The 57,063-nt window shown below is 44.0% G+C and overlaps 1 protein-coding gene across 1 annotated transcript; it reads left to right on the top strand.

Annotated features, from left to right (window-relative positions):
• Positions 1 to 30,508: 30,508 nt before the first annotated feature.
• PITHD1 (PITH domain containing 1) lies at positions 30,509 to 53,951 on the top strand. The gene is made up of 6 exons (XM_040424634.1): positions 30,509 to 30,763; positions 35,058 to 35,101; positions 35,177 to 35,254; positions 36,242 to 36,346; positions 40,968 to 41,076; positions 53,191 to 53,951. The coding sequence occupies exons 1-6, from the start codon at positions 30,572 to 30,574 to the stop codon at positions 53,290 to 53,292; spliced, it is 630 nt and encodes a 209-aa protein (XP_040280568.1). The 5' UTR covers positions 30,509 to 30,571; the 3' UTR covers positions 53,293 to 53,951.
• Positions 53,952 to 57,063: the final 3,112 nt, after the last annotated feature.

Below are 57,063 nucleotides of genomic sequence, written 5' to 3'. Positions count from 1 at the left end.
AACCATTAAGTTTTTTTTTGCTTGCCAGAGAAGCTCCTGATGACGAGTTGATCATGGGGCGTAAAAATCCAAGAGCAGAATATAAAATCAGTGATACAGTCCTAACCTCAGTAGGGATTTAGGGGTCATTATTTCAGAAGACTTAAAGGTAGGCAGACAATGTCATAGAGCAGCAGGAAATGCTAGCAGAATGCTTGGGTGTATAGCAAGAGGAATTACCAGTAGAAAGAGGGAGGTGCTCATGCCGCTCTACAGAGCACTAGTGAGACCTCATTTGGAGTATTGTGCTCAGTACTGGAGACCATATCTCCAGAAGGATATTGATACTTTGGAGAGAGCTCAGAGAAGAGCTACTAAACTGGTACATGGATTGCAGGATAAAACTTACCAGGAAAGATTAAAGGACCTTAACATGTATAGCTTGGAAGAAAGACGAGACAGAGGGGATATGATAGAAACTTTTAAATACATAAAGGGAATCAACAAGGTAAAAGAGGAGAGAATATTTAAAAGAAGAAAAACTGCTACAAGAGGACATAGTTTTAAATTAGAGGGGCAAAGGTTTAAAAGTAATATCAGGAAGTATTACTTTACTGAGAGAGTAGTGGATGCATGGAATAGCCTTCCTGCAGAAGTGGGAGCTGCAAATACAGTGAAGGAGTTTAAGCATGCATGGGATAGGCATAAGGCCATCCTTCATATAAGATAGGGCCAGGGGCTATTCATAGTATTCAGTATATTGGGCAGACTAGATGGGCCAAATGGTTCTGATCTGCCGACTGCCGACACATTCTATGTTTCTATGTGGTTTTCTGCTGCTTGATCCAGTAACCTTTTAGGGGAACGAGGCATTAGCTCAATTTTCCAGCAATGCAGCCACAGATATGCTGGGCACCCCAGCATGTACTTTTCAAAGGAGGATATGGAATGGGTTAAAACATAACCTTCACTCAAAATTCAAATAAAATACATGAGGCCCCCATAATTAAACATAACTGACAGAAAAACCTAATGCCTAGAGAAAAGTACCGCCTCTACGTTGGAATTAATAAGAATCCATGAACAGACGTCTGAGGGGGTAAGTTGTTTTAATACACATTCTTTTTTTCTTTTTTCACTTTCTTTCTTTTTTTTCAATTTATGTTCATTCAATTATTGGGGCCTCATGTATTTTATTTGAATTTTGAGTAAAGGCTATGTTTTTTAACCCATTTTATATCCTTAAAGAAATAAATATATCACCAGTCCGCAATAATGTTATGCAGCAGGTCCGAAAAATGATGTGGGTTCAATCACGTTATAAACAGGTACAATATATAGGGTTCGGACCGCGCTTCTGGTCCAGGTCAGTATGCAAGTTCTTTAATCCTTCTCACTTCCTCGTTTGCAGAGAGAGCCTGAGGGCTGCAAATACCCCTCAAGTAGATATCCTGCAACCAATGGAATTATAATAGTGTAAATCCGTATGTAACAATAACCTGCATTGCACTGATTGTACTCACACACTGCGTATCACACAAGGCGTAAATGTAATCTCTCCGTGGTAGGTTGCTCTTATTCTGTCGAAACAGCCACGTTTCCATACAATCTGGTTCAGTCCCCACACGGACTCAAATGGTATATACCACAGACAAATCTGTGTTTCCTTTCTTCAGATTCCTGAAAGTATTCTGTGGACAAGAATGGCTTCTGCAATAGTGAAGCTCCGTAATACTTCTTTAAAACTTTTTATTTGTCCATACTCACAAGACAACTTTCTTAAAACAGCTTTTAAAACACATAAAATTCCCAGCGTCTGCTGCTTCTGCCCGACCCGGGTTTCACTCCTAGAGCTTCGTCAGGGGCACACTTGTTTTCTCCCTCCCCCACCTTCTTATTCCTTCCTTGCAACTAATCAGGAATCAGGTGTATTCTTCCACAGTATTTTCCCATCCTGCTATTAACCCTATACTGGACTCTCCTCATCCCCAGGGGAAAGAAGACGCATGTAGTTACGTCCCCATTCACATGAGCATGCTTTTTTTTTTTAAACTCGTTTTATTGAAATTTAACAAGAAAGGCATGTTACATTTTTAGAGTAGACAAGGATTAATACATTTAGGGAATATCTCACGCAGGAGATATAGTGCAAGCACTGCAGTGCTTGACAGTTCTGCATTTAAATCCGATACAGCATAAAAATTTACATAATCAAATGACTTCTGGAGTGAGAACGATGGAGGAGATCTAGCCTCAATATGCATGTTAGCATGGCATTATACATCGGTTACAGAGTACATACAAGCATTATGCACAGTCAGAGGGGATGCACACCATTCGCCCCACACTTTATCAAACTTTTGCGGGCACTTCCTATGGATAAAGATAACCTTTTCCATACTAACAGCCTGATTAACCAGCAACTTCCATTGACCCACCGTAGGCACTCTATCATCCATCCATCTCAGGGCAACAGCTTTTCTGGCAAAGAATAAGGTTTCGCTCAAGAAAATTCTGTGATGATGGCCCCAATCCTCCTCATCCAGGATGCCAAGTATACAGCTCTTTGGGCACAGCGGCACCGCATTTGGAACTATAGCAGACAGCACTCCTATCACTGCTGCCCAAAAGCTCTTCAAATATGAGCAGTCCCACATGAGATGCCAGAAATCCGCTCCCTCCTGATGGCACCTATGACACCTACTGTGTGTCAGTCTCCCCATTTTCTGCAGGCGAACAGGTGTAAGGTAACTCCTATGCAGGATAAACAACTGAATCAGCCTATTAGTTACTGACGGAGAGACCCTCACTGGAGACAGCAGCGCTTCATTCCAATCGTCAGCTGATAGGGAAGGGATGGAATTTCTCCATTTCTCCTCAACAGCAAGGGGATTCATCAGCGTGCGGTTATTAAGCAAATGTGTATAGAGTGCAGAGATAATACCTTTCGGGCCCTGTGATCTGAGAACTCCTATCAGAGGGTAATTAGAAATTTTCCGGCCACCTGCTGCGAACTGTGCCGTTAGCGCATGTCTCAGCTGCAGGTATCTAAAGAAGAATGAGCGAGGTAGTTCAAACCTCTCCTGCAGCTGAGAGGAGGAACATAGATTACTCTCAGCATATAAGTCGTTCAGTTTGCGGATTCCCTGCGCCTGCCACCATCTAGCACCCTCTAAATCTTTTAAGTGAGCAAACATGGGATTATCCCATAACGGGATGTCATCTGGGATTTCTTTAAACGACCTCATTTTCGCAGCATTCCATACCTGATGGGTTATTCTATGAATAGGGAGCAAGCGCATGGAAATAAACCTCGGCCCCTCCAACACAGGCCATAGAGAGGATAATCCTAGATACTCCCTAAGGTAGTATTCTGCATTAGGTAGATCAGTTGCCTGGACCCAGGGGGTCAGAAGTTTCAGCTGTCCAGCTAGATAATAAAGGAAAAAATCAGGTAAAGAAGCGCCACCTTCTAGCTTGGGCCTCTGTAGGACCTGAAGGGACAGCTTTCGCCTGGATTCCCCCCACACAAATTTAGTCACTAACGAATGAATGCGAGCAAAGAATCCCTGCGATATCGGGGTAGACGCATGCGCCAGCAGATACAACCCTTTGGGCAAGAGAGTCATCTTGACCAAATTTAATCTTCCCATAATAGAGAGTGGCAAGGTCCTCCATGTCCTGAATTTATCCATGAACATGGACTCCAGGGGTGCAATATTCAGGGAGTACGCTAACTGGGGGTCCCTAGTGATAACAACCCCTAAATATTCGAAGAAATCTACTACTGGCAGATTGCAATACTGAGGTGGCCACGTGTGTATCCACAGAGGCATAAGTGCTGATTTCGTCCAATTTATGTGTAAACCCGAGAACTCTCCGAACTTGCTAATTATGTCAATTGCTCTAGGGAGTGTTGTCTCAGGTTCGTCCATAAAGTGAAGGAGATCATCCGCATATAATCCAACTTTGTCCATTCTCTCGCCCATGGATATTCCCTTGAAGATCTGATCTTGTCGAATCCTTAAAGCAAGGTGCTCTATGGCAATGGCAAACAAGAGTGGTGACAGAGGGCAGCCTTGCCTGGTTCCTCTGTAAAGAGTAAAGGAGTCAGATATTGATCCATTTACAAGTACATTAGCCTTGGGGAGGCGATACAAAATCTCCACCCACTCAATAAATTTAGGGCCAAAGCCAAAACAGCGTAGTACTTCCAGTAGGTACACCCATTCCACAGAGTCAAAGGCCTTGGCAGTATCCAGAGATGCCAAGGCCCAATGCTTATCCCCTGCCACTCCCACCTGTGCCATGACCTGCGCCCTTCTGATGTTGTCAGACGTCGATCGTCCTGGTATGAACCCAGACTGGTCTTTGTGTATGACTGTGGCAATGACCTTATTTAGCCTGGAGGCAAGCAATCTCGTGAGTATTTTATAATCAAGGTTTAGGAGTGATATCGGCCTATATGACCCGCATTCCAAAGGATCCTTGTCTGGTTTCAAAATAACCACTATGGTGGCGTCGTACATCGAATCCGGGAGTCTACCCCTCTGCTGTGCCGCCTGATAAATTTTAAGAAGCTCGGGTCCTAGCTCTTCTGCATATTTTTTGTAAACTTCTACTGGGATCCCGTCTGGGCCAGGTGCTTTGCCAGTAGGCAGCTCCGCCATTGCCATCTGAATTTCCTCTAGCGTAATATCAGCCTCCAGTAAAATTCTATCCTCCTCGCCAAGCTGCGGATGTGTGACCTGCCCCAGATAAGCTTCCAATTCTTGATCAGAGTATTGAGCCGCCGATCTGTATAGATCCTGATAAAAACCTTTGAATCTATTCAGTATGTCACCCACTGATTCGACTACCATCCCAGCTGTGTCCTTTATTCTAATGACCGGGGGAGACATATTATTGTTGCGCACAACGTGGGCCAATAGTTTACCTGCCTGGCTGCCCAGCTCAAAGTTCTGTTGCTTTAGAAAGAACAGTTTGCGTTCACTCTTTTCCCTGAGGTGCGTCATGTACAACCTGCCTTTTAACATCCAGTCCTGCCTATTCACTTCAGAGGGGTCTAACCTGAAGGAGTTCTCAGCTACCTTACAGCTGGAGTGCAGCTCTAATTCCTTGCGCGCAGATTCCCTTTTAATATATGATATGGATGACTTAAGACACCCCCTCAGATAGGCCTTTAACGTCTCCCAGAGAAGCAGTCCATCCGTCATCTCGTCCTGCATTGCAAGGAATACCTGGAGTTGATCAGGGACTCTGTCATGAGAGGACATCAGAGACAACCAGAAAGGGTGCACGCGCATCTTGACACTCTGCTTGACGCCACTATACAGAGTAAACTGGGCCATGACCGGAGCATGATCCGAGGGGCCCTGTGATCCATATTCAATGTTGCCAAGATCCGTATACACAGCCGCATTTCCAAATATATAATCTATTCTGGACAGGGCGCCCCTGGCCGGGGTGAAGCAGGAATATTCCCTCCGAAGGGGGTAACGTAGCCTCCACATATCTAGCCACCCAAGTTCAGACGCAACTCTAGCTATATTAGTGTCACTCTGAGTGTGACTACCCACTCTCCCTTCTGGACGAAACCTGTCCAAATCCTCATGCATCACTAGGTTGAAGTCTCCCATGCAAAGAAATTTGGCATTGGGGTATTGTGCCATAAATCCCATCACCACCTGAAGTATAGTTATAGTAGCTGGGGGGGGTTGTAGATATTTACTACCACATATGGAGCGCAGTTGATAAAAGCATATACCAAAATATATTGACCTTCAGGATCCACAACCAAATGTTGGACCTCCCACCTGATGTTCCTGTGAACAAGCAGGACAACCCCTCTAGAGTGTGTAGACCCATACGCATTTATTGACCATTGAACCCAGGGTTTCTTAATCCTGTTCCCTGTCTCTGGAATCAAATGGGTTTCTTGCAGGCCCAGAATGTGAGGGCCATACTGTCTGATATGAGAGAATACAGAGATCCTTTTTCTCGGACTACCCAGACCCCTCACATTCCATGACATAACCTTAAAATCAGCCATCTCGACTTAATGATTCACTCTCCTTGCAATTAAGCCATCCTCCAACATTTAAACCTTGTCTGCAGACATCGGACCCAGTGGCGTTGCAAGGGGGGTGCGGGGGGTGCGGGCCGCACCGGGTGACACCAGTCTGATGGGGTGTCACCCGGCCGCCTGAGGCCCGGACTGACTTACTGCCGAAGTGCAATTTCAATGTGTTACATCATTTCATTAATCACCTTGGTAGGTCTGGCTGCCATGGGTGTCAAACATGCGGCCCGCAATGAATATCTTTGCGGCCCGGCAGTCTAGTATCTCTGAACATGAGCGCGCTACTATCGGCGCGCTCATGTTCTCTCAGCAGCACGGGGAGAAGGAAGCTGTCCTCCCTCCCCCTGTGCTGCTGCCGCTGCCGCTGCCACCAATGAGAAGAGAGGGGGGGGAGGAGGGGCGGGCGCACTGAGCCACCAATGATAGGACTATTCCCATTTCCCACACAGAGCGGCGCCCAGCGATGTCTCAGCACTCACCATTAGTCCTGGGCGCCGCTCCGTTCGCCTGCAGTGCTCCATTACTGTCTCCTCTCCTGCTCCACATGCTGCTGATTACTATCGGAGCGATGGGAGGAGACATCAGCTTCACTAGTGGGCGTTCCTTCTCCCTGCGCTGCGATTGGACAGCGCTACAGCCAGGAAGAAGGAACGCCCACTAGTGAAGCTGATGTCTCCTCCCATCGCTCCGATAGTAATCAGCAGCATGTGGAGCAGGAGAGGAGACAGTAATGGAGCACTGAAGGCGAACGGAGCGGCGCCCAGGACTAATGGTGAGTGCTGAGACATCGCTGGGCACCGCTCTGTGTGGCCTGATAGTGAAAGTCAGTCTTTAACACAATACAGGAGGCGGGTGCCGGCAGCAGAATCGCATTGCCGGCACCCTTCCGCTGACAGGGAGCTGCGATCAGAGGCAGTTAACCCCTTAGGTGCCGCACCTGAGGGGTTAACTGCTGATCTGCCAGTACCAGCCTCCTGTATAAAGGGGTAATTTATCATTGGTGGTGCAGTGTGCCCCCCCCCCTCAACCCCCCATCCCATTAAAATCATTGGTGGCACAGTGCGCCAGCCCCTCTCAACCCCCCCCCCCCCAGTATTAAAATCATTGGTGGCAGTGGCCACAGGGACCTCTCCCCTCCCCCTCATTGGTGGTGCAGTGGCAGCTTCTGATCGGAGCCCCAGCTGTGTAAGCCTGGGGCTCCGATCAGTTACCATGGCAGCCAGGACGCTACAGAAGCCCTGGTTGCCATGGTAACATCCCTGATGCTGTGTGCACAAGGCACAGAGCAGCAGGGACAGTGTGAAGTCCTATTCACCCTGATAGAGCTGAATAGGACAAGGGATGAAAGATCCCAGGTTCTCGCCCCTAAGGCTACTTTCACACTTGCGTTCAAAGCGGATCCGTCTGAGACGGATCCGCTCATATAATGCAGACGGTGGATCCGTTCAGAACGGATCCGTCTGCATTATATTGTAAAAAAAAATTTATTTATTTTTTATGCGGCCCACATAAACTAAAATTTTGTTTTTTTGGCCCATGTTAGCCTTTGAGTTTGACATGCTTGTGTAACACATTGAAATTGCACTTCGGCAGTAAGTCCGGGGGCCTTACATACTATTTAAATTTTACTTACAGTGCGGGCAGCGGCAGCAGGCCTGCGGCTATCCTGCCTACATGTGTGCCGGCTCAGGCCAAAGGAGGCGTCACTGACTGTCAGTGGGGCCGCGGCGGAGGGAGGAGAGGAGGCGGAGCTGCTCTGCCTCTGTCTGCTGTGGCCTGTAAAAGCTGCCCCTCCAGGCTGGCAGCAGAAGAACACAGTGGCACGACTGTTGGAGAAGACACCTTAAGGCAGAGCCAGCTGAGATTGGAGCCAGGACCAGACTGACCCCACTCCAGCCAGACCCCAGTGATATATCAGGTACTGACACTGTAAATGTATTGTAATTGTAACAGAGAGGGGGAGATGGGGGACAAAATGTACAAACATGTCTGTGCCATGGAGCCTGGAGGGGAAGAGAAGAAATGTCTGTGCCACCGACTCCAACATTGTCCCTCATCATGTCACCCCCCCTGATGGTGCAGACTCCAACATTGTCCCCCATTAGGGAGCATAATGGATGGGGGCTGACGGCTGTCATGGGGGGCATGATGGCTGACATGGGGGGCTGATGGCTGACATGGGAGTAATGATGGATGGGTGCTGACGGCTGACATGGGCATGATGGATGGGGTGCTGACATGGGGGGCTGATGGCTGACTGCTGACATGGGGTGCTGACGGCTGACATAAGGTCATGATGGCTGACATGGGGGGCATGATGGATGGTGGCTGACGGCTGACATGGGCATGATGGATGGGGTGCTGACGGCTGACATGGGGGGCATGATGGCTGACATGGGGGGCATGATGGCTGACATGGGGGGCTGATGGCTGACATGGGGGGTAATGATGGATGGGGGCTGACATGGGCATGATGGGGTGCTGACGGCTGACATGGGCATGATGGATGGGGTGCTGACGGCTGATATGGGGGTCTGACCTGAGGTATAATGGAAAATATTGTTTCTTATTATACTCCTCTAAAACCTATGTGCATCTTATAGGGCGAAAAGTACAGTCCTCAAACCAGATTGAAGCAGAGAGAAGATATCAGGACCACACAGAGGAGAAGACAGCTGCTGCAGACAGAACCAGGACCAGGTGAGCTGCGGTTGGCAGGTTGGGGTGACACCAGGTGAGCTGCGGGGCAGGTTGGGGTGACACCATTTTCTACCGCACCGGGTGACACCAGCCCTAGCAACGCCACTGATCGGACCTTCTCATGCATATTCGCCTTGATATGCCACCATGCTTTACATACCATGCCTTTAACAGTATGAACCTTCTATAACATAATAACATGATAACAAATGAGTGGATAACTCCATAGTCGACGACATCTCTGTCATCACGTATTGTGGCTGTTGTCACGGGGACCTGCATAGTACATTAAGGTGACAAACCTATGCAGGTATCCGCCCAACCCCATATCAATGAGACACCACTGATCATAGCAATTTGCAAAGTCAAAAGACTAGGAGGAAAAGGGGAGCATGGAGAGGGGGGGAGGGGGAGGGGGGGGGATCAGGTATCAAGGACAGGGAGAAAAACAAAATGGAGGGGACAACCACAGTAATATCGACATATGTATAGGAGTGGATCTCAGATAACATTTCCGCAATTATAAGCATCTCAGGGCCACTCCATAAACCACGCTAGGGAGTCAAAGTCTTAGATGCCTGTGGAAGCCCTACATTACCGCTCAGGGGGCCTGCAGCTGTCCTAGATGTATGATCCTCAGCGCGGTTCAGGACGACTTGGCCTTTTGGAGACCCATTCCTCCGCCTCCTTAGGATCCACAAAGAAGACCGTCTTCTCTCCATCTACCACTCTAAGGCGCGCTGGGTAAGCCATGGAATACTGCAGATTCATATCACGAAGACGCCGCTTAATAGAGATGAAAGTGGCCCTCTTTTTTTGGAGCTCAGCTGAGAAGTCAGGAAACAGTGATATATTCACTCCATCATGTTTGATTTCTCTCTTGTTTCTCGCTTGTCCCAGGATTAGATCTCTGTCCTTCCAATTAAGCAGCCTCGCCAGCAAGGGCCTTGGGGGAGCTCCAGGAGGGGGAGGTCTGGCGGGGACCCGGTGAGCCCGCTCAACTGCATAGGCACCAGAAAATGGCGCATCAGGGAACTGTGCCTTGAACCAGAGTTCCAGGAAAGTAGCTGGGTCCGAGCCCTCCGCTCTCTCAGGTAACCCCAGGATCCTGACGTTGTTGCGCCTGGCCCTGTTCTCAAGGTCGTCGCATTTTTGCTGCCCTAGGCCCACAGACCTCTCCACAGCCTGTATTCTGCCTGTCAGGGGCCTTGTGAAGTCCTCCAGGGCAGAGACCCTGTCCTCCGTGTGACGTACGCGCTCTCTGAGCTGCTGCACATCCTGTCTGAGTAGGCCCAAATCCACCTTCACCTCCTCGATTTTACAGGTAAGGGACGTCTGGCAGGTGGAGATTGCAGCGAGGAGCTGATGAGAAACATCTTTGAGCGTTACCTCCGGTTCTTCCGCTCCCTCCGCCTCTGTCTGCAGCGCTGCTTGGCCTCTTGTCAGCGCCGCCCGTGGCGTAGCAGAGCCGCCGGCGCCATTTTGGGCCTCCTGCCGAACATACTCTTTAAGCTTTTCAGCCGCAGATTGTGCCTTACTGGGGCCTATGTCTGTCTTCCCAGGTTTCCTCTTCCTCCTCTGCACTTGCCACTCGTCTTTCTGTGTAGCCAGGGTGTCAGGATGCTGAAGGATTTAGATCGGGGTACGGAGCAGAGCTCAAGTGCGTGCGCTCATGTCGGCAGTTGGCCACGCCCCCATGAGCATGCTTTTTAGTATAACGTTTTTTCACTAATTCAATACAGCCTGCAGGTCAAAATCTACATTTAGACCTCCCGGCTGTAGTGTACCTAATTCGTATATCCACTTGGTTTCCTGCCTATTGATTTTTTCCAAAAGACTGCCTCCCCTCCAATGGTTTTGTACGGATTCCACTCCCATAAACTTTAGACCCTCTGGGTTTTTTTGGTGGTATTTTTTATAATGGGCCGATACTCCATGACTTTCAAGACCTTTTTTTATATTTCTTATGTGTTCCTGTATGCGGACTTTTAGAGGTCTAATAGTCCGTCCAACATACTGAAGGCCACAAGGGCACTCCAGTACATATACAACCCCTTTACTATGACAAGTCATCTCACCTACTACTTCTAATTTTTTATCTTTATTGGTGCTTTTGATTAGCGTACTCTTTTGTAATTTTTCTGTTCTTTTTCTGTTCTTGCATGGAATGCAAAAACCACACCAATTAAAGCTATTTTTCATTTTTTTATTTTTATATTTATTTTCAGAACGATTGGCGCTGTGTACCAATTTTTTTATTTTTTTTTTTAATATTTTTTTTATTTTTATTTTTTAGGTTGGGAGCCTTTTTATAGATGACTGTCGGTTGCTCAGGAATAACACGTCCCAAAATTGGGTCATTTTTTAAAATCGACCAGTTTTTTCTGATTGCGTTTTTCAGTTCACTAGAACACTGTGTGAACTGGGTTATAAATGAAAAATGAAAATCCATGGTCTTCTCTATTTTTTTTTTTTTTTTAGGTTTACTATTGGGAGTTCTCTCTTGCTGTTCTGTTATATCTTTTATACACCTCTCCAGGTCTTCATTTTTATAGCCCTTTTCAACAAAGCGCTCCTTTATTACATTGCTCTGTTTTTTAAAAATCGCCGAATCAGTGCAGTTGCGGTGGATTCGCTGGACCTGTCCCTTCGGTACATTAAGTAACCAAGGGGCATAGTGACAGCTCGTTAAATCTATATAGCCGTTTACATCAGTTGGTTTAAAAAAGGTCTTGGTTTTGAGCCGTCCTTCTTCGGCATATATAGTAAGGTCCAGGAAATCCACAGCAACCGCACTGATCGTACTGGTAAAGCTAAGATTCCATTCTTTATTTTCCAAATTGGCAATGAAGATCTCAAGTAGGTTCTTTTCCCCTTCCCATATCACCAGGCAATCGTCTATATATCTTTTCCAGGTTTTTAGGGATCCCCTTTTACTGGATTTTTTTAGCTCGGGGTCAATGAACTGCTTTTCCCACCTGGTCATGAAGATGTTAGCGAAACTGGGGGCGAATTTCGCCCCCATCGCCGTCCCGACCTTCTGTAGGTAAAACTGATCCTTGAACCAGAAGTAGTTATGTTCTAAACAGAATTCAACACATCGTACTATAAAGTCCGCTTGTATCCTAGTCATGTCAGGGTCACTGTACAGGGTTTCTCTTATTGCTTGCAATCCTAGTTTTTTCGGGATGATGGTGTATAGGGACGATACATCGATGGTGGCCATCTATGTATACATGGATGGCCACCATCGATGTATCGTCCCTATACACCATCATCCCGAAAAAACTAGGATTGCAAGCAATAAGAGAAACCCTGTACAGTGACCCTGACATGACTAGGATACAAGCGGACTTTATAGTACGATGTGTTGAATTCTGTTTAGAACATAACTACTTCTGGTTCAAGGATCAGTTTTACCTACAGAAGGTCGGGACGGCGATGGGGGCGAAATTCGCCCCCAGTTTCGCTAACATCTTCATGACCAGGTGGGAAAAGCAGTTCATTGACCCCGAGCTAAAAAAATCCAGTAAAAGGGGATCCCTAAAAACCTGGAAAAGATATACAGACGATTGCCTGGTGATATGGGAAAGGAAAAAGAACCTACTTGAGATCTTCATTGCCAATTTGGAAAATAAAGAATGGAATCTTAGCTTTACCAGTACGATCAGTGCGGTTGCTGTGGATTTCCTGGACCTTACTATATATGCCGAAGAAGGACGGCTCAAAACCAAGACCTTTTTTAAACCAACTGATGTAAACGGCTATATAGATTTAACGAGCTGTCACTATGCCCCTTGGTTACTTAATGTACCGAAGGGACAGGTCCAGCGAATCCACCGCAACTGCACTGATTCGGCGATTTTAAAAAACAGAGCAATGTAATAAAGGAGCGCTTTGTTGAAAAGGGCTATAAAAATGAAGACCTGGAGAGGTGTATAAAAGATATAACAGAACAGCAAGAGAGAACTCCCAATAGTAAACCTAAAAAAATAGAGAAGACCATGGATTTTCATTTTTCATTTATAACCCAGTTCACACAGTGTTCTGGTGAACTGAAAAACGCAATCAGAAAAAACTGGTCGATTTTAAAAAATGACCCAATTTTGGGACGTGTTATTCCTGAGCAACCGACAGTCATCTATAAAAAGGCTCCCAACCTAAAAAATAAATTGGTACACAGCGCCAATCGTTCTGAAAATAAATATAAAAATAAAAAAATGAAAAATAGCTTTAATTGGTGTGGTTTTTGCATTCCATGCAAGAACAGAAAAAGAACAGAAAAATTACAAAAGAGTACGCTAATCAAAAGCACCAATAAAGATAAAAAATTAGAAGTAGTAGGTGAGATGACTTGTCATAGTAAAGGGGTTGTATATGTACTGGAGTGCCCTTGTGGCCTTCAGTATGTTGGACGGACTATTAGACCTCTAAAAGTCCGCATACAGGAACACATAAGAAATATAAAAAAAGGTCTTGAAAGTCATGGAGTATCGGCCCATTATAAAAAATACCACCAAAAAAACCCAGAGGGTCTAAAGTTTATGGGAGTGGAATCCGTACAAAACCATTGGAGGGGAGGCAGTCTTTTGGAAAAAATCAATAGGCAGGAAACCAAGTGGATATACGAATTAGGTACACTACAGCCGGGAGGTCTAAATGTAGATTTTGACCTGCAGGCTGTATTGAATTAGTGAAAAAACGTTATACTAAAAAGCATGCTCATGTGAATGGGGACGTAACTACATGCGTCTTCTTTCCCCTGGGGATGAGGAGAGTCCAGTATAGGGTTAATAGCAGGATGGGAAAATACTGTGGAAGAATACACCTGATTCCTGATTAGTTGCAAGGAAGGAATAAGAAGGTGGGGGAGGGAGAAAACAAGTGTGCCCCTGACGAAGCTCTAGGAGTGAAACCCGGGTCGGGCAGAAGCAGCAGACGCTGGGAATTTTATGTGTTTTAAAAGCTGTTTTAAGAAAGTTGTCTTGTGAGTATGGACAAATAAAAAGTTTTAAAGAAGTATTACGGAGCTTCACTATTGCAGAAGCCATTCTTGTCCACAGAATACTTTCAGGAATCTGAAGAAAGGAAACACAGATTTGTCTGTGGTATATACCATTTGAGTCCGTGTGGGGACTGAACCAGATTGTATGGAAACGTGGCTGTTTCGACAGAATAAGAGCAACCTACCACGGAGAGATTACATTTACGCCTTGTGTGATACGCAGTGTGTGAGTACAATCAGCGCAATGCAGGTTATTGTTACATACGGATTTACACTATTATAATTCCATTGGTTGCAGGATATCTACTTGAGGGGTATTTGCAGCCCTCAGGCTCTCTCTGCAAACGAGGAAGTGAGAAGGATTAAAGAACTTGCATACTGACCTGGACCAGAAGCGCGGTCCGAACCCTATATATTGTACCTGTTTATATCCTTGTTTGAGAAGTATATTTCAGGGTTTGGAGGAAATACTGCGGCTGTGTTATTTGTCAGCTTATGTGAATACATTCGCTCCCCAGCATGTCCATATGGGAACAGAAAACCAAAATGGTCAGATCCGGCATAAGCCAGACACCACAAGTACCATAGATTCCAATGACTTCAATGGGGCCCATCAAGTTTCCTGTATGGATTTCAGCATCCAGACAACCAAAAAGTTTCTGCATGCAAAATGGCCTCTGTGGCGGAACCTCCGCCACAAATGTGAATCTATCTGTAAAAGACATGAATTAGTTTTATTAATTGGATACAGTAAAATAATGCTAGTGTGATTAAGTATTGTGTGTAATAGATGAGGGACATATTAAATCATCTTGGTTTTCTAAACCAGGTGCCTTTTTTTGTGTTATAGTGGTATTTCAAGGAACTCTCTGGATTGGAGTGAAAATGGGGCAGTGGTGGGCAATGCAGTAAAATAATAAAAGTAGCAACTGGACCAAGCAGTGCTGCTTACATTCTCCTTGTCAGGTTTCTGGTGACGTCATGTCGACAACACGTGACCACTAGAGCCAATTACTGGCCTCAGATGTGAGATGTTGCCCCCCATTATCACTTGAAACTAGACAACCTCTTAAGTGCAATTACAAGGTTATTCTGTTCATGTTTTTTAGCATTTCTCCTGTAATTTCTCTATCACTGCACTTGGTTAAATTGGTTACTAATCTTTCTTTATCATCAACATTTTTTTTCAAACAGATGAGACCCCGTGGACTGCAGATCACCCAGTGCTATGTAAGTGATATATATAACAACCCATTATTCCCTTCGACACAGCACTCATAATTGAGGGGGGCCAGAGGAAACTTGAAAAGGACGTCCCTTTGCCCTTTTGCTTGACCAGGAGCTCCTGGTGCCTTCATCCCACTTTTATGAGTATATATTCCACATCCATGTTTGCAAACATAAAAGCACCTATGGAGATCACATCCCTGTGAAGGTTCTCACGACCCTTTATAACAGGGACAAGATCAGCATGGAATGGGCCCCCCCTCTTTTACAGCCCCGTAGTTATGTAATCCCTTGGTTAGAACTATAGAAGACACACACTGAAAATAAACGTTACATAGAAAGCACCAGTGATAGTTATATTTAAAATTATGGTTTTATCTTTTTACTTATCTAAGGATGAAGACAGAGATGATTACTCAGAAGATGGGGTAAGAACTTCATCTTCTCAAGATTATCAAGTATTGCTAGTTAAGGCCAGTAACCTATAAATCACAACATAAAACTCATCCCAACATAAGCGACTCTGCGGATTATTGCAGATATGAGTAATTAATTCTAATCTCTTCTGTTTTAGCCAATCTTCATGAAGTTGGACTACGGCATCAGGATCCCAGAGGATGAAGTAAGTGATATTAGTAGAGAATCATATTCCCATATAAAGATCACACAGTCCATTATTTTTATTTCTCCGACATTAAATTAAAATCTGAATTTCAAAAAGCTGGAAACTAGAAAAATTCTTATTTATAGAATTTTTAGACTGACAGATTCCTTTAGGGCATAAATATCACACATCGGTTACCATGAATGAGCATTCATAGTAACATTCATTCCTGATAATCGGCCTAATAATTAGCCTGTGCAAGAGGAACTTAAAGGGAATCTGGGATTTTGTCCCATTATCTACAGTAATGCATGAGTAGTACTGCAGATAACGAGTCCAGATCACAATTTTTTTTCCCTACTGCCCCTTGTTCTCCCACATGTGCACAGGAGTCCTCTCCATTATGTCAGAACAGCACAGCAGCTTAAAGGGTTTCTGTTACCAGAATTAACCCCATTAAACTGGCTGACATTAGCAATGTGCTAATGTCAGCAGACCCTAACTGTACTATTTGTATGCTTATGGATGCCCCGGTTACCGCACAATTTTAACTTTGATGATATGCTAATTAGCCTCTAGAACCAGGGGTGGCGTTGTTCCTGCTCCTAGAGGCTCCGTTCTCCCACCTCAAGTCACGCCCTGCCGTCATTAATTGACAGGGCCAGGCAGCGTTAGTCTCCTCCTGCTGGCCCTGTGTGCTGGGACTGCGCAGGCGCGAGATTTATCCAGCGCACAGGGTCAGCAGGAGAAGACGAACGCTGGCCCTGTCAATCAAGGACGGCAGGGCGTGACTTGAGGTGGGAGAACGGACCCTCTAGGAACAGGAGCAACGCCCTCCTGCTCCTAGAGGCTAATTTACATATCATCAAAGTAAAAATTGTGCAGTAACCGGGGAATCCATAAGCATAAAAATAGTACAGTTATGGTCTGCTGACATTAGCACATTGCTAATTTCAGCCAGTTTAATAGAGTTAATTCTGGTGACAGAAACCCTTTAAGCAATGTGCCACATATAAACCTACAGGCCACCACTTTATTATCCATGATCATTACTCATCATATACTCTTTAAAATGACGTCGTCGTGTTTACAGGAACCAGAGAATACACCTGAAGGCAGCACAGAACCATCAGAGGAGGAGGAAACAGCCCGCTGCCCCTGTTCCTGTTTCCCAGCCATGACGATGATCAGAACAGCAAGGACCAGGGTTGCCTCCTTTTTCAATAGAGTGATAAGTTTTATTCACACAAATGTTTTTTAATTCTTCCTTTACAGGTAGGGTAAGTATATTTTAGAGTTTTCTGTGTAAAATATAAAAAAAAAAAAAAAAAAAGCATTTTAGGGTATAGGATATACATAATATAGATATCAGCCAGGCTAAATTTAGGTATAAGATAAGATATATTAAAGAGTAACTAAACTTTTGTATCAAATATTAATAAAATGTCCCTAATGCCCTAGTAAAACTTTTTCTAATATACTTTATTAATTAATTTTGGATTTTTATTATACCTTTTCCTCCCTAAAGAGCACCATTCACTGTGCGCTTAAAAGTCAGTTCTCCATACACCGCTGACTGCTCAGCGGTGTACGGAGTACGGACTGTAAAATTTATGAGTGGGGTCGCAGCAGCGCAGGAAGTATGGGCAGGATTGCCACCCCGGCAATATTGCCTCCCCGGAGGAGTACATATTGCCTCCCCGGAGGAGTACTAATTCCTAGCATAGCACATGGGTACCCTTTACCCATGTATTACGCCAGGATTAGCTGAGCGGAGCGAGATCCTGCTTCTGTCCGCTTTGATAAGCTAAGATCTGACATGCAGTTCTCTTAGCTTAGCGAAGTAGGAGCCCGCTCCGCTCACCTAATCCTGGCATAGTACATGGGTACAGGGTACCCATGTGCTATGCCAGGAGTTAGTAATCCTCCGGGGTGCAGGAGCAGCAATATGCACTCCTGCCCATACTCCCTGCACTTCTGTGGCCCCACTAAATTTCACAATCCGTACTCCGTACACCGCTGAGCAGTCAGCGATGTACAGAGAACTGACTTTTAAGCGCACAGTAAATGGTGCTCTTTAGGGAGGAAAAGGTATAATAAAAATACAAAATTAATTAAGTATATTATCTTTAAAATAATTGTAAGATAAGTATATAATAAATCGGTATAGGATAGGCATAGGATATGCATAAGGTATAGGATAACTATGAGGGATATAGAAGTATAAGGCCTCATGCACACGACCATATATATTTTGTGGTCTGCAAAATGCAGATCCGCAAAATAGGAATGCCCTCCGTATTGCATTCATATTTTTTTGTGGACCCATTGAATTCGGTGGGTCAATGGTCCACATTTTGGTACAGGATATGTTCTATCTTTTTGCAGAACAGACATATGGATGTGGAATGTACACAGATGATCCAAGTGCTTTCCGTATTCGTATGTCCATTCCGCAAAAGGATAGAACATGTCTTAGACTTGGCTGCAAAACCACTGAAGTCAGAAAAAAACCCAGATGCAATACAGATGTCATCCATATATTGTGGATTCACATTTTTATTTCTTGGCTGCAAAATACATACAGTCGTGTGAATGTATCCTAAGATTAAAAATGTCATAAAATGGATAGACATAGAATATAGGATACAGATAAAATATACAGTTTAGATATAAGCCATAAAAGATAGCCATTAGATATAGGATGCGAGGCAGTATAAAATATAGAGCAGTTTAAAGTGCATCTGTCAGCAGATTTGTACCTATGACACTGGCTGACCTGTTGCATGTACGCCTGGCAGCTGAAGACAACTGTGTTGGTCCTATGTTCATATGTGCCCACATTTCTGAGAAAAATGAAGTTGCCATTACACCTAGAGGCTCTGCTCTCTCTGCAACTGCTATGCCCTCTGCACTTTGATTGACAGGGCCAGGCAGTGTAAACATTATCACTGCCTGGTCCTGTCAACCAAAGTGCAGAAGGAGGGGCAGTTGCAGAGAGACCTGAGCCTCTAGGTGTAACGGCAACGCCCCTTTTGCTCCTAGTGCCTAATTTGCATATATTAAAATTTCATTTTTCTCAGCAATGCGGGCACATATGAACATAGAACAAACACAGATGCCTTCATCTGACAAGCGCACATGCAACAGGTCAGCCAGTTTTATAGGTACAAATCTGCTGACAGATGCCCTTTAATATATAGTGTGGTTTTCTCAGATGAAGGCAACTTGCACACGACTGTGAGGCCGCCGTGCCTGTGTTGCGGACCGCAAACCGCGGGTCTGCAAAACACGGACACCGACCATGTTCACTCTGTATCACAGTGTGGACCTATTGACTTCGATGGGTCCACAATCCGCAAGATGGGGTGACTGATAGCAGTGCGGAGGAACGTACACGGAAGCACACAGAAGGGTTTCCTTGTGTTACCGTGGCTTTCTCGTCCGTGCCTCTGCGCCTCAAAAGATATGTCCTATCTTTCGCCACATCTTGCGGACCGTGGAACTATTGAATTTGATGGGTCCACACCATGATGCGGAGTGCATATGGCCGGTGACTGTGTTTTGCAGGCTCGCGGTTTGCGGTCCGCAAAACAGGCATGGCGGGTCTTATGGCTGTGTGCATGATGCCATAATCGTAGGGCATTGGCTCTGACCCCTAAGAATTTTGAAAACCTTCTGCCCATTATATATATATTTATAAATATAAGTTAATCATAAAGTACAAAGAAGCCAGCAGCACTCCAGTAAGGTCAAGGAATCAACGTGGTTTATTCACCCAGTGTCAAATAGCCTGGGTGAATAAACAACGTTGATTCCTTGACCTTACTGGAGTGCTGCTGGCTTCTTTGTACTTTCCCCATTGAATGGGACCTTGGTGCCGGTTCGTATTGGCCTGATCTTGCACCCGACTGGTAGTGTGCTGCGTTTTCATTTTCCATTTTAAGTTAAGCATAAGCTATAGAACAGTGCTGGCGGACTGTTTAGAAACTGTAGCCCAAAACCCACTTATTTATCGCAAAGTGCCAACACAGTAATTTAACCTGAATACTACAGTCTAATATAGTAAATCTTCCATGTACTATATCATTTAGCTATAATAGCCTGCTTACATTCAATGCGCTGCCTGTGCCGTTCATCGTGCTCCCTGCTCTGATGAATGGCAGGAAAAGTCAAAGGCATATTTGTACGCCACAGACTTTATTCAGGGCGTGGGTGCCCACAGAGAGGGTTCTGAGTGCCATCTTTGGCACCCGTGCCATAGGTTCGCCACCACTGATAAAGAATAAAAATAACATAGTAAAATAGTCAAAAGATATGGGATAAATATAAGATAGGCATAAGCTATAGAATAACAATAAAATAATAATTAGGCCCCATACACACGACTGTATCCGTTTTGCTAACTACGGATGTCGTCCGTGTGCCGCCTTCATTTTATTTGCGGACCCATTGTTTTCAATGGGTCTGTGGTCCACATTTTGCAGACAGTCTATCTTTTTGAGGAACGGACATACGGATGCGGAAAGTACACAGATGATCCGTGAACTTTCCGCATCTGTATGTCTGTTCAGCAAAAAGATAGAAAATGTCCTATACTTGTCCAAAAAGTGTGTACTGTGGACCCAGTGACGTCAATGGGTCAGCAAAACAAGATGCAACACGAATCGCATCCGTATTTTGCGGATATGTGATTTGTGGACCACAAAATGGATATGGGCACGTGCATGGGCCTAGGATATAGGCATAAGATGAATATATAGTTATAAGGGTGGCTTCACATTAAGTTTTATGCCTCCGTTTGACAGATACGTTAGGAAAATAAGGATACAAAAACACACCACGTTCTTGTATCCTGCACAGTCCAGTAAAAAAAAAATGTATACGTTTTGGTAAAAAAAGTGTATATATATATATATATATTTTTATTTTTTTATTTTTTTTACAATGGAACTCTATGGTGAACGGATGCCACTGTATGGCATCTGTTTAACGTATACATTTTTTGTATACATTAAACGGATGGGAAAAACGTAATGTGAACCCACCTAGAGGTAGGAAAAATATAAGATAGGTAAGTGATATATACATACATATCTAATATACACTATAGATATAATATATGGAGGGGTTACATGCTACAATTATGTCCCAATCTGACTTGTCATTAAAGGGGTTATCCGAGACAAAAAAATGCCCCCCATATGCCCGAGCCCCTCACACTGAAACTACTTACCTGGTTCCCCGCTCCCTGCTCCGCTCCTGGTTCCCTATCTGCCGCTTCTCCTCTTGGGCAGATGAAAACATCTTGTGTCAGGAGGGAGCAGCCAATAAAAGGCGTTGACGGGGACAAGAATCCCTAGCATCACCCCAGATACTAGGGAGGCTCATCCCCATCACTGCCTGCCATTGGCTGCCCCCCAACACCGGATGTTTTCATCCGCGCATGAGGAGAAGCAGCTGTGGCGGTGCGGGGACCAGGAGCTGCGCAGGGAGTGCAGAGCAGATAAGTAGATTCAGTGTGAGGGGCCCGGGTATATGGGGGACATTTTTTTGTCTCGGATAACCCCTTTAAATTCTTATATCCATTGCTTATGGCTCTAAAATGCTTACACAAAACTATTTTTGCATATGTAACTGATTCTCTAATGACTGCCTTACATTTCCATGGAGGCAACTTCATTTTCATTTAGAGATTGCCGCTAGAGGAAATTTAGTTGGATTAGATAAAAAAAATGCTGCATGTAAACCCACCTATTGGCATAGAATAGATAAAATATACAGGATAACTATGATAGTGGAAAAAGATACATTTAAGTGCTATTCACACAGCCGTGCCTCTCTCCGCGGACCGCAAAATTGAGATCCGCAAGATGCTTGTGGCAAAAGATAGGACATGTCCTATCTTTGGCAGCGTCTTGCGGATCGCAGTCCCATTGAAGTCAATGGGTGTGCACCACGATGCAGGGTGCACACGGCTGGTGTCCGTGTTTTGCAGACCCGTGGTTTGCGGTCCCCAAAATGGACACGGCCGTGTGAAGTATATTAAGATAAATAGGTCATTAGGCTATATAGATAAGAATAGAAATGTAGATAGAAGATAGAAATAAGATAAATATAGATGTAATATATAAGACCAATTATATAGAACTATAGAAACTAGTTTACTTCTAATTTATATTATAAGGTAGTGATTTATATTATAAGTGTGACAGGGCCCGATCCAGTAATATTACTGCAGTGAACCAGGGAGTAGCCGATCGCCAGCACTTGGGGTCAGGAAGGAATTTTTTCCCCTACATGGGGGTTTTGTTTGCCTTCCTCTGGTTCACACTTTTTATGCAGTAAATCCTCCAAATTGTACTGGATGGTAAAATCTATGATAGATAGTAATAAAATAATTTCTTCTATAATCTATACACTGTGTCCGTGTCTTCCTTTCTGTGTGGTGTTGATCATTGAGAAATCCTCTATACTCTAGTAATAAATTATCTAACCTGACGTCTGTTACTTCTACCAACTAACTTTTAGGCTACATTCACACGACCGTATGTGTTTTGCGGTCCGCAAATTGCGGGTCCGCAACACACCAGCCCGGCACCCCCATTGAAATGCCTATTCTTGTCCGCAAGCTGCGGACAAGAATAGGACATGCTCTATCTTTTTGCGGAGCTGCGGACCCAAAATCGGGGACGCTCACCGCAAAATGCGGATGCGGACAGCACACTGTGTGCTGTCCGCATCCATTCCGTCCCCATAGAGAATGAATGGGTCCGCACCCGTTCCGCAAAATTGCGGAACGGATGCGGACCCATTTTGCGGTCGTGTGAATGTAGCCTAAAGGGAATTTGTCACCATGCAAAATGAAGTGCAATCTGCAGGCAACATGTTATAGAGCAGGAGGAGCTGAGCGGATGGATATATAGTTTTTTATGGGAAAAGATTCAGTATAATCTGTATCTTGTTCATTTAAATCTTGGTTTATTCTGGGTTTTGAAGTCAGGGAGGCAGTCCTATCAGTGACTGACAGCTATCTGTATACACAGTCATAGAGGGAAGACTGTCAGTCACTGATAGGACCAACTCTTGACTGCAAAGCCCAGAAGGTTTCTTAGGCTAAATGCACACGATCAGGATTGCGTGCAAATTTTCTGCGCGGAAAATCTGCACCATAGGTCATGTACATTGTGTTCTGTGAGAATTTGAAATTCTCATGCTCACAATGCAGAATTTTTTCTGCGCGGATTTTAAAATCCGCAGCATGTCAATTTATTTATTTTTTCCTGTCCAGATTTTCTCGACACTGTCACTTCAATGGGGGCAGTAAAATCAACTGATGCGGATTGACCGCACGGATTTCCCTGCGTACATCTGCGGATTTCAGTGCGGATTGTCTGCACATAAATCCTGAATGTGTGTATTTACCCATAAAATCTCATCCAATTTGCTGGTATTGTAAAATGCAGCAGATTTGCCATATGAAAATCAGCAATGGCAATGCTACAGCATATCTGCCACATGTGAACATACACTAACACAATCTAACAAATACATTTTTTTTTTTTGTCATAATACTCCAAATTTAATCAGATATTTTTTAGATAATCAATGATTCCATTTGTGTTTTATTGAAATCTTACAATATTTCATAAAATAAAATAATTATACAATCACAAGTATCATGACACAGATGAATCCAAGGAAGGTCCATGTGCAGCACCCCAAAATAGGGTTCTTGCAAAATGTTTATTGATATTTAATGCTATTTGGTTCTACATAATGCAATGTGTTGCCATGTTGTCACATTTCTCTCCCCCCTCCATCCATGTTGTCACATTTCTCTCCCCCCTCCATCCATGTTGTCACATTTCTCTCCCCCCTCCATCCATGTTGTCACATTTCTCTCCCCCCTCCATCCATGTTGTCACATTTCTCTCCCCCCTCCATCCATGTTGTCACATTTCTCTCCCCCCTCCATCCATGTTGTCACATTTCTCTCCCCCCTCCATCCATGTTGTCACATTTCTCTCCCCCCTCCATCCATGTTGTCACATTTCTCTCCCCCCTCCATCCATGTTGTCACATTTCTCTCCCCCCTCCATCCATGTTGTCACATTTCTCTCCCCCCTCCATCCATGTTGTCACATTTCTCTCCCCCCTCCATCCATGTTGTCACATTTCTCTCCCCCCTCCATCCATGTTGTCACATTTCTCTCCCCCCCCCCCCCATGTTGTCACATTTCTCTCCCCCCTCCATCCATGTTGTCACATTTCTCTCCCCCCTCCATCCATGTTGTCACATTTCTCTCCCCCCTCCATCCATGTTGTCACATTTCTCTCCCCCCTCCATCCATGTTGTCACATTTCTCTCCCCCCTCCATCCATGTTGTCACATTTCTCTCCCCCCTCCATCCATGTTGTCACATTTCTCTCCCCCCTCCATCCATGTTGTCACATTTCTCTCCCCCCTCCATCCATGTTGTCACATTTCTCCCCCCCCTCCATCCATGTTGTCACATTTCTCTCCCCCCTCCATCCATGTTGTCACATTTCTCTCCCCCCTCCATCCATGTTGTCACATTTCTCTCCCCCCTCCATCCATGTTGTCACATTTCTCCCCCTCCACCATGTCCATTTCACCCCCCCCCCCCCAATGCCACATACATTTCTCCCTGCGGGCCGCACAGACAGACTACTCAGAGACATTTGTCCAAATTTCTTGTCCCCCCTCCATTCATGTCACATTGTAATGTCACCCGCCTCACCCTGACCCCACCCCCATTAATGTTCTTCTGTTTCTGCGCAGCCTGCGCTCAATGAGATCACATTGATCTACCTACCTGTCTGTGCCACCTACGGCAGTCCGGACGGTCTAGTCTGGGCCTAGTTGTGTGAGTGTCACTGTCTGATGTCTCACAGACTCACTCACACACAGTTACTCACCACCAACAGCTCCTGCGCTCCCCAGTCTACACCAGTTGCTGCTGCCTGCCGCCCGCCGCTGTAGCGCCACTCGGCAGTCACATCCCCCTGACCCCGTGACTGTCTGTGTTGCCGATGCCGTGCTGCTGCTGAGCCTGCGTGCCGCTCTGTGAGGAGGTGAGGGCCGGGGCCGCTCGGCACACCTGCAGGCTGGGGCGGGCGGCCGTGCCCGGCGGGGCAAGTCCGCAAGTTATGTATTTAAATAAATAAATAAATAAAATTCCGCCCTGGTGCCCTCCCCCCCCTTCTCTGCGCCCTCAAGCAGCCGCTTGGTCTGCCTTATTATAGAGCCGGCCCTGGTTGTATTTTACCTGTATAGTCTTGTATGGATCAGTTGGGGTTAACAATCCTGATCTTACCCTTGTAGGAGGCTAAGAGATAAACCTAGGCCTGTCTCTAGTTCAGTCTGGTGTTAACTAAGGAAGATAGAGGAGCTACATTTGCTCGCTCCTTAGAGAAACTAGGCCTGAGTCCCAGAGAATCACAATCTCTGAGATATTTTTCATCAAGAAAGCCATTGCTACTTTACAGTACTCCAGAGAGAGAAAAAGAAGAACAAGAAGATTCAGAATCCACAAGGCAGAGCATTGGAGTCAGTCAGTAAGGCATTCGCTGTTTAAGGCTTAAGAGACTTTAGTGCAGTGAGAGGGACATTGCTAATATACCCTTCACACTTTGCCACAGTCCTGGTCAGCCATATCTTAATCTTGAACTCCTCAGCCTGGAAATTACAGCCAAGTTTAGAAGAACCTTATTGCTAGCCTTAGATTCTGCAGAAAGAGACTTTGAAAAAAATAGAGAGTACTACAACCCCCATATTTGCCTCTATCCATACATTGCTATCTGGCGAGATTAGAATTGTGAATTGTTTGGAACTGTGGTGGATATACCATTACTACATTTTCCATTCTGCACTTTAGTAAAGAGATTTGTCTATTTTCTACCACTGGCCTGGTTCCTGACTCCAGCACCATTCGCTGGCCACAGCACCTACATCTTCTGCCTTGCTCCCGTACTAAACTCATAACACCAAGGGCACCCCAATACCATCAGACAGGAAACCCAACATCAGGGTGTGCCCCAAAGGAAGAAAGTGTGCGCCCTTCTTTCACTGCCCAGTCGTGGGAAGCATCGGTGTGAGGACTGCCGCTGTGAGTTATGTGAATAACAGTTGCAGTCAGAGCCACTACCACTCGGCAGTAGTGCCGATCTGGGCTGTTTAACCACTTACATGCCGCGGGCAATGGTGCCCGCCGCACGTAGGCAGTGACAGAGGGAGCGGACTCCCTCTGTCTCCCATCGGCACCCGGCAAATGCGATCACGGGGTGCCGATGTGTGTATAGGCAGGCTGGGACCTGGTGTAGACACCAAGCCTGCCTTGAGTGTTCCCTCTCTTGTGCAGCCTGCTGGTCAATGTCAGTATAGTACTGACATTGAAATGCAAAGTGGATAAAAAAAAGTAAAACAAAAACCCATTTTTAGAAAAAAGATCCAGCACGTGAACTATGGATAAAATCCAGTTTCTTCATTGTAGTCTTTTTAAAATTCCGTTCAATATGTGGGTTGTACTTCTAACAGCTTGAAAATGAGGAAACACATCTCAGATATTTCAAATTTGAAAGTTGTGAATGTGTCTATGTTGTCTCGACATTTTAGAGACATACATGGAAGGGATACAACAGACTTGGAAGTTATGGGCATTGAAAGGGTTAAGAAACCAGTAAGAGGAGGGGATCTGAACAGATTGCTCTATAACAAGAATCTCTTTGGATCTTCTTACTACACACTAAAATCCCAGAAGGTATGAATAATAGACATGACCTGATCTTTGAATAGTGATGGATCATGATGTGACGGACCATGTGATGAACGTAGTGATGTCATCAAAGGTCCTATTCCTCACAGAACAAGACAGAAGAGATTGGATTAAGGTGAGTTAAATTATTTTTTTTATTTTTTTTAGCCCCTCCAGCTCTATTGTACTATGCATTCTGTATTCAGAATGCTATTATTTTCCCTTATAACCATGTTATAAGGGAAAATAATAAAGATCGGGTCCCCATCCCAATCGTCACCTAGCAACCGTGCGTGAAAATCGCACCGCATCCGCACTTGCTTGCACAAAATAGAGCTTGCTGCGATTTTCATGCAACACACAAGTGATGCGTGAAAATCACCGCTTATGTGCACAGCCCAATAGAAATGAATGGGTCCGGATTCAGTGCGGGTGCAATGCGTTCAACTCACACATTTCACCCGCGCGGAAAACTCGCCCATGTGAAAGGGGCCTAAGGGTTTTAAAACCAGTGAATTTAGCTACACATTATGGTCATGAGTAAAGGCTCATGCAGACAGCAGTGGAACACGGTCCGTGAGATACCGGACTGGCATTGCAGGAGCGCATGGCGTCATTGGTCGCTATGACGCCGTGCACTTTGTGCCACCGCCACAGAACAGTAATGCACTCGTATGATCTATACAAGAGTATTACTGTACAGCAGCAGCGGCATGAAGCGCACAGCGTCATAGCGACCAATGACGCTGTGCGCTCCTTCAATGCCAGTCCGGTATCTCACGAACCGTGTTCCACGAAACTCTGCATGAGGCTTAAGACAGATTGTCGAAACGCGTATACCGCAACATACTTTGGTCAGCCTGTGGAATTTTAAAAAGACTACAATAAAGAAACTGGATTTTATCCATAGTTCGCATGTTTTTTCCTTTTTTCTACAATTGTTTCCCTAGTCCGGGGTTCCTTGCACGACTATGGAGTGGAGCGGGTGAGCTGGAATATTTTGTTATATGTTTAAAAAACCATTTACTAAATAAAGAAATTGCAATAAAAAAATATGCTTTTCAATGAAAAAAATAGCAAAAACAAAACCTCCCCCACGTTTGGTATTCCCATGTCCGTAATGACCCGCACTACAAAAATATCATGTGAATTATCCCCTACGGTGAACCCAAAAAAAAAAAGACAGAATTGCTCATTTATTCTTAGTTGCCACCCAAAAAACTTAATAACAAGAGATCAAAAAGTATTATTTCTCCAAAATGATACCAATGAAAACTACATGTCGTCACACAACAATTAAGCCCTCACACAACTTCAATAAAAGAAAAAGAAAAAAAAATATGGGTTTTGGGATGCGGTGATGCAAAAAGATTATTTTTTTTTTTTTTAAAGGAGTTTTATTGCACAATAGTAAAACGTAAAACAACTATATGTATACAGGGTGGGCCATTTATATGGATACACCTTAATAAAATGGGAATGGTTGGTGATATTAACTTCCTGTTCGTGGCACATTAGTATATGTGAGGGGGGAAACTTTTCAAGATGGGTGGTGACCATGGCGGCCATTTTGAAGTCGGCCATTTTAAATCCAACTTTTGTTTTTTCAATAGGAAGAGGGTCATGTGACACATCAAACTTATTGGAAATTTCACCCGAAAAAACAATGGTGTGCTTGGTTTTAACGTAACTTTATTCTTTCATGAGTTATTTACAAGTTTCTCTTTGTTTACAGCCATTGACATGTCGCCGAGGTTAACATGTGAGGAGCGGATAGAAATTGTGTTGATGTCTGGTGAACGCAGTACCCGGGTCATTGCAGCAGATTTCAATGCAAGACACCCTACGAGACCACCCATCTCCCATGCTACAGTTAGCAAACTGCTTGCTAAGTTTCGTGAAACTGGTTCAGTGTTGGATTTGCCAAAATGTGGACGCATGAAATCTGTCTCTAATGAAGAAACATCAGTGGCTGTCCTAGCTTCATTCAGCAAGAGCCCACAGCGTAGCACTCACCGCATGTCACTGGAGAGTGGCATTAGTCGAACATCCCTTCGGCGGATATTAGCTACTCACAAATGGCACCCTTACAAACTCCAGCTACTGCAGCATCTCAACGAGGATGACCCAGATCGGCGCACTGAATTTGCAGAATGGGCAAAACAAAAATTGGAACAGGACCCTCAGTTTATGCAGAAGATTTTGTTCAGTGATAAGGCAAACTCTTATGTGAATGGTGAAGTTAACAAACAAAACCACCGCTATTGGTCTGACACTAACCCACATTGGATAGATCCCTCCAAGACTGTTGGAATAAAAAAATTTATGGTATGGTGTGGTATATGGGGTACAAAGATAGTGGGGCCATTCTTCATCAATGGAAACCTCAAGGCCACTGGATATGCAAAATTGCTACATGATGATGTGTTTCCCTCTTTATGCACTGAAGCTGGCACGTTCCCTGAGTTTTTCCAGCAAGATGGTGTACCACCCCATAATGGGTGTCAGGTCCGAGCAGTCCTAGATGAACAGTTTCCTGCAAAGTGGATTGGCCATCGTGGGCCAGTTGAATGGCCCCCAAGGTCTCCCGATCTGACCCCCTTAGACTTTTATCTTTGGGGTCATCTGAAGGCAATCGTCTATGCTGTGAAGATACGAGATGTGCAGCACCAGAAAATATGGATACTGGAAGCCTGTGCTAGCATTTCTCCTGCGGTGTTGCTATCAGTGTGTGAAGAGTGGGAGAAGAGGGTTGCATTGACAATCCAACACAATGGGTAGCACATTGAACACATTTTATAAGTGGTCAGAAACTTGTAAATAACTCGTGAAAGAATAAAGTTACGTTAAAACCAAGCACACCATTGTTTTCCTTGTGAAATTCCCAATAAGTTTGATGTGTCACATGACCCTCTTCCTATTGAAAAAAAAGTTGGATTCAAAATGGCCGACTTCAAAATGGCCGCCATGGTCACCACCCATCTTGAAAAGCTTCCCCCCTCACATATACTAATGTGCCACAAACAGGAAGTTAATATCACCAACCATTCCCATTTTATTAAGGTGTATCCATATAAATGGCCCACCCTGTATATGTATTTGGTATCACAGTAATTGTACCGACCCAGAGAATAAAGATATGCTATTTATACCGAAAAACGAACGCCGTAAAATTTACAATGTAAAAACTCTGTGGCAGTATTGCTGTTTTTTTACATCTCCCTCCCAGTAACAGTTAATAAAAGTTAATCAGAAAGTTATGTATACCCCAAAATGGCAACATTAAAAACTAGAACTTGTCCTGCAAAAAACAAGCCCTCATACAGCTTCATAGACTGAAAAATAAAAAAGTTAGAGCTCTTGGAAGGCGACGATGAAAAAAGGAAGAAAACGCTTGGTCAGTAAGGCCCAAAAAAGGCTGGTCACTAAGGGGTTAAGTGGCTGCCCATCACTGTCTTGGTGTCGTCGCCATTAAAGGGGTTTTCCCCATCTCATCGCTAGGATATGCCCCCATTGTCTGATGAGAACGGAGCGGGGAAATGAATGGAGGGTGCACTGCGCAGCCGCCCTCCATTCATTTCTATGGAGCCGCCGAAAATAGCCGAGCGCTGGCTCAGCTATTTCCGTCTGCCTCATAGAAATTAATGGGAGCATGGGCAGCGCTTGGTGGTGGACGGACCCTGGGAAATTTGGGGTCCTCCAGCCACAGCGATCCCAGCCTCGTTCTCGTTGTAGGTGTGGGAACGGCACCTATCAGACAATGGGGGCATATCCTAGCAATATGCCCCCATTGTCTGAGATGGGAATACCCCTTTAATAATAGTTTAGTATACTATGACCTGGATGAGGGAGAACGGACAACCCAGCTGGACTGCAAGCTAACTGCATCATAGGATACAGTCAGCCCAGCACAACCATGTGCCGCTCCCCCCCCCCAAGGCCGAACGGGCTGAGGACCAGTCACCCAGGTCATTCGCACTCCTGCGGTTCAGCCATGTTTACAGGTGTGTGAGGAATCTAGTCAGAGCGCAGGCGCCTCCCACTCTACAAGCGCTTCAGCCATATTTGCCATCGCAGGATGTGATTGGCTGGCTAATTGATGACGTCATTGAGAGTACTAAGATGGCCGCTCAGTGAATGGTTATATCTGGAGGGAGTACTAAGATGGCCATGATGAAGTTCGAAAAGCAGCGGCTATGTCGCACGGTCACAGTCATGGTGGAGGCTGCGCTTGTGGAGCTGAACGGACGGAAACACCGGAGCGCGGGGTGGAGTACGGACTGTACAAAAAGATTGATTTACACAAGCTGCAGTGTCTGAACGAAAGCCTGGAGGGGAGTGGGAAGGGAGTGTTCAAGGCCTGGGAGGAACGTGGAGATCGGAGCCGGGTGACTGACTTTTGCTATTATATGTGACTGACAGGTGGTGGTAACTGCATCCATATGGCAGCACAGTCATGACACGGCTGAATGTCAGCCATGTGTACAACATAGTGGAAAATGTGGAATCAGCTAATCAGATTACAAAATGAAAGCTGTGGTTTCCCTTAGCAACACCTAAAAACAGGCGGCCATTTTATATTGGAACAGGAGGCTGCCTGTGTCACATGCACCATTGGCATAGCAGTGGATGACACCTGCAGATATGCATGTGTCACTAAGGGTATAGGCCCACGATGCACATTATGTCTGGATTTTTGCACAGACAATTCGCAGTGTAATACGTCACCAGCTAAACGGATGGAGATTTTTAATATCTCACACAGGGTAGGATTTTAAAATCAGCAGCATGTCAATTGTGTGGATTTTCAATGTAGATTTCGTCATTTGCAATGCACATGGTGAGATCTGGAGCAAATCCACATCAAAATCCTCATGCAGGATTTTGGCGCGGATTTGAGGCGGTTTTGCTGCAGATCTCACGCGTTGCATTGTAATAGCTGAAATCCGCACACAATAAAATTGACATGTGGATTTCCGAATCTGCATCGTAGGTCAGTTTCTGCACAGAAGGAAAAAGCAAAGTCTACATGAGATTTGTCTAATCTCATACACTCTGCTGGGGCTGTTTACACTGCGTTTTTCCCGCATGAGAGTCTAACGCTACTCCTGAGAACTTATAGGGGTTGGCCCATCTTTTACATTGGCGGCACATTGATAGTATATGTCTCCAATGTCTGATAAATCCGCACCTTCCTCTAGAATGGAGCCCTGAAAGTGAAGGAGCGCAGACTGCGCATGCGTGGCCACCCTCCATTCATATCTATGGCAGTGCAGAAAATAGCTGAGGGGTGCGCTCTGCTATTTTCGGGAGTCCTATAGAAATAAATGGGAAGCTCACCACGCAAGTGCAGCCACCGCCCCATTCACTTCTATGGGGCTTCTTTACTTTGGGGGGCTCTATTCTAAAGATAGGTGTGGGTCTCAGAGGTGGGACCCACACCTATCAGATATTGGTGACATATCCTAGCAATATGCCACCAATGTACGAGCTGGGCAAATTACTTTAAGTGACCAGAAACATTGATATATATATATATATATAATCTCAATCACATGATTAAAAAAAACATTTGTTTATATAATTGTGGTATTTGATGCTTGGGGCTTTATTTTTATGTAATTTTTATTTTAGTATTTTTTTGTTTCTACTTTTTTTTCTTTAAAAAAAAAAGTATTTCAAATTTTTTTTTATTTATTAAATATCACAAAGTGAAACTAAAATATTTTTTAAAGGTATTTTCTGGGAGTTCAATACTAATGCAGCAAAAAAGTCCAAATGTATCCAGTGAGTAAAATCAATGATTCTTTATTTCCTCATTTAAAAAAATGTATAAACAAGTACGGTAATCCTCCTGCATAAAATTAAAACGTTTCAACCATAAGACAGGTCTTCATGAGTTGTGGTTGAAACGCGTTGACTTTATGCAGGAGAATTACCATACTTGTTTATACATTTTTTTTAAAATGAGGAAATAACGAATCATTGATTTTATGCAGGAGGATTACTTGTTTATACTTTCGTTATTTCTTCATTAAAAAATAATAAAAAATCATTGATTTTACTCGTTGGATCCATTTGGACTTTTTTGCTGCATCTACGTTGGGTGTGAACACACCCCGGATCCGTGCAGAGCAGGTCAGAGCACCATTAGCACTTTCGAGCTGGACTTTGTTCTATCTACAAAGTTCAATACTGATGGCTTGTCAGCCTGTCTTCAATATCTGATCTGTAGGGGTCCATCTCCTGGCACCCCCACCAATAAGCTGTTTGAAGAGGCTGCAGTTTCTTCCTAGGCCATGTTCATTGGTTTACAGCTCAGTCCCATTCAAGTGTTGTAATTTGACATTCCTGGGAAACCCTCGCTGTCTGTGGGCAAGCATTATCCTGCTGAAAAATGCCAGTCTGCAAGATGTCCTGCACATCGCTGAGCTGTTAGTGTACCTTGTATCACTACTAGGGGTGACTGACTGTCGTATACAATGACTCCCCAGGTCATCACTCCAGCAGTTAGAGAACGGTGCCACTCCACAGGATTGAAGCCCTCAACATGAGGCCTCCATACTAGAACCCAACCATTGTGGGATCCCAAACAAAACCTGGATTTATCACTAAAGATGATACAGTTCCAGTCCATAGCAGCCCAGGTTTCTCGTCCACCAAACCAGTGTAAATGAAGGCGACACTGTCTGGCTGTCAATGGCAGGAGACGTAACCCATATTTTCTTCTGCTCAGTGCCTGGAAATGGGCAGAGACAGGGGTGTGTAGTAATGTCTGGATGGTGGTCAACAAAACTGTGGGAGCTACTCGTGCTGATCAAACAATCCTCTCTACAGGTGGTCAGCCTGGAGCCTGTTCCTCTGTGCGTGCGCTCTCGTGTAACCACTGCTACCCTCCTTCCAGCTAGGTCAGTTCTGGGTTTTTTCAGGTCCGTATGTGGAACCATTCACTTCATCGGGTCCGCAAAAAAAGGGAATGACTCCGTGTGCATTCTGTTTCCATATGTCCGTTCTGCAAAAAAATAGAACATGACAGTCATTGTTAAAATGGATGCGATAGGGATGTCATCCTTCTTTTTTTTTTTGCAGACTGCAATATACATACGGTCATGTGCATGAGCCCTAAAGCATAGAGAAATCGTGGTATATGCCTACTTTTGGCTCGGGACAGCGTGAGAGAATCATGGGCAGTGTAGTCAGAATGTTTGTTTCCAGCTCATTTGATGTAAGGGAAAGCGCCATGACGGTAAGAGCGGATTACAGATCAAAACGGGAGAACAGTAGTAGGATAGAAGGGTAACTCTGGACTAGGACTGACTCGATTACTCGATTTGAATAGAGTAATTCGACACACAAAAATCCTCAATGCAAATCGAAGATTCGTTTTGTGTCATGTGACCACGGAGCGGGAGTGAAGCGCTTGCTATTACTCCCGCTCCGTGGTCTCCCGCTGGCCTGCAATACTCAACTTTCCAGCAGGGAGCCTCCGGACACTCCACAGCACATCCATGGTCCCGCGCTGCACTGACATACGCACACTGTGACCTGACGCGCTGTATGACGTCAGACGCAGAGCAGCGTGGAACGATGGAGTGTCGGCGGCGCCCCTGCTGGAAAGGTAAGTTGGTGCGACTAAGGCCGGGCGCCCGGAGTGCACAGCGTCATAGCAACCAATGACTCTATGCACTCCTGGTGTCAGGAGGAGCAGGGGGGAGATGATTTCACAAGGGGGGAGAGCTGCTGGCGCAAGGGTGGGGGGGGGCAGAGCTGCTGGCGCAAGGGTGGGGGGGGGCAGAGCTGCTGGCGCAAGGGTGGGGGCAGAGCTGCTGGCACAAGGGTGGGGGGAGAGCTGCTGGCACAAGGGTGGGGGAGAGCTGCTGGCACTGGGGGAACGGAGCTGATGGCACTGGGTAATGGTGGCGCCGATGGCACTGGGGGGAACTAAAGCACTTGGGCTGATCGCACAAGGGGGGAACGAAGGGTGTTGGGGACTGATGGCAGGGGGTCTGAGTTTTTATAAAGGAAAACAGTCTATTAATTCATTTTTTTTCTTATTAGAATACTCGATTAATCGTAAAAAGAATCGATAGAATACTCAATTTCTAAAATAATCGTTTACTGCAGCCCTACCCTGGACACCTGAAATCTGTTTCTCCATGGGTTAAGACTTTGACACATATTGCAGTGCAACAGTGCAGTTTAAAAAAAAAATAGCTTACACAACCGGAATAACCCTTCAAGACCCAGTGTCTAATCATTTACCGACCTGCTTGAGGCATAACCGCTTACATCAATCAGACATTTCTATCTGGTTTCAGATAGGGCTGCATGTTGTGATATTTTCAAATGTCACGACAACTAGCAGAATTGTAAATGCAGCTCTGGACTATACAGGCAGTAAATCAGAAACGCTAGTCATTTAAAGAAAGTCCGTCAGCAGTTTTGAGCCCTAAAAACTGTTGACTGCACTATGCAGGTAAATTGATGTAGACATACTGTACCTAGATTGCATGACCGAGAGATCAATGTTTTCTTCCCCCTTGTGCCACGATCCCAAGTGCCCAACCTGCATAATTATCGGTCTAGGTATGTCTGCACCACTATTTCCAAAAATAGCAATAATATAAATGTAAAAACTGTTTTACAGTTTGCATTTGCATCATATGTCTCCTCTTTGTCCAGTTTGTAGAAAGCGACGAGGATGCAGAATTGCTATTCAACATCCCGTAAGTATGTTTTATTCGGAGGCCCCAGTTTCATCCACTTGTTGGGTGTCTAATAATTGCTCTGTTCTTTGTTAGGTTCACTGGCAATGTGAAATTAAAAGGGATTATTCTTATTGGAGAGGATAGTGATGCCCACCCATCAGAAATCCGATTGTGAGTATTATTTACAGACGGGGAACAAAATGGTTTGATCGCTTGTACCATACATAGTGCATAGTCATTCCGAAAGGCAGGGGCAGGAAGTCATAGTGTCCAGGACATGACAGGACTGGGACCCTGCGGAAGGCCCCTGGCTGGCATGCCAGTGACTCGGCACCCTGCAATTGCATTAACAGGGTGCCAATCGGAAGACAGACAGAGCTGCTTCCTTCTATTTAACTGCTCAGATGCTGCGATGGTTATTGACTGCGGCATCTGAGTGGTTAAACTGGATAACTCCGATCTCGGCAGTGGAAGATCGGTGCCTGCTGTATAGCACAGCCACAAGTGAAGCGTAAGGTTAGGGATAAATGGCTTAAAAGAAGCCATCTGAAAGGGACATTGTCTGGGATGTAGCCCTCCTTTATCATGCAATGTATAGTGCCAGCGCTTCTGCTCCATACTGAGAGTTGAGATCAAGCAGTGTCGCATGCAGCTGCTGGCGCCTGTGCTAAGGTAGCCACCCAACTACGCCTGCCGAAGTGAATAATTACAATAGGAAACAATAGAGAAGACCACATCAGTGAATCTGACATGGGGAAACATGGGATTTTGGAGTTTAGTTTTTTTCCCCCTTAAATCTTAGAGGGGTGTAAAATTCAGGATAACCTAAATCTCATTCAGTCTAGTCATAGGCCTTGCTTTGTTATCCAGATTGGCACCACACTAGAGATATTGGGCAACCCCAGAGTTTGTATGTGAATTGAGGTTTACTGCATATACTGTAAATGCTCAGCATAAAAAATGACCGATTCTCTTTACGTAATGAAGAGATAACCGAAAAGGACCGTGCGTGAGAGGGAAATGTGAAGCTGGATCCTGCTGTATAATGTGTAGGGTAGGCTGGAGAATGCCAAGTGAGGAAATGAACTAAACTTGTTTATTGGATTTTATTTAATTTTTTTTAGCATTTTTACAAAACTCTTTATATTTCTCTCCTAGATTTAAGAACGTTCCTCACATGAGCTTTGATGATGTTCGAAGGGAAGCAGATCAAGTTTTTGGCTTGAATATCGATACTACTGGAGAACTGGAATATCCTACAAAGTATGTATTATTTTACTACTTGTGTCTACCCATAAATAAGCTTACTTTCATTCATCTGGATCGGATTTGCTAAAATGCCTGTACATATGACAGAAACGGTCCTATACACATGTATGAGATGGATTTTCAGTCCCAGAAATTTCTGCAATAATTTTGAAACTTATGAACATACAGTTAAGGTATAGTCCTCCAGACTCCTTTATACATGTATTTCCGATGGGGAGAGTGGTGGAAGTGTCTTAAAACATACTTAAACATACACTTAAAGGGGTTATCCAGGTAAATATAATGATGACCTAACTTCAGGATAGGTCATAATTATCACATATCGGCGGGAGTCCGAGTCCTAGCACCTCCGCCGATCAGTTGTTTCAGGGAGCCTTTGTACTCATAGGCGCTCTAGTAAGCATAGCCAGGTCCCAGCAGCTTTCCAAGCACAGCGCTGTCCATTGTATAGTGGCAGTGCTTGGTATTGCAGTTCAGCCCCATTCACTTTAATGGGACGGAGCTGCAACTAGGCCATGTGACCCATGTACGTAGAGTAGATGTCACATGGCCTTGGAGGAGCTCACGGATGGCCGACCTCTTGTAAGAGCTGATCAGCCAGGTGTCGGACCGCCGCTAATCTGATATTGATGACCTATCCAGAGGATAGTAGACAAAAGTGTTTGTAGAGCAGCACCCAGGGACATAAATGGCCACACCGGTAATGCAACAGCCGAGCCATGACTGCAGATCCTCAGCAGTCAACCGTATAGCAAATGAAAAGAGGTAGCGACAGCATCTCCAGTAAATAGGTCATCAATATAAATTACCCTTTTAATGTGTCTGTAATGACCCAATCTATTAAATCATCACCTATCTAACCCGCACGGTGAATGCCAATAAAAATAACAAAACAATGTCAGTGTTGCAGTTTTTGCTTATCCCGACTTTTCAAAACAGAATAAAAAGTCATACATACCCCAAAATATTATCAATATTAACTACTGCTCATCCTGTAAAAAATAAGCCTCATACAGGTAGAAAAATAAAGTTATGGCGCTCAGAACATAAGGGAGGCAAAATAAATGTTTTTTGTTTAAAAAAAAAGTTGTAAAAACAACAAAAAAATAAATAAATACTATATAAACTTGGTATCGCCATAATTGTACTGACCCACATAATAAACGAAAGAGGTTATTTATGCCTCATAGTGAATGGTGTATAATCTAAAAATGAAAAAAAGGCGGAAACTGTCCGGGAAGGTTTTAGACCGGGTCTCCACTTTCTAGGACCTACCGTTCCCTAGAGATTCCCCAAAAATAACCTACATTAGCCAATACAAGCCTGCAAGTCTTTCTCTTCATATCCCAACTGCCATACACACAGTCACATGTCCCTGATCAGCCAGTAGAAGCCCGCAGGCCCTTAGTCTCCACATACACACAGTTTTACTCCAGGTTTGCATAACAACCCAGCCATTTTTCTTTACTGCTGTAGGTCAGCTTTAGGCTAGGGCTACACAACGACATGTGTCGCGCGACAATAAGTCTCACGACACGTAGGGTACAACTACACTGCGACATTGATGTCGCACGACAATTTTCATAATGATGGTGTATGATTTTGCACTGCGACATGCTGCGACAGTCACAGAAAAATCCATCTTGGATGGATTTTTTGCGACTGTCGTGTCGCAGTCGCTGTGCAACACCATAGCCTATCATTATAAAAATTGTTGCGAGACACTGGTGAGACACATGTCATCGTGTAGCCCTAGCCTTAAAGGGGCAGCTACTGTGGAGGTCACTGTTTAAAGGGGCGTTCACTGTGGAGGTCACTGTTAAGGGGGCAGGGTACTGTGGAGGTCACTGTTAAGGGGGCAGGGTACTGTGGAGGTCACAGAACGTCCGCTATGGAGGTCAGTGTTAAGGGGCGGGGTGCTGTATAGGTCACTATTAAGGAGGAGGGCCCCTGTGGAGGTCACTGTCAAGGGAGTGGGGTGGGGTGGGCATTTCCACTGCACGGCCCTCGATCTTCCGGTCCGCGGCTCCCGAAAAAAAATAGAACATGAATAGGCCGTTCTATGGGGGTGCCGGCTGGGTGTATTGCGGATCCGCAATACACTACGGACGTGTGAATAGACCCTTAAAGGGGTGGGCTGCTGTGAAGGTCAAATTTAAGGGGATAGGCTGCTGTGGAGATCCCATTTAAGGGAGGCGGGGCCCTGTGGGGGGGGGGGGTCAGTGTTAAGGGGTGGGGGGCTGTGGAGTTCACTGTTAAGGGGGCGGGGTGCTATAGAGGTCACTTATGGGGGATACAGGTGATATCTTTTAACGACACACACAAACATTAAATGAAATTGATGAAATATACCCTCTGCTAGTGTGATAATAAATATATATATAATTTAAAAAAAATTTTTTTACTGCCCAGTAAGGGTTAAAAACAAACAAAAATATTTTTTTTATCAATGTTATATGTATCCTAAAAAGGGGCCATTTAAAAATATAACTCATCCCTCCTCCAAAAAAAAAACTAAAAAACATGCCTTTGTACAGATGTGTTGATGGAAATATGGCTTAAACAGGCCCATTCTAAGGGCCATGTTACACCTGCAGATAATCGCTATGATCCTCGCTAAGAAGTTTTTTTATGAACGCTTGTTAGCAATGATCTGGCAGTGTAATACTGCCGGCGATTACCCGATGAACGTTCATCGGGTAATTAGAGTGCTTCGACATGTTTAAAAATCATTGTTTGCTGGAGGCAGATGGTACTTTGTGAACACTATTTGCTGCCTGCAAACAATGATTCAGTATTGGCATTAGCAATAGTTCTTCCCCATACTGTGGAGGAGATCGCTGCTAGCGAGCAGGTATTTGCCGGGAAGGAACGCTTCCCTTCTGACAATTTCCTGGGTACTTAGTCTGCTGAAATGACAGATTTTGGCAACCCATCGTTTGAAAAATTTGCGATAGCTGATGGCAGACTTCTTTTTGTCAAAAATATAATTGGCAAGGTTGGAAAGGTTCAGCCATGGTCTCCTAGTACTGTATGTGTATGACCTGACTAGACAAATTCTACAGATTTATTTGCCATGTTTCTCAAGGACCAGGAAGTCATGGGCTATGTGATCAAGACAACTGTCTGAATTCATTGCATTATGTTTATGTAGAATGTGAGGCCACCACTGCTCAAATGTATTGTGGGTGTTGGAGTTTCTTCAGTCAGATTTGGTTTTTGCTCCAGAACATAAAGGTGCTGCTACACTACATTTTGTTTTCTGATGTTATTTTTATATTTTTTGCTTGTAAAAAAAAAAAGGCATTCAGTTTTACAAGCATTTTCTGTGGAGTTCCGTTTTTTTAATCACAGAAGAGACTGTGATTTGAAAAAAACGCAAAGGGGCAACCAAATGCCAGGAAACCACCCAAAAACCTCAATATAAGGCATTTTAGATTTTACTATTGTCCAACAAGCATCATCTGGATGCAATGTTTTTCATTGCAAAACCTCGGCAATTTTGCAACAAAAAAAAAAGATGTAGTGTGACAGCAGGCTAATACTGAAGTTTATAGTGTACCTCCGGTTATAGAAAAGTTGATGGACTGCAGTGCAGGTCTATGGCCTGTCTTAAAGAAAATCTGTCACCACCTTTAGATTCTCTTCCTGTGGCCAGCATAAGGTAATGACAAAAAAGCAGATTTCACCTGAAATGTGCTTGCACCGCGCTGTGAGGAAAAGTTATCATACTCATGAGATACGGAGCTAGCTCCACCCTTCTGCTGCTGTTCGGCAGCTTTTTCCTTGTGCACAGTATTGGGGAGAAAGCTGGCAATCCACATTTGGTGGGCGGGGCTCGCCCCACAACTCACAAATGTAATAGACCTCTTCCTCTTCCAGTGCAATGTGAGTGCAACTAAGGCTACTTTCACATATGCATTTTTTTTCCAGGTTTTGAGATCTGTCAGAGATCTCAAAGCCGGAGGAAAATGCTTCAACTCGATTTAATACAACCGGCTGCATCCATTCCTATATGTGGTTGTATTAAATGGAAAATCAACAAATCCGGCACTAACACCATTTTAAGTCAATGGGCGCCGTATCTGTCTGTTCAGTTTTGTACCCATTAACAATGAATGGGACAAAAATGAAGCGTTTTCTTACGGTTTTGAGATCCTCTGCAGGATCTCAAAACCCGAAAGGAAAACGCATATGTGAAAGTAGCCTAATAAATTCTAATTCCCTGAGAGTCGATCACAAGCATTCATAACAGATTCAGCGCTGAAATCAGTGTGTCCATCACTGCTTTATGCTGTCCTATTCCCCTTTAAATTATGCTTAATTAAAGGGGTTTTCTGGTAGTACAATACTGATGACCTATCTTCAGGATAGGTCCTCAATATCAGATCGGACCGGAGGATAGGTCATCAATATTTTACTGCCAAAAAACTCCTTTAAGTTATCTAGAGCTGAAGAGGCGTGTAGCACTGTCAAAGCTCTATCATTGAGACCTTTTATAGAAATTTACTATGAATTAAAGGGTAGAAGGGTTGGAAAGGTTGCTTTTTTAATTTGGTTTTTGTTTGGATATTTTTTTAAAAGCATCTAAAATTTTAGTTTTCTTGTTCTACAGAATTTCTCGCTTTTCAAGTGTATCTCATCTGTCTATTCACGTCTCCAAAAATTTTGGAGCTGAAAACACCAAAATTTACTACATTGGATTACGAGGAGAGTGGACAGAGGTAAAATAGAAATTGAAGTATGTCTTGTGCTGCAGAAAGTGTTTTGTCCATAAAATGCATAACCTGAATAATGGCAGTACATTGTAGATGTAACGCTATATGTTGAAAACTGCCACAGTGCATGACTGCATTGTGCATCTGTAAAATTTTAAAAAGGTGTGCAAAGACGACCAGGTAGCCGTCCTGCACACCTGAGGGGCTGAAGCCCCAAGATAACCCCTACTGCCCGCGCAGAATGAGCAGTAACCCGGAAGGGTGGGGCCCGGTCACTGATGCGGTACGCTTCCAAAATGGCCAAACAAATCCATCGGGAAATGGAAGCTTTGGACTCAGCCAGGCCTCGTCTCTGGCCGCTCTGGAATGACAAAAAGGGAATCCATCTGTTGGAAAGATGACGTTTGAGACAGATAAATTCTAACGGCCCGAACCAAATGCAGAGTATGGAGCGACTGCTCACGAGGATGAGACTGGGCAGGACAAAAGGAAGGGAGAATGATCTCATCATTGAGATGGAATGCCGACACGACCTTCGGAAGGAAGGACTGGACAGGGCGAAGCATTACTTTGTCCTGATGGAGGATTAGGAAAGGTGACCGACAGGAAAGAGCCGCTAGTTCCGACACCCTATAGATGGAAGTGATTGCCACCAAAAAGGCCACCTTGTAGGATAGGAAGCGAAAAGACACCTGCTGCAAAAGCTCAAACTGTGAGGACTGGAGAGCGCTGAGCACCAGATTAAGGTCCCATGAATTCAACGGAGGATGGTAAGGGGGGCGCAGCGTTCGCAACCCCCTGCAGAAAGGTCCGAACTGCAGAAAGCGAAGCCAAGTTCCACTGAAAAAGAATGGAAAGGGCCGAAAATTGCCCTTTGAGGGAACTGAGATCCAGCCCCAAGTCCATGCCCGACTGCAGGAAAGACAAGAGTCGTGGCAATGAGAACCGAATGGGAGACTGCTGGTGGCGTTCGTACCAACTAAAATAGGATTTCCAGGTCCGTTGATAGATCCGGGAGGACAACGGCTTCGTAGCACGAATCATGGTCTAGACAACAGCATCCGAGAAAGCCCGAGCCCTTAGTACAGCGGCTTTAACAGAAGGCTTCAACAATGTAGAGACCTTAAAGGGAACCTGTCACCTCTACTATGCTACCCTCACTGAGCGTTTCTAAATGTTCATTGTGTTACCCTAAACATATAAATTACACTTTTAATTTCATTTGCAGACGAATTCAATAAGTATTATGCATTTTTGTACTTCCCGCCTTTTATGCAAATTAACATAAGAGTCATATCTTGTGTGACCAGAGAAGAGTCATATTTTCAAGCTCTGACTCATCTCAGGTTAATTTGCATATGTATCAAATAGTTTTTTTTAGACAATAAAAGCACACAGAGCTATGGGGAATGGATATTGCGGATGTGCTAGTGGCCATCTAGCAACCCATGTCCTCAGCTCTATACCCAAAATCCAGGTGACAGGTTCCCTTTAAATTTGGGTGGAAGATTGGTCCCTGCGACAAGGTCCTTCCGAAGGTGAAGACGCCAGGGTTCATCAGCGAGGAGGGAGACTAGGGAGATGCGTGCCATTCTCTGCATGGCCAGTCTGTGGCCACGAGAATGACGGGCAGACCTTCGGACCTGATTTTCCGGAGAAGACGCAGAATGAGGGGAAGAGGAGGGAACACACAAGGAAACATGAACTGACTCCACAGGATCACTAAGTCATCCGACGCCTGAGCCAGAGGATCCTTGGATCTGGGGAAGAAGTTCTCCACCTTGCGGTTGAAGCTGGAGGCCATGAGATCCACATCCGGCTGACCCCACCGCTTGCAGATTGCGAGAAAGACCTGTGGATGCAGAGTCCATTCGCCGGGATCGAGTCTCTCCCGGCCGAGAGATTTGTCGATCCAGTTGTTGATGCCGAGGATGTGAACTGCCGACAGAGCTGGGACATGGCTCTCCGCCCAAGTGAGGATGAGCGCTGCTTTCGACATGGCTGCAGAGCTCTGGGTGCCGCCCTGGTGGTTTAGGTATGCGACTGCCATGGAGTTGTCAGACTGAACCTGAACTTGACACCCCTGGAGATGGTCCGTCCAGTGAACCAGAGAGAGACTAATCGCCTGCAATTCCAGATGGGAACATGAAGGTAGGCGTCCTTGATGTCTATCGAGGACAGGTATTCCCCTGGGTCAATGGATGCAATGGCTGATCTCAGGGACTCCATCCGGAAGCGGTTGAGAGATTTGAGGTCTAGGATGGGACAGACCGCACCCTCCTTTTTGGGAACCACAAAGAAATTGGAGTAGAATCCACCAAAACTGTCTTGAATCGGAACAATCACTCCCTGCCACAGAAGGTTGAGAATAGCCTGAAAAAGGAATGGGCGGCGGAGGGAACGGTCAGGGGAGAAGAGCAAAAAAAAACGGGGCGGAGGTGGCGACCGGAATTCCAGTTTGTAACCCTCCGAGATGACTTCTCGCACCCAGGCATCCAAGACGTGAGCCAGAAGGGGGATTGGGGCCAAGCATACTCACCTGTCTGGCATGTTGTGCCCCTCTGGTTCCAGCCGGAAACAGAGGGGACTTATCGTGGGTGGCCGTGGTGACCCGAAGGCTGGTGGGATGCAGAGGCTTTGGGAACCTCTGGTCCTCCTTGCCTTTTGGAGACCGGGAACGAGCAGCGGGCTTGGGGACCCCCTGGTCTCCTGTCTACTGGGTGGGAATGTAGGCAATTAGGACTGCCTGTAACCCCGCTAGAAGAAAAAGGAAAAATCCTAAATGAAAAATCAGCAGACCTGCAAAGCAGGGAGGTCTGCCTCCTACAGACGCTAAGCTAAAAACTGAAGTGTATTTAAGATACTGCGCTGAAGGACAATTTTTAGAGATTGATGTTACTATACAGGTATTGCAACTGGATGCAGGCTAGCATGCGAAGATATGTCACTATACAGGTGTTTGAGCTGGTTGGAAACCGCTTACCTGTAGTGAAGACTTCAATTTGCGTGCTTTTGTCTGCGTCCCTGTAGGTTCGGAAAGTCGGCTTTTTTCTTTTTTCCTTTTCTTTACTTTTTTGCTGCTTTATTGCTTTGCTTATCAGTTCGTTTTTTCTTTCTTCTTTATCGATGCTTTGGGTCAGGATGGGGTAATCCAGCTGCAGGATGGATCGGCGTGCTGCCTCGTGCCCCGGCCGGTGGCACGCTGCTGCCGCAGGTGGAGGTGTGTGTAGGGGAGTGGTTGGCGCTCACTTGGAGTTAGTTAGTGACGTCACTAAAGCGGTCAAGCAATGACCGACAGGTGCCAGGTATCCTTCTCCAACGCGTTTCGAACAGACGCTGTTCTTCCTCAGGGAGTGTTGCCTGGCTGTTCATGCACCCTTTTTATAGGCACTTCTCCAGAGCTTTAACCTCTTCCCTGCCAATCCTGCATGAATTCAGTGTCATTCACCTATTCAAAAGTGAACAATTCTAGCTCCGCATTTAGTCCGTTTGGTATTAGGCTGTCCATATTGAATATCCATTTGGATTCCTTTTTTGACATCTCCTTGATGTAATCCCCCCCCCCTCCTATTAGGTGGTATTATTTCCACCCCACAAAAACGGGATCCAGCAAAGTTTCCCCCATGCTTTATACTGTAGTGACGCGATAATGGATGTCCTTCATATTTTCTGGTTATGTTGTATACATGTTCTCCTATTCTTTTCTTTAGGGTTCTCTTGGTGCGGCCCACGTAGATTTTATTGCAAGGGCATGTTAAGGTATATATGACCCCTTTACTGTTGCAGGTAATGAGGTGTTTTATGATGTGTTTATAGGATCCCTCTGAGTTGGTGATTTGTTATTATTTTTTGCATCCTCTACAGGTTCTACACGGATGGAACCCTCCTAGTCCTCCTTCTTTTGATTTCTGATTTATTTTTTTTCCCCTACATTGTTTCCTGTACATTTGCCTGTTGAGGCTATTATGTTACCTATATTTTGTGCCCTTCTAAATACAAATTTTGGGTCTTTTGGGATAAATTCTCCTATTATTTTGTCCTCTTTAAGAATGTCCCAGTGTCTTTTTACTATTCTTTTGAATATTGGGACCTGATCACTGTACAGTGTTATAATGGGTGGGATTTTTGTGTTGGTTTCAATATCCAGAGTACTTGTATTTTTATTATCATTTTTCTTGTTAGCTGTTAGTAGAGTTTGTCTGTTTAGTTGGTTTATTTCAATTTTTTGCTCCGATTAATTTTGTTGCGTCATATCCCTTATGTTCCAATTTTTTCTGTAGGGCGTCTGCCTCCTTTTCATATTCCTCTATTTCTGTGCAGTTTCGTCTTAGCCTCATGAATTGGCTCCGCGGGATGTTTTCCAGCCATTTGGGAAGGTGGCAGCTATTCATCGATATGAAACTGTTTCCATCCGTCGGTTTGCTGTAGGTTTTGGTGAGTAATTTATTTCCTTCTATGTAGATGGTTAGATCCAAAAAGTTAATTTCTTTACTGCTGTATGTAGAACTGAATTCCAAATAAAAATCATTTTTATTGATATCTTTTAAAAATTCCAGCAGTTTTGTTTCCCCCCCATCCCATATAAAAACAATATCGTCGATAAAACGTCGCCAGAGGACGAGACCCGCACGGGGGGCGCCACCTGGGTGGATGGTCAGCTCCTCCCACCACCCGACATATAGGTTAGCGAACCCCGGTGCGAATCTCGTCCCCATCGCGGTACCCCACGTCTGTAGGTAAAATTGTTCATTGTATAAAAAATAATTTTTAGTTAAAATGAACATAATACATTCTCCCAAGAAGTTAATTTGTGTTTCAGGCATTTCTCCTTTTTTTGTTAAAAAGTGTTGAACAGCGTCCACTCCTTTTCTGTTTTCTATCACGGTGTATAATGATTTTACATCCAGTGTGCCAATTATGTAATTATCTTTCCATTCTATATTGTTAAGAATTTGTAGAGTGTGTTGGGTATCTTTAAGATAGGTTGGTAGTACCTGCACGTAAGGTTGTAATTGCTGATCAATATATTTGGATAGTGAGCTAGTGAGGCAGTCTATACCTGACACAATGGGTCTCCCTGGTGGGTTTTTCATATTTTTGTGTATTTTGGGATTGTGGTATAGTACAGCAATTTTTGGATGGATGTGGTTTATAAAAGTTGCTTTTTTATTAAAAATGCCTATATCTCAACCTTTTTGGACTAGCCCTTTTAGTTGTTTTTTGAACAGTTCAGTGGGGTCACTTTTTAGTTTTTTGTATGTCCTTACGTCACTTAAAATATTTTCGGTTTCCTTTTTGTAGTTCTCGGTGTTGAGTAGGACAATGCCCCCCCCTTTGTCAGCTGGGCGTATGATGATGTTGTGGTCTTTTTGCATGCTGAAGATGGCTTTCTTTTCTTCCTCCGAGATGTTGCGCATATATTGAGGGTTTTTTGGGTATTTAATTTTCCTTATGTCCCTTGTTACTTGGTTCATAAAACTGTTTAAGGCTGAAGAGTATTCCTGTAGGGGGTTATATCTTGATTTAGGCTTTAAATTAGTGTGTTTGAAGATATCTGTCGGCTCCTCCTCTGTATCTTTACATATTTCCATGTGTTGGTTTTTTTGGGGCATTTGATTATTTGCAGATTTTTTTATAAAATATTTTTTCAGGGCTAAATTCCTCATGAATTTTCTCACCCAAATTAATTCCCTAAAATTTGTTGAGGGGTACCGTGGGGGCGAATTTTAGTCCCTTTTTGAGGATTTTTTCCTCCCCTGGTTTTAGAGTGTGGTCGCTAAGGTTGTATATTTTTTGTCCCCATTTTTCCTCCGTTTCTGTTTTCCCTATTGGTTTTTTCTTTTTTTTGGTGAATTTCCCCCCTCTGCATCCCCTTTTTTGTTTGTGTTTTTTCGGACCTGAAAAAAATCATTTTTTACAGTTTTTTTTGATGCTCTCTTTCTTCCTTCTTGTTGTTTCCAAATGTTCTTGATTTTCCTGATTGGTTTCCTCATTTGTCGCTGACTGTATATCTGCTGTATCTTCTCCTGTTTCTCCAGGATGTTTTCCATTTGTCAATGCTGCGCTGTATGATATATTTGTATTGTATTTGTCGCTGACAGCAGATATACAGTCAGCGACAAATGAGGAAACCAATCAGGAAAATCAAGAACATTTGGAAACAAGAAGGAAGAAAGAGCATCAAAAAAAACAGTAAAAAAGGATTTTTTTCAGGTCCGAAAAAACACAAACAAAAAAGGGGATGCAGAGGGGGAAATTCACCAAAAAAAAGAAAAAACCAATAGGGAAAACAGAAACGGAGGAAAAATGGGGACAAAAAATATACAACCTTAGCGACCACACTCTAAAACCAGGGGAGGAAAAAATCCTCAAAAAGGGACTAAAATTCGCCCCCACGTTACACCTCAACAAATTTGAGGCATTTATCGTGGTGAGAAAATTCATGAGGAATTTAGCCCTGAAAAAATATTTTATAAAAAAATCTGCAAATAATCAAATGCCCCAAAAAAACCAACACATGGAAATATGTAAAGATACAGAGGAGGAGCCGACAGATATCTTGAAACACACTAATTTAAAGCCTAAATCAAGATATAACCCCCTACAGGAATACTCTTCAGCCTTAAACAGTTTTATGAACCAAGTAACAAGGGACATAAGGAAAATTAAATACCCCAAAAACCCTCAATATATGCGCAACATCTCGGAGGAAGAAAAGAAAGCCATCTTCAGCATGCAAAAAGACCACAACATCATCATACGCCCAGCTGACAAAGGGGGGGGGCATTGTCCTACTCAACACCGAGAACTACAAAAAGGAAACCGAAAATATTTTAAGTGACGTAAGGACATACAAAAAACTAAAAAGTGACCCCACTGAACTGTTCAAAAAACAACTAAAAGGGCTAGTCCAAAAAGGTTGAGATATAGGCATTTTTAATAAAAAAGCAACTTTTATAAACCACATCCATCCAAAAATTGCTGTACTATACCACAATCCCAAAATACACAAAAATATGAAAAACCCACCAGGGAGACCTATTGTGTCAGGTATAGACTGCCTCACTAGCTCACTATCCAAATATATTGATCAGCAATTACAACCTTACGTGCAGGTACTACCAACCTATCTTAAAGATACCCAACACACTCTACAAATTCTTAACAATATAGAATGGAAAGATAATTACATAATTGGCACACTGGATGTAAAATCATTATACACCGTGATAGAAAACAGAAAAGGAGTGGACGCTGTTCAACACTTTTTAACAAAAAAAAGGAGAAATGCCTGAAACACAAATTAACTTCTTGGGAGAATGTATTATGTTCATTTTAACTAAAAATTATTTTTTATACAATGAACAATTTTACCTACAGACGTGGGGTACCGCGATGGGGACGAGATTCGCACCGGGGTTCGCTAACCTATGTCGGGTGGTGGGAGGAGCTGACCATCCACCCAGGTGGCGCCCCCCGTGCGGGTCTCGTCCTCTGGCGACGTTTTATCGACGATATTGTTTTTATATGGGATGGGGGGGAAACAAAACTGCTGGAATTTTTAAAAGATATCAATAAAAATGATTTTTATTTGGAATTCAGTTCTACATACAGCAGTAAAGAAATTAACTTTTTGGATCTAACCATCTACATAGAAGGAAATAAATTACTCACCAAAACCTACAGCAAACCGACGGATGGAAACAGTTTCATATCGATGAATAGCTGCCACCTTCCCAAATGGCTGGAAAACATCCAGCGGAGCCAATTCATGAGGCTAAGACGAAACTGCACAGAAATAGAGGAATATGAAAAGGAGGCAGACGCCCTACAGAAAAAATTGGAACATAAGGGATATGATGCAACAAAGTTATCGGAGCAAAAAATTGAAATAAACCAACTAAACAGACAAACTACTAACAGCTAACAAGAAAAATGATAATAAAAATACAAGTACTCTGGATATTGAAACCAACACGAAAATCCCACCCATTATAACACCGTACAGTGATCAGGTCCCAATATTCAAAAGAATAGTAAAAAGACACTGGGACATTCTTAAAGAGGACAAAATAATAGGAGAATTTATCCCAAAAGACCCAAAATTTGTATTTAGAAGGGCACAAAATATAGGTAACATAATAGCCTCAACAGGCAGATGTACAGGAACCAATGTAGGGGGAAAAAAATCAGAAATCAAAAGAAGGAGGACTAGGAGGGTTCCATCCGTGTAGAACCTGTAGAGGAAGCAAAACATCAAAAAATAATAAAAAAATAATAACAGAAATCACCAACTCAGAGGGATCCTATAAACACATCATAAAACACCTCATTACCTGCAACAGTAAAGGGGTCATATATACCTTAACATGCCCTTGCAATAAAATCTACGTGGGCCGCACCAAGAGAACCCTAAAGAAAAGAATAGGAGAACATGTATACAACTTAACCAGAAAATATGAAGGACATCCATTATCGCGTCACTACAGTATAAAGCATGGGGGAAACTTTGCTGGATCCCGTTTTTGTGGGGTGGAAATAATACCACCTAATAGGAGGGGGGGGGATTACATCAAGGAGATGTCAAAAAAGGAATCCAAATGGATATTCAATATGGACAGCCTAATACCAAACGGACTAAATGCGGAGCTAGAATTGTTCACTTTTGAATAGGTGAATGACACTGAATTCATGCAGGATTGGCAGGGAAGAGGTTAAAGCTCTGGAGAAGTGCCTATAAAAAGGGTGCATGAACAGCCAGGCAACACTCCCTGAGGAAGAACAGCGTCTGTTCGAAACGCGTTGGAGAAGGATACCTGGCACCTGTCGGTCATTGCTTGACCGCTTTAGTGACGTCACTAACTAACTCCAAGTGAGCGCCAACCACTCCCCTACACACACCTCCACCTGCGGCAGCAGCGTGCCACCGGCCGGGGCACGAGGCAGCACGCCGATCCATCCTGCAGCTGGATTACCCCATCCTGACCCAAAGCATCGATAAAGAAGAAAGAAAAAACGAACTGATAAGCAAAGCAATAAAGCAGCAAAAAAGTAAAGAAAAGGAAAAAAGAAAAAAGCCGACTTTCCGAACCTACAGGGACGCAGACAAAAGCACGCAAATTGAAGTCTTCACTACAGGTAAGCGGTTTCCAACCAGCTCAAACACCTGTATAGTGACATATCTTCGCATGCTAGCCTGCATCCAGTTGCAATACCTGTATAGTAACATCAATCTCTAAAAATTGTCCTTCAGCGCAGTATCTTAAATACACTTCATTGCCTTTCCCGTGCGGCAGTTTTGTGTGGTTCTTGCCGCAATACCGCTGCTTCTTGCATACAGCATCCACTGAGCGCCACCCCTGCAATTCTTCTATTCCGCTAAGCTAAAAACTGTTTCAGCTTAGTCCCTGTATAGCTGAAGGGAGGAGCTCACACTTTTGTGCTTAGCGTCCGCCTCCTAGTGGCAGCAGCTGTACCCATGGTCAAGCCTGTGTCCCCCAATGATACGAATGAGAAAGTAATCTAGGAGAGATACAGGTCCGATACTTGAGAGTGGATGTTGAATGGCTGTGGTCTGATCCTCCTTTCTTTTCCATGATGAATCCACAGACGGGGTACTTCCCAGTCCACTAGCGGTTGATAGTAGCAGAGTATGACGTCACCTGCGCTTCTAGTGCCGTCTTTCAATTCAGGACCAGTGCTGCCGGCCGGGGCACACTACATATTTGATTCAGCCCTACCTCCAGCCGAATATAGAAACCTCCACTGGTGGATTGAGAAGTGCCCTTTCTGTGGACTCATCGTGGAAAAGAACGGAGGATCAGATCAGAGCCATTCAACATCCACTCTCGGGTATCTGATAAAAAGATCCTGCATGATGTGATAAATAAATCCACAAATGTCCATGGCCACCACTAAGGAATAATACAGAACATAATGGCGCTCACTTACACTAAATACAAAGGTTATATATAAACTAATCCCTCATTTTGACATGATAAATAACTGAGATTCTTAGCAGATATATTTTGATCAAAACTTGTCTTCGCCTCAGTCCAGTCAGGAACGTACTCTATTTAATACCTATCTTTATGCCAGTGGGCATCTACATTCAGGAGAGCAGAACATGCATATTTATTTATCATATTGTGCAGGATGTTTTATTTATTTTTTGCCTTTTCCATACACACTTGGAGGTATGATCGCCTCCAAGTCTGAATTTACTCCTATTATCCCACCTATTCCACATTCTGCTTTTCATTAGGTAGTGCATATAGCTGAGTTTGCTCTTCTCATTGGATGCTTAAAGGAAATGTGTCGCTAAAACATTTATCTGCCAGCTAAAACCAGATAGCAACACATCTCCTTTTTTTCTGATGTGATTTTATTTTCTGTTTACAGATTTTTTTTATATTCCATTGACTATGATTATGGAGGCGGCCATCTTGCCTGAGCTGTTAACAGCATTTAGAAAGCATTAAGACAAAAATGCTTTACGGCAGCCCCATGGGCCATAGACACAATGGTCAGTGAGATCATTACAGGCAGGATTAAAATGACAGATAAGCAGTGATCGGTACAGACTAAAGAAGGTGGTGCCTATTATTAAGATTAGTGCCCACTGTAAAAAATGCAGAGGTTTATGATTTTTGTTTAAATATAGATATTGACATGAAAAATCATCAAAAATTCTTTGAAAATATGTTAAACATAAAAACTAACACAATAGGTCATTTTCTGATGACACATTCCCTTTAAATGTACACAGAGCTAACGATTAGAAACACAGTATATGTACAGGTTCTGCCCCCCTGAATGTAGATTCCCACTGGCATAGAGATAGGTATTAAACAGTGTGTTCCTGCCTGGACTGTGGTCACCTTGCCAGGGTAGGTGGGCACAGATGTGTTTTGATCAAAATATATCTGCTAAGAACCTCAGTTATTTATCCTATCAAAATAAGGTATTAGTTTAAATATATAACCTTTGTATTTAGTGTTATGAGGGTGCTGCATAATTTGCTAAAGGCACCTTTTTTTTATTTTTTAACGCAAAAGTGGAGTTCAGATACAAAAATATTACTGTATTTTTCGCACCATAAGACCAAAAGTAGGGGGAAAATGCCCCTGCGTCTTATGGAGAGAATACTAATGAGAGCTTCCATTATGGAAGCGCACATTCGTACCGTTGGACCAGGAAGCGGTGAAGGCTCTGTACTCGCCGCTTCCTGGTCCTCGGCTGTGCAGTGGCTGCGTACAGCATGAGGGCGCTCTGTGACCAGTTCACAGCACAGCCGACAGCTGGAGGAAGAATATCGCGAGCGGTGCATCCAGGAGCAGGAGAGGTAAGTGGGTTTTTTATTTTATAAAACATGAGGCAATATGGGGCTGCTGGGGGGGTGATATGAGGCAATATGGGGCTGCTGGGGGATAATTTTAGGCAATATGGGGCTGCGGAAGGCTAATATGACAGGCAATGGGGGCTGCTGGGGGCTAATATGAGAGGCAATGGGGGCTGATATGAGACTGCTGGGGCTGATGAGAGGCATGGGGGTCTTATCTGAGGTCTAATTGGGGCTCATTCACATTGAGGTCTGATTGGGGGTCGGATCTGAGGTCTTGGGGTCTTATTAACATTGGGGGTCTGATTGGGGCTATTAGCTGAGGTCTGATTAACATTGGTGGTCTGACCTGAGGTCTAATTAAAAACATTTTTTTTTTTCTTATTTTCCTCCTCTAAAACCTAAGAGTGTCTTATGGGCCGGTGTGTCTTATAGGGTGAAAAATACGGTATGTAGTTATCCTTTATATTAAAGAGGTTTTCCAACAAAATGAAAAAGAAATTATAGACAGGGGGTGTTTAAGAAAAAACCTCAACTCCTCAGTTCCAGCACTGTGGCTCTTGTTCCCATCGAACTAGAAGTGATGACGGCACTGTAGAGCATAAATGGAGTGGTAACACACATGGTTCACCTGCCGCTCCATTCGCACTGGCGCATGGGACCCCCTTTCGCTTATTCAGTAGGGGTTCCTATGGATGGAGGATTTGTTAATATGATACAACCCCTGTAACCACTTGGATTCATCAGCATGTGTTTTTTTTTTTTTTTTTCATTTACAGGCACATCGCCATGAAGTGACAATCTGCAACTATGAATCTGCCGCAAATCCAGCTGACCATAAAATGACACAGATCACTCCTCAATCTCACTTTATCTCCTAGAGAGACTGCAGCAGACCACAACTGGCTTTCAGTAAAACGTGCTTGAATAAACCTATTCCATCTTATTGTTGCTTGACGTTGATATAAGTGCCAATTTTAAGTTTTTCTTCAGAAACATAACGCATTTTTTTTATGCTTGTGGTGTTTGCGCCTAAATTTTCATGCATCCCATTTTAGACACTGATTATTCAGTGCGACCAAAATATTTTGGCATCCTCAACATTTCCTGTCTTTAAACCAGAATGTGCGCCTGGTTAGCTTTTGTCTAGTTTTCAGAAGAATTTAAAAAGTTGTAAGCCACGATTCTGCAAAAGTGACGTGGATTAGACCCATTTAGAGTTCGCCTAAAGCTAGTGGACAGATATTTTGGGGTATGTGGACCAATGTTTGGCGTAAGCTAACTAATAGGTGGTATAAACTAGACTGGACAGTCTACAGGTGCATTAGCCACTAGGATAAATTTGGTACATTTTTAGGTGGCCATACACATAAGTCTAAAGATGATTGTTCGTCTGGTAAAATTTAACAACAAATGTTCGTCTTGGCCAACTGATGACAGACCTTTTGTCGTCTGAAAAAGAAGTCAGCCATGTTTGACATTTTCATCCGATAGTGGGATGAAAGATCTTTCTTTGAAAGAACATTCCTAGAAAAAAAAATTCATCCCTCGCCCGATTAAGGGTCCATTCACACGTCCTCAATTCTGTTCCGCTGTTTGCGGAACGGAATTGCGGACCCATTCATTTCTATGGGGCCGCAGGATGTGCTGCCCGGATCCGGAATTGCAGATCCAAACTTCCGGGTCCGCAATTCCGTTCCCAAAAAAAATAGAACATGTCTTATTCTTGTCCGCAACTGCAGACAAGAATAGGCATTTTCTATTAAGTGCCGGTGATGTGCGGTCCGCTATCTGTGTTTTGTGGATCCGCAAAACACTTACGGACATGTGAATGGTCCCTTAATTGAACGTGTATAGGCTGTTTAAGCAACTGTAACGGCCAATATGGACTAAAATGTGTATGGCCATGTCTGCGAAAATGGTCCTTGACCAAATAATTGTTTGTTCAACCATTTTCTATCCATGGTGTATGGCTACCTTAAGTTTACACTGTCTACAAATTACAGAGAATTAGTAAATCTGGGCCATTGTCTAGAAAATGTTTAGAAGCAACATACTGAATAGTAATTCTAGCAGTGTGAAAATATATTGGCCTTAAACAGAAATCTTAAGCAGCCATGCACATTCAGTATAGCTGTCGAACGAAAAGATATGTCTCTCGACTGCCACATAGCCGCTTGGTTCGGCCAAATATGTATGTATTGTTGTTGAGAGAGAGGAGATTGCTCCTGCCTGACACCTCTGACAGTGGCTTATCTCCTGGGAGAACAAAAGGAAGGGGCGAAAATATTCACTTTGTCTGATCCTTCCCATCTCTTGGGAGAGTCAGGAGCTCCCTATACACATTAGATTATCACAGAAACAACCCTTCTTTGTGGGTTTGGCCCCATAGTACACTAAAGTGTATGAGGGTCTTTTTTTATTTATTTGACAAAGACATCAATACATGACATATATGACATGCAAAATAAATCATGACCTGATTCAAAACAAATCAGCATGACTCCTACTTCTGTACATTGTCAAAATCTTTTTATAAATAGACAATTATAGATTTCTAGAAACCCAACCCCCTACTCACTCCGGCGTCAGGTCGCCACCTTGCACTTTATAGCAAAATAGCACTGTTTGACATCCAGTCGCCCAATAATTTGTCAAACTTTTGAGGGCAACCTCTTTTAAGAAAAATAGCTTTTTCATTTATCAACATATTGTGAACTTTGGTCCTAAATTCCCCCAATATCAGGGGGCACGCTTGTATCCAATGCAAGGCTATCTGTTTTCTCGCCACATACAGCATTCTTCCCACTGCCACTTTCCTGCAATCGTCTGTCCCTAGCTTAGACACATACCCTAATATACATATTTTGGGGTCTCTATCTGTTCTCACTGACAATTTGTTTTGTATTGTCTCTGATGTACTTGTCCAGTATCCATCTATACCCTGACATTTCCACAGCATATGAAACAAATCTGGCTCAAAAGAGCACCTTGGGCATTTTGCATTAGTTCTGACACCAATCCTCTTCAGAAAGATTGGTGTTTTGTACACCCTGTGTATAATAAAAAGTTGAGACAACTTTCCCTGTTCGCTCAGTGAGGACAGCGGAATCGCCTCCAAAATGTCCTCCCACTGATCTTGAGAGATCTCCCCCACATCAATATGAGGGTCTTTTAGAATGTGCCAAATTATCATGGTGGCTGATGAAGATAAATCTGGAAAAAAATAATGTATCTGCATGGGTTGAAATTATTTCTACATGTGCCAGCTATCTATCCGCCAAAAACCTACCAACTCAAAATTGGTCTAATTTGCGTCACCTATTTGTACCAGAATTGTGGATTTCAGCGTAATCTGCTTTTCTAACAGGGACTAAAATGTTTGGTTGTGTGGCTGTGGTGACTCCCTGGGAACTCAGTGGCTGCCATATAGGTGCTCAACCCCAACACACAATGCTCAATTTCGTAGGGGACCATTTTGTGTATTTGTATATTTTCGGAGTGTGGGAGGAAGCCGGAGTGCCCGGAGGAAAAACAGGGAGTCTGGACCCCAGCACTGCAAGATACCAGTGCTAATTACTGAACCACCGTGCTGCCCTTCACATATCTTAAAAACTGGAAATGTCAAGTATGTTGGAAAAATCTTTATTTTTGGTGCATCTGAATAATAAAGGTGTCTAAGGCCTCTTTCACACGGGCGTCATGTTTTTGGCCCGGATAAGATGCGGGTACGTTGCGGGAAAATGTGCGATTTTTCAGCGCGAGTGCAAAACATTGTAATGCGTTTTGAGCGCGCGTGAGAAAAATCGGCATGTTTGGGACCCGATCCCGGACTTCTTCACAGAAGTTAGGTGTTGTGTAGATTGTATTATTTTCCCTTATAACATGGTTATAAAGGAAAATAATAGCATTCTTAATACAGTACAATAGGGCTGGAGGGGTTAAAAAAATTTTTTAACTCGCCTTAATCCACTTGATCGTGCAGCCCGGCTTCTCTTCTGTCTTCATCTTTGCTGTGCACAGGAAAAGGACCTGTGGTGATGTCACTGCGCTTATCACATGGTCCGTCACATGATCAATCACCATGGTAAAAAGATCATGTGATGGACCATGTGACGAGCGCAGTGATGTCATCAAAGGTCCTATTCCTCAAAGAAGAAGACAGAAGAGAAGCCGGGCTGCGCGAAAAAGTGGATTAAGGTGAGTTAAATTATTATTATATTTTTTTTAACCCCTCCAGCCCTATTGTACTATGCATTCTGTATTAAGAATGCTATTATTTTCCCTTTATAACCATGTTATAAGGGAAAATAATAATGATCGGGTCCCCATCCCGATCGTCTGCTAGCAACAGTGCGTGAAAATCGCACCGCATCCGCACTTGCTTGCGGATGCTTGCGATTTTCACGCAGCCCCATTCACTTCTATGTGGCCTGCGTTGCGTCAAAAACGCACAAAATAGAGCATGCATGCGATTTTCACGCAACGCACAAGTGATGCGTGAAAATCACCGCTCATCTGCACAGCCTCATTGAAGTGAATGGGTCTGGATTCAGTGCGGGTGCAATGCGTTCACCTCGCCTAATACAAGGCGAGCAAAAAATACCATGCAATCTGTATGGTTAGCATAGAAAATGTGGGCCATTGTATGC

The sequence above is a fragment of the Bufo bufo genome, chromosome 3 (assembly GCF_905171765.1).
Source record: "Bufo bufo chromosome 3, aBufBuf1.1, whole genome shotgun sequence".
NCBI lineage: Eukaryota > Metazoa > Chordata > Amphibia > Anura > Bufonidae > Bufo > Bufo bufo.
This window is presented reverse-complemented; position numbering and strand designations above follow the sequence as displayed.

Coding starts and splice junctions, on each gene's coding strand:
- PITHD1 (XM_040424634.1), top strand. CDS start 30,572: ATGTCGCACGGTCACAGTCATGGTGGAGGCTGCGCTTGTGGAGCTGAA. Junction 35,255..36,241: donor CACCCATCAGAAATCCGATT/GTGAGTATTATT, acceptor TTTCTCTCCTAG/ATTTAAGAACGTTCCTCACA. Junction 41,077..53,190: donor TACGAGGAGAGTGGACAGAG/GTAAAATAGAAA, acceptor TTTCATTTACAG/GCACATCGCCATGAAGTGAC.